Source organism: Hylobates moloch, unplaced genomic scaffold (genome assembly GCF_009828535.3).
Source record: "Hylobates moloch isolate HMO894 unplaced genomic scaffold, HMol_V3 SCAFFOLD_10, whole genome shotgun sequence".
Lineage (NCBI taxonomy): Eukaryota > Metazoa > Chordata > Mammalia > Primates > Hylobatidae > Hylobates > Hylobates moloch.
The window spans coordinates 2,061,966-2,134,054 of record NW_026652285.1 but is presented as its reverse complement, the minus strand read 5'-3'; the positions used below and the strand labels follow the sequence as shown (position 1 = coordinate 2,134,054).

At 40.1% G+C, this 72,089-nt stretch overlaps 1 protein-coding gene and 1 non-coding gene across 2 annotated transcripts; one reads left to right on the top strand and one right to left on the bottom strand.

Annotated features, from left to right (window-relative positions):
- Positions 1–33,477: 33,477 nt before the first annotated feature.
- Positions 33,478–62,578, top strand: LOC131384409 (xaa-Pro dipeptidase-like). Its single transcript, XM_058445398.1, has 4 exons — positions 33,478–33,843; positions 59,804–59,914; positions 61,871–61,944; positions 62,352–62,578. Exons 1-4 carry the CDS (start codon positions 33,541–33,543, stop codon positions 62,368–62,370), a joined length of 507 nt encoding a protein of 168 aa, XP_058301381.1. The 5' UTR covers positions 33,478–33,540; the 3' UTR covers positions 62,371–62,578.
- On the bottom strand, positions 38,554–38,664 carry LOC116475967 (U6 spliceosomal RNA). The gene has a single exon (XR_004250056.1). It is a non-coding gene; the product is annotated as a U6 spliceosomal RNA (small nuclear RNA).
- Positions 62,579–72,089: the final 9,511 nt, after the last annotated feature.

Genomic DNA, 72,089 nt, shown 5'->3' with positions numbered 1-72,089 from the left:
TGGAGAATTCTGCCAAACATTTTAAAAACTGCACCAATTCTTCTCTTAAAAAAAAAAAAGATGAGGGAACACTTCTATGAGGCTAGTGTTACACTGACACCAAAATGAGATGTAAATACTACAAGACAAGAAAACTACAGACCAATACCCCTGATTAATGTTCATGTAAAACCCTCAATAAAATACTAACAAAGAAAATTCAACAGCACATTTAAAAATTATAACTGATAATCAAGTGGCATTTATTACTGGAATGCAAGGATGGTTCAACATATGAAAATCAATCTAATAACCACATTAATAGAATGAAAAACAAAAACCACATAATTATATCAAATTGATGCAGAAAAAGTTTATGGCAAAATGCAGTACCCTTTTATGATTAAAAAAAGCAATTAACAAATTAGGACCAGAAGAAAAACTGAAAACTCCCCCTTTACAAAAACGAACAAGTCAAGAATGCCCATTCTCAACACTTCTAGTCAAACTAGTACTGGAAGTCCTAGCCAAAAAATATTTTTTAAAAATCAGGCAAGAAAAGAAATGAATAGAATACGAATAGATAATGAAGAGGTAAAATTATCTGTATTCTCATAATCACAGATGACATGATCTTATATGTAGAAAACCCTATAGATTCCACAAAAGACTGTCAGAACTATTAAATAATAAGCAAATTCAGAAAAGTTTCAGGACACAAGAATAAGTTGTGTTTCTATACACTAATAATGGGCAATCCAAAAAAATTAAGAAAACAACCCCATTAACAATAGCATCAACAAAAATGAAACATGTAGGAATAAACCTAAACAAGTAGGCAAAAGACTTGTACACTGAAACTACAAAACATTGACTAGAAGAAATTCTAAAGACACAAATAAATGGAAAGACATCCACTGTACATGGATTGAAAGACTTAGAATTTTTAAATGTCCATATTACTCAAAGCGGTCTACATATTTAATGCAATCTCTATCAAAATTGCAATGGTATTTTTGTAGAAATAGAAAACAAAAATTCTAAAACTCCTGTGGAATCTCAAAGGACTCTGAATAGAAGAAACAATATTGAGAATAGAAACAAAGCTGAAGGCCTCATACTCCCTAACTTCAAAACATACAGTAATCAAAATGGCATGGTACTGGCACAAGGGCAGACACAGACCAATAGAACAGATAAGAGAACTCAGGAATAACCTTCACATATATGGTCAAATGGTGTTCAGCAAAGGTGCCAAGGCTACACAATAGAGAAAAGATAATCTCTTCAACAAACGATGTTGGGAAAACTGTATAACCATGTGTATGTCCTTACCTTACACCATATATAAATAATAACTCAAAATGTATTGAAGACCTAAACATAAGACCTGAACCTATACAACTTCTAGAAGAAAACATAGAGAAAAACCTTCATGACTTTGAATTTGGCAGTGGTTTCTTGGACACCAAAAGTATAGACGACAAAAGCAAAAATAGTCAAATAAGACTACGTCAAACTTAAAAGCTTCTCTGCAGCCATGGAAATAATCAGCAGAATGAAAAGGCAACCTATGAAATAAAAGAACATATTTACAGCCATATATCTGATGCAGATTGAGTATATCTTATTTGAAATGTTGAGACCAGAAATGTTTTGGATTTCAGATTTTTTGAGATTTGGGAATATTTGCATTTACATAATGACATATCTTGGGGATAGAAACCAAGTCTATTTATGAAATTCATTTACATTTCACACATACCTTATACACATAGCTGGCAGGTAATTTTATACAATATTGTTAACAATTTTGTGCATGAATCAAAGTTTTGACTGCTTTTTGAAAGTGACCAGTCACATGAGGTCAGATGTGAACTTTTCCACATGTGACACCATGTCAATACTCAAAAAGTTTCAGATTTTGCAGCATTTCAGATTTTGAGTTTTGGGATTAGGGATGCTCAACCTGCAATAGGTTAATATCTGAATATATTAAAAAACCCCTGCAGCCCAACAACAACAAGAAATTCAATTAAAAAATAAGCACAGGGCTTGAAAGAAGATAAACAAATGAACAAGAAGCATATGAAAAGATGTTCAAAGTCACCAATCATTGGAGAAATGCAAATAGAAAGCACAATACTATATCACCTCATACTCGTTAGGGTGGTTATTCGTTCTATGGTGAACAGGTCTATGCAAACCTACCTCCAAAAGTCTGAGGAAGCTGAGAGGCTGAAGAAAGAGGCTGACATACCCAGTTTCTCAGAAAGAAACATTTAATAGGGATTTACAATGCCATGTCTGTGTCTCAGGCAGCGAGACAAGATGGTGGATCCTGGCACCATCTCTTTTAAGATCCAGGGCTTATGTACCATAAAAAATAGTATTCGTGGTTCAGAAGAGATGTGTAGGGCAACTGAAGTAAGATAACAGCAAGGCTGTTTTGACCTAAGAGCAGGATTTACAAGTACATGCTCTTACACAAGGAACAATAGATAAAATGAAAATCTTTGAGGCCTTCCCAGAACTGGAGTTAATCAGAAGTCAACATGGCAGATTAGCAACCAAGATGCAGTTGCTTTTGCCCCCATGTCGTTATCCACAAATAAGCAAACAAAACAAACAAACAGAAAAGAGAAAATAACAAGTTTTGGAGAAGATACCAAGAAACTGGAATCCTTGTGCATTGTTGGTAGGAATTTAAAATGGTCACTGGGCATGGTGGCTCATGCCTGTAATCCCAACACTTGGGAGGCTGACGCAGGTGGATCGTTTGAGCACAGGAATTCAAAAGTAGCCCAGGCAACATGGCAAAACCCCATCTCTACTAAAAGTATTTAAAAATTAGCTGGGCCTGGTGGCATACGCCTTAATCCCATCTACTCAAGAGGCTGGGGTGAGAGGATCCCCTGAGCCTGGGAAATCGAGGCTGCAGTAAGCCATGATCATGCCTCTGCATGCCAGCCTGGGCAGCAGGAGTAAGACCCTCTCTCTAAACACATAAATAAAATGGTGAAGCCACTTTGGAAAACAGTATGGAGATTCCTCACAAATTAAAAATAGAATTGCCATATGATCCAGCAACCCCACTTCTCAGTACAGATCCCAAAAAAAGTTGAAAACATGATCTTGAGAGAATATTTTGCATACCCATGTTCATTATAGCATAATCACAATAGCCAAGAGTTGGAAGCCACCTGCAATATACATCAACAGATAAATGGATGAAGAAAATATGGTATATACATACAATGAAATATTATTTGCCTTAAAGTAGAATGAAATCCTGCCATATGCAAAAACAAAAGTGAACCTTGAGGACAGAAAAGTGAACTCTTAGAAACAGAAAGTTGAATGGTAGTTCCCAGGGCCTGAGGGGAGGAAGAAAAGGAGAGTTGTTGTTTCATAGATACAGAGTTTCCGTTTTACAAGATAAAAAAAGTTCTAGGGAGCTGTTGCCCAAGATGAGTAGAGTTAACACACTATACCATACACTTTAAAATAGTTACAATAGTAAATGTTATGTTATGTATTGTTGATCACAATTTTAAAAACAGCTACAATTGACTGCGTGTGGTGGCTCACACCTGTAATCCCAGCACTTTGGGAGGCTGAGGCAGGAGGATCACTTGACATCAGGAGTTTGGGACCAGCCTGGAAGACATGGTGAAACCCTGTCTCTACTAAAAAAAATACAAAAATTAGCCGGGTATGGTGCTGCATGCCTGTAGTCCCAGCTACTCGAGAGGCTGAGGGAGAAGAATCGCTTGAACCTAGGAGGCGGAGGTTGCAGTGAGCCGAGATCGCACCACTGCACTCCACCCTGGGTGACAGAGCAAGACTCTGTCTCGGGAAAAAAAAAAAAAAAAAAAAAAGGAGTAGCTACAATCAAAGACAAAGAGAAATTACATCCATAATAACCCAGAATTAAAAGTCTAGATCAATGATTCTCAAAGTATAGTTCCTAAACCAGCTGCATCGGCATCACTTAGGAATTTACTAGAAATGAAAATCCTCAGGTTCCACCCCAGACCTACTGAATCAGAAACTCAGGGGGGGTCCCAGCAATCTGTGATTTGACAAGTCTTCCAGATGATTTGAATATACTATTAAAGCTTGAGAATCACTAGTCTTGGTCAGCTATTTCTAAAGTGTGGTTTGTGAGACTCTTTGAAGTCATCCATGAGAGCAAAACCATTTTCATAATGCCAAAATGAAATGCACATTTTTTGCTCTCTCTCATGAGTGTGTAGTGGAGTTTTCTAGAGACTAATTTATGAAATTATAAAAAAATGGAATGTAATAGCAAATATGAGAATCCAGCTGCCTTCTCTAAAGCAGAATTTTTTTTAATTGGCTGAAATGCAAAATGATGCCCCTCTTGTTTGGGAAAATATAGCTATTTTTAAATAAAAATATATTACTTAGGCCCTCATGTAGTGGTTTTTTCAATGAATTAATGAATATTTTAAATTTTCTTAGTTTTACTTTTTAATATCAGTTTTCATAGATATAACTCTCATAAACAAAACGTTTTTGGAGTTCCCGATACTTTTTAAGGGGATAAAGAGCTTCTGAGACTAAAATGTTGAACTATTGGTCTAAGTATTATCAACATAATGGAAGATGGGAAACAGTGTATATGAGAGTAAGCTAACATCCTGTTATAATGGGGTATAAAATAAGAAAGGATTCAAAAGAAATTTTAGTTAGATAAACTGAAATTTAAAAATTTGATGGCAAAACAGATGCAAGTATATTAATAATTGCAACAAATGGAGTAACTATTCCAATTAAAAGACAAAGACTGTCAGACTGGATAAACAACAGGTACAAATCTGTGCTACTGATAAGAAACACAGATAATACCATTTAGAAATTAAGCAATTAATATTGAAAGTACAAGAATGGGGCCGGGCGCGGTGGCTCATGCCTGTAATCCCAGCACTTTGGGAGGCTGAGGCAGGCAGATCACGAGCTCAGGAGATCGAGACCATCCTAGCTAACATGGTGACACCCCGTCTCTACTAAAAAATACAAAAAAAATTAGCTGGGGGTAGTAGTGGGCGCCTGTAGTCCCAGCTACTCGGGAGGCTGAGGCAGGAGAATGGCCGAACCCAGGAGGCGGAGCTTGCAGTGAGCAGAGATCGCGCCACTGCATTCCAGCCTGGGCGACAGAGCGAGACTTCGTCTCAAAAAAAAAAAAAAAAAAAAAGTACAAGAATGGGAAAACACCACGCAAACACTAACCAAGAAAAAGGTGACATGGCTATATTCTCATCACTCTAATCAGACTTTAAGGTAAGAATAACTATTAGAGATAAAAACATTTCTTAATGATAAAAGGTTCGATTCAACAGGAAGATATGCCAATTCTTAATCTGTATACACCTAATAATTGAGTCTCGATATAAAGCAAAAAAAATGACAAGACTTGCATGCAATATCTACAAATCTAAAATTATACTAGGAAATTTTAACACACATTTTGCAGTAAATGAGATCACAGGCAAAAATAAATGGGTAAGAATATAAGTGATTTGAAAAATGTAATTATCAAACTTCTCTCAATTTTTATACATTGAGCAATTACTCCAAAATTTTCCAAGACCCATTCATTCCTCCCAGTTTTCTTGGGAATTTAACAAAATTTGCCATTGCCAAACAGAACAAGTTTCAAAAATTTCAAAGGACTGTAGTAATCTAGAGTATGTACTCTGGCCATAGTGGACTTAAGTTAGAAGTATGTAATAAAATCCCTATATGTTTGGAAATTAAGCAACTAATTTCTAAAAACTTAATGGAGCACAGTAGAAATCACAATAGAAATTAGAAAATATTTTGAAATTGTACTAATGAAAATATGACATATCAGAATTTGTGAGATGAAGATAAGACTCTATTGAATAGAAATGTACAACATTAAATGCACATATTAGAAAAGAAGAAAGGCTGAAAATCAAATAGCTAAGCATTAAGTTAGTTTTTAAGACTAGCAAATTAAACCCTCCCCAAATTTTTAGACACAATTTTTGAAAGAATAGAAATAATGAACTAGAAAACAAACAAACACTAAAGAGTTTCAACAAAGCCACAGGTTGATTCACTGAAAATACTTCTTAGTAAGATTGATAAATGCCTAGCCAGATCAATTTTTTGAAAGATTAAAAGCAACAGGAATGTTAAAATGGACATTGCTATATATCACACAGATATAAAACAATTACGAAGAATTTTATACCGATATGTTTGAAATTTTAAATAAAATGGACAATCCTAAAAAAATTATATTGTGCAAGCTAGTATAAGAAGATATAGTTTCCAAAATAAATGCAAGAAAGATATAGAAAATATGTCTTCTGGACATTGGCCTAGTCAAAGAATTAATGACTAAGACCCCAGAAGCAAATGCAACAAAAACAAAAAATAAATAAATGGGAACTAATTAAACTAAAAAGCTTCTGCACAGCAAAAGAAATAATCAAAAGAGTAAACAGACAACTCACAGAGATGGAGAAAATATTTACAAACTATGTATCCGACAAAGGTCTAATATCCAGAATCTACAAGGAACTCAAACAAATCAGCAAGAAAAAAAAAAACAAATAATCCCATGAAAAAGTGGGAAAATGACATGAACAGATATTTCTCAAAAGAAGATATATACAAATGACCAACAAACATGAAAAAACGCTCAACATCACTAATCATCAGAAAAATACAAATTAAAACCACAATGAGTTACCACCTTACCCCAGCCAGAACAGCCATTATTAAAAAGTCAAAAAACAAGAGATCTTGGTATGGATGTGGTGAAAAGAAAATGCTTATACACTGCTGGTGGGAATGTAAGTTAGTACAGCCACTACGAAAAACAGTATGGAGATTTCTCAAAGAACTAAAAGTAGATCTACCATTTGATCCAGCAATCCCACTACTGAGTATCTACCCAAAGGAAAAGAAGTCATTATATTGAAAGACAAAATTACACATATATGTTTATGGCAGCACAATTCACAATTGCAAAGATATGAAAGCAATCTAAGTGCCCATCAACTAATGAATGAATAAAGAAAATGTGGTGTATATATACACCATGGACTACCATACAGCCATAAGAAAGAATGAAATAATGTCTTTTGCAGCAACTTGGATGGAGCTAGAGGCCATTATTTTAAGTGAAGTAACTCAGGAATGGAAAATCAAAGACTGTGTGTTCTGACTTCTAAGTGGGATCTAATCTATGGGTATGCAAAATCATACAGAGTGGTATAATGGACATTAAATACTCAGAAGTGAGGACAGTAGGAGGGGGATGAGAGATATAAACTTAAATATTGGGTACAGTGTACACTACTCGAGTGACAGGTGCACTAAAATCTCAGATTTCACCACTATACAATTCATCCATGTAACCAAAAAAACCACTTGTACACCAAAAGCTATTGCAATAAACATATACATATAAGTTTATATGTACAAATGTTCTGTACTCATTAAATAAGTTGAATACTAATTAATAAATGAAGAAAAACCTTAGGCCTTGGTATCTTCACCAGTGAATTTTTCCAAACATTTAAGAAAGAAACAAAACTAGTCTTAGCCAAACTCTTCCAGAGAGTAGAAGAGAAAACAATTATAAACCCATTTTTAAGCCAATAGAATCTTGATATAATACTAAGCTAAATGCACCAAGGATTTATGAAGAAGGAAATGCGTAGGCCAGTCTCTTACTCATGTACGCAGATGCAAACATCCTCAACACAGTATTAGTAAATCCAATTCTGCAATCACCCAAAAAGAATAACCAAGTTGCATTTATTCCGGGCATGCCCTGTTGTTTCATACTAAAGTTAACCAATATGATTCCGCAAATTAAGAGAATAAAAAAAAACTCATATAATCGCCTTAATAGATGAAAAAGATATCATAAAACTTTTTAATATACGAATAATTTTTAAATCCTTAGCAAACTAGATACAAGGGAACTTCCTTAATCTGATAAAGGCTATCTAGAAAGAATGAGAGAGTGAGCATTTACCACACACGGGATCAGGAGAGAAAAATGGTTCATAATGCCAGCTATGCAGTTTGGAACCTTAGGGTGGGTGGGACTTATTCTCAGCCAACACTCAGTTTTTCTGGACTCCCTTTTCATCTCATTAATTCATATCCCTTCAGAAAACTCAAGGCCACTTTGATGGGAGATCAAGTGACCTATTTCTGTCTATTCTTATACATACCTGACCCATGCTTCTCATATAGTCACATCATGTCTGTTAGAAACAGTAATTCAGTAGATCATAATCCCTAAAACATCACTACTAAGTTTTATTATTCTTCCCTACCCAGTGTCATTGGAGTGGAATATTTCTTTTCTTTCTTTTTTTTTTTTTTTTTGCAAGTGGGAGTTAAATCTCTCATCTGGACCATAGTGTGTTGACTTTGCTCTTCCCTGTACCCATTAAATTAACTAAGCAATAATTTCCTGACTGGGGAAGTAATCCTGATAGCTTCACTTTCCCAGGTTTCCTCCCTCCCTTTTGGTGTGTTAGGTTTGTGTTTTGCTCTTTTCCCTTCTCTCCTCTTGTCCCTCTATCTGATTTGGCTGAGGATTATTTTTACTTTTTCCCATCTTTCAGCTTTATCTACTTGGAAATGTCAGTTAACCAAAGTTTAAGTGAATGCAAGTCTTATCCTATGATTTTAAAACTTTCATAAGTTAAGTTCTATGCCCAACATTATTACATTTAAAGAAAATAACAAAGAGTTTGAAATTACAAGAGAGAGGGTAATCTTCACATTCCTAGCCACCATAACTCTGGAAAAACACACATCTTTTGTTCCTGATTCAAAATACTAATTTCCTACAGAGCTCCCAGCTTCATAATTTCACAGCTTCCTTGGGAAAATCCCCATAACACTAGAAAGCCACTTTATCCTATTATCCTATTTCAGTGAACGTAGTTCTTAAGGAGGATTGCATAGAAAAAAAGGAAACCAAAATATCTAAGGACTGGTTTTAGCATTAATTACATAATTTATAAATTATCTTACATTACTATGAATTCTGAACAATTCTGAAGGGCCTAATCCACTTAGCCCTTAACTCTGCTAACATGCAGGTCTACTTATCTATAAAGGGAGGCAACAATTTGAACATTGCTGTGGACATCTGTAGACATCTTTCAGTGGGAAGCTGAAAATTTTTCACTATAGGAAGACATTACCATTTCTGGTGATGGTCAGATCACCAGATTCCAGGGGAAGGTCAGGTAAGTGGACTTTTCTTTTTCTCTCCCTCTTACCTACTCCTTTTCTCTCTATCCCAAGTCCACTAATTGAAAATGATAATAAATAGATACCTTGGAGCCTCTAGCCCTCTGACTACAATAAGTCCTGAAATCATCTTTACATCACCAGAAAAGAGATATTTGCCTCCTGGCAGTTTAAAGCAACAATATCATGACAGCATCTCTCCTCTGCTTTCTTTTTTTTTTTTAATTTTATTATTATTATACTTTAAGTTTTAGGGTACATGTGCACAATGTGCAGGTTTGTTACATATGTATACATGTGCCATGTTGGTGTGCTGCACCCATTAACTCGTCATTTAGCATTAGGTATATCTCCCAATGCTATCCCTCCCCGCTCCCCGCACCCCACAACAGTCCCCAGAGTGTGATATTCCCCTTCCTGTGTCCATGTGTTCTCATTGTTCAATTCCCACCTATGAGTGAGAACATGCGGTGTTTGGTTTTTTGTCCTTGCGATAGTTTGCTGAGAATGATGGTTTCCAGTTTCATCCATGTCCCTACAAAGGACATGAACTCATCATTTTTTATGACTGCGTAGTATTCCATGTTGTATATGTGCCACATTTTCTTAATCCAGTCTATCATTGTTGGACATTTGGGTTGGTTCCAAGTCTTTGCTATTGGGAATAGTGCCACAATAAACATACGTGTGCATGTGTCTTTATAGCAGCATGATTTATAATCCTTTGGGTATATACCCAGTAATGGGATGGCTGGGTCAAATGGTATTTCTAGTTCTAGATCCCTGAGGAATCGCCACACTGACTTCCACAATGGTTGAACTAGTTTACAGTCCCACCAACAGTGTAAAAGTGTTCCTATTTCTCCACATCCTCTCCAGCACCTGTTGTTTCCTGACTTTTTAATGATCGCCATTCTAACTGGTGTGAGATGGTATCTCACTGTGGCTTTGATTTGCATTTCTCTGATGGCCAGTGATGATGAGCATTTTTTCATGTGTTTTCTGGCTGCATAAATGTCTTCTTTTGAGAAGTGTCTGTTCATACCCTTCACCCACTTTTTGATGGGATTGTTTGTTTTTTTCTTGTAAATTTGTTTGAGTTCATTGTAGATTCTGGATATTAGCCCTTTGTCAGATAAGTAGGTTGCGAAAATGTTCTCCCGTTTTGTAGGTTACCTGTTCACTCTGATGGTAGTTTCTTTTGCTGTGCAGAAGCTCTTTAATTAGATCCCATTTGTCAATTTTGGCTTTTGTTGCCATTGCTTTTGGTGTTTTAGACATGAAGTCCTTGCCCATGCCTATGTCCTGAATGGTATTGTCTAGGTTTTCTTCCAGGGTTTTTATGGTTTTAGGTCTAACATGTAAGTCTTTAATCCATCTTGAATTAATTTTTGTATAAGGTGTAAGGAAGGGATCCAGTTTCAGCTTTCTACATATGGCTAGCCAGTTTTCCCAGCACCATTTATTAAATAGGGAATCCTTTCCCCATTTCTGGCTTTTGTCAGGTTTGTCAAAGATCAGATAGTTGTACATATGCAGCATTATTTCTGAGGGCTCTGTTCTGTTCCATCGATCTATATCTCTGTTTTGGTATCAGTACCATGTTGTTTTGGTTACTGTAACCTTGTAGTATAGTTTGAAGTCAGGCAGCGTGATGCCTCCAGCTTTGTTCTTTTGGCTTAGGATTGACTTGGTGATGCAGGCTCTTTTTTGGTTCTATATGAACTTTAAAGTAGTTTTTTCCAATTCTGTGAAGAAAGTCATTGGTAGCTTGATGGGGATGGCATTGAATCTATAAATTACCTTGGGCAGTATGGCCATTTTCACGATATTGATTCTTCCTACCCATGAGCATGGAATGTACTGGCAAACCAAATCCAGCAGCACATCAAAAAGCTTATCCACCATGATCAAGTGGGCTTCATCACTGGGATGCAAGGCTGGTTCAACATATGCAAATCAATAAATGTAATCCAGCATATAAACAGAACCAAAGACAAAAACCACATGATTATCTCAATAGATGCAGAAAAGGCCTTTGACAAAATTCATCAACGCTTCATGCTAAAAACTCTCAATCAATTAGGTATTGATGGGACATATCTCAAAATAATAAGAGCTATCTATGACAAACCCACAGCCAATATCATACTGAATGGGTAAAAACTGGAAGCATTCCCTTTGAAAACTGGCACAAGACAGGGATGCCCTCTCTCACCACTCCTATTCAACATAGTGTTGGAAGTTCTGGCCAGGGCAATTAGGCAGGAGAAGAAAATAAATGGTATTCGATTAGGAAAAGAGGAAATCAAATTGTCCCTGTTTGCAGATGACATGATTGTATACCTAGAAAACCCCATTGTCTCAGCCCAAAATCTCCTTAAGCTGATAAGTAACTTCAGCAAAGTCTCAGGATACAAAATCAATGTACAAAAATCACAAGCATTCTTGTACACCAATCACAGACAAACAGAGAGCCAAATCATGAGTGAACTCCCATTCACAGTTGCTTCAAAGAGAATAAAATACCTAGGAATCCAACTTACAAGGGATGTGAAGGACCTCTTCAAGGAGAACTACAAACCACTGCTCAATGAAATAAAAGAGGATACAAACAAATGGAAGACCATTCCAGCCTCTGCTTTCTTTGAGTTCTGTACAACTGCAGTCAGATTCCTTGAGGAGGAGGGGAGAGAGGACCATACAATGAGTAGATAGACCAAAGTCAGATCATAGGAAGGCAAGTTGGTGCAAATGCTTCCTCAGTCCTCTCTTCATTTCTTCTGCATTTGGAGATTTTGTTACAACTCCAGTTCCCTTTCTCTCAAATGAAAGCCTAGTGTGGAGCATAGGTTTTTCAAGACACGAGGGCAAAAGCATACTAATTAAGCCCAGCTGTTGGCCTCTGCTCTCCCTCCATGAATCTGGCCTTACATCAGAAGTCTTACATTTGGGGAAAGGAGGGCTGGTAAGTGCAAGCGCAGAGGGGAAGGGAAGTTTGATTTTCATGTAAAAAGCACAGAGGGATTTTTGAAGCCATAATCCTTTGTTTAGCTGCGTTGTAATAGATAGTACACTTGCTTTGCAGCAAAAGGATTTAGGGCTTTCCAAAGGGTTGAGAGGTCTTAGAACATGTCTCCACTGCAGGCTACAGAATCATGTTGTCAAGAAACTTGAAATAATATAAACAATGATTATAAAATCCACATGCCACTTGGAAAAGGGATGTGGTAAGAAGAAAATGAGATAATATCAGTTAAGTACTTAGGAAGTAACAGGGACCTGTAATAGCAGCAGTAATTGTCCCTATTGTATAAATTTAATGTTTATTTTCCTATGCTGTTCTTCGTTAGAGGTAACAAGTCTTGATATTTTGTTAATACTAACCCTTCCAAAGTCATCAAGACACTGTGCGTAACTTCTGTTACATCATCATCCTCATATCCTTGGCCATATTCATGAATTCATTCAACAAATGTTAACTGAATACCTATTACATACCAGGCTAAGTACTAAATGCTGGAGGTTCAAAGATGGGCAAGATCTGGTCCTTGCTCTTAAAAGGCTTACAATTGAGTTAGAGAAACAGACACACGAACAACTAACTCGAGCATAAAGCAGAGAAAGGTAAACACAACAATAGTGAAGAGGTTAAGGTGAAGATTCTTGCGAAGCAGCACTGGAGAGTTACAAAGCGGGCAGCCAATTCAAACTAGGAAGGGGCAGGGAAGGCAGTTAGAAAAAACTTCCAGGAATAGAGAAAGCTTGCACTACCTTCTCAACTGAATGAGGACTTGGTGTCCGCCAAATCAAAGAGAGAAAATTGGGTAAGAGTAGCCTAAACAAGGTAGGGAAAGCCACAGGACCATGGGTCAGCAAGACGTCTTAGTACACTGGCAAATCATATCTGTGCCTGGAACCATGGAAGGGGAGGGGTTCAGGCAGGAGTGGAGGAGTAGGCTGGAACCAGATCATAAAAGACCTTGTTTGTGCCTTGTCATACTCCCACCTCTTCGTAGCCAAACAGAGGCAGCCAGCCAGATACTAAGGAGCAGCTCGAGGCGTGAGATCACAAGCACATAAACACAGAAACCCCATTATATGAGCTTCCAAAGGGGACACCAAACAGTCCAGAGATACTCCAACTCACAAGTCCAGTTCTAAAACTCAGGAACTTGGACTTTTGTTTTTGCTGCAGGGCTGGATTCAGAGAGCACACAATGCCCAGTGTTGAAAGCCTCTTTTTGGAAGGAAGAACAGTTGCACATCTGGGAAAGGTTAGGGTCAAACATATAAATGAGGGGAGCTGAGCACATTACTCTGAGACACTCCGTCTGTGACGTCAATCACTGCTGGGTTTGGACACAGGCTCTCTCTTGTGCAGCAGTCAGGGACCCATTAACTTTGCCCAGTGCCTGAGTGTTTATGTGGAAAATGTGAGGCCAGGAAGTTTCTCCTAATTATGATTTGGTGGTTGTCAAGCAGCTATTCTTTAGTAATTGGTTTCTGTCTTTTCTAGCTTCCCAGCACCACTCAGTTTCTATTTTCTCTTTTGTTCTAGCCTTATTTCTCTCTTTCTCCTTCTCATCTGCTCTTAAAAAAAAAAAAAACTCCATTATAGACCTCCGTGATTGCCTCCACCCTTCTCCTCTCCATGGCTGCAGGCCCAGCTGGGAAGCAAATTTTCAGAGCACATAGTCACGTATAACATAGTGAGTGTCTGACTATCAATTACTTTCTTTTTCAAACTTCTGAGAGCAAGCTGTACTCTACACAGGCACCAGCACGGCCAGTCTCCACTGCCAAGTCATAAAGAGACAGGAAATTGGGCCAGCACTATCTCTTACCCTCTCTGGTATCAACCAAATCTAAAGAAAAGGATGGCAGATACCAAAATCTGTATGCAGGAAAGCGTCCTCAGCCCATATTTTTCCTCCCTATTCTTACCTCTATCCTATTCCCAACACACCCAAGGCCATTATCACATACTCAGATAATAACTTGGAGAACTAAAAACCTGCATCTTGTAACTACCATTATTCTATGTAATTCTGGGCCAGTGTGAGACACCCCAGTGCTCCACTGCCAACTCCAAGGGAAAAAATTGTTAACATCCCCTTATAATAAGTGATTATCTATATACAGATGACCCACTTTAAGAACGACTGATGATTGACGGTGCAGTTTAAGTTCAAGTCTACCTTTACGTTTGCTCAGCTACTTTCCCCACCACCCATTGATCAGCCTCCTCCTCAGTAAGTTCTGCTGGGAAGCCGGAGAAAGGCAGAGAAGAGTAAAAACACTTGGAAAACACAAACAAAATTTAATGATAAAAATTTAATGATGCCAGCATCAACCAAGCATGAACTGAAAGGCAAATAAGAAAGAGAGAGAGAGAGAAATATGTATATATTATTACACATATTTCTATATATATACAATATACATTCATATACATAACATACATATATAGTGTGAAAATATACACATACATATACACACATGTATATATACACATACAGATACACACACACATATACACACACTACATATATGTATATTTATGTATACGCACACACACTATAATTGAGAGAGAGTGAGAGGTCTATATAGATACCGATATGGTTTGGCTGTATCCCACCCAAATCTCATACTGAATTGTAATCCTCATAATCCCCACATGTCAAGGGAGGGGCCTGGTGGGAGGTGACTGGATAATGGGAGCAGTTTCCCCCATGCTGTTTGCATGATAGTGAGTGAGTTCTCATGAGATCTGATGGTTTTATAAGGCAGTTTTCCCTGCTCTGGCTGGCTCTTCTCTCCTGCTGCCATGTGAAAAAGGTCTTTACTTCCCCTTCACCTTCCACGATTGTAAGTTTCCTGAGGCCTTCCCAGCCATGTGGAACTGAGTCAATTAAACCTCTTTCCTTTATAAACTACCCAGTTTCAGGTAGTATCTTTATAGAAGCATGAAAACAGACTAATGCAGATATTTATTACCTATTTTTTAAGTTATATTTTATTGATGTAAATGTTACATTTGATAATGTACACGTATCTTCAATACCCTCTCACCGAGCCAAGACTGCGCCACTGCGCTCCAGCCTGGGTGATAGAGTGAGACTCTGTCTCAAACAAACAAACAAGAAATTATAAATATATATTTATATATTTAATCCAGTTAGAAGTTTCTACTGGTTATATATATATATATATATATACACATATATATATGTATATATATAAATTACGTATATAAATTATATATATAAAATAAACCAGGAACACACACACACACATATATATATAATTATATATATATAATTACATATACATATAATCTCGTTATTTCAATAGCATTTGGGTTACAAGTGGTTTTTGGTCACATGGATGAATTGTATAGTGGTGAAGTCAGATTTTAGTGCACTGGTCACCAAGGAGTGTACGTTGTACCCAATATGTGATTTTTTACCCCTCATCCCCTCTCACCCGCTCCACTTCTGAGTATCCAATGTCCATTATACCTCTCTGTATGCCTTTGTGTACCCGTAGCTTAGCTCCCACTTAGAAGTCAGAATATATGATATGTGGTTTTCCATTTCTGAGTTACTTCACTTAGAATGATAGCCTCAAACTCCATCCAAGTTGCTGCAAAAGACATTATTTTGTTCATTTTTTATGGCTGAGTAGTATTCCATGGTGTATATATAACACATTTTCATTATCCACTTATCAATTCATGGTCACTTAGATTGATTCCATATCTTTGCAATTGTGAATTGTGCTGCCATAAACATATACATGCAGGTGTCTTTTCAATATCACTACTTCTTTTCCTTTGGGTAGATACCCAGTAGTAGGACTGCTGGATTGAATGGTAGATTTACTTTTAGTTCTTTGAGAAATCACCATAATGTTTTTCATAGAGGGCTGTACTAATGACGGCTCCTACAGCCCATCTGGAATAGCCGCTGCCATTACACTGGCTGCAACAGCGAAGCTCAGCCAGGGCTGCACACTCCTTGGAGCTGGCAACAAGTGGCAACCACAACACTTCCGAGCTGATGGGGAGGGAATTCCACAGGTGCAGCCACAACAGCCCAAGTCATGGCTGCAGACTCGGGCCTCCCACTCCACAGAGCAGGAAGGAACCCCACCCCCTCGGGCACAGCTGCAGCCGCCCAACCCAGGCTACACAGCCAGGCATCTCTGCACTGTCGTGGCATGGGAAGGCCTCCCCTGAGAGGAGGAGAATCTCTTGAACCCGGAGGCGGAGGTTGAGGTGAGTCGAGATCGCGCCACTGCACTCCAGCCTGGACAACAAAGCCGAAACTCCATCTCAAAAAAAAAAAAAAAATTGAAGTAGGGACTATTATTATTCCTATTTTACAGATGATGAAACTGAAGTCTTCAAGGAGATTGTATAATTTGCCTATGTTTACACAGCTACCACGTAGAAAATTTGGGATGCTATGCAGTCTAACAGCTTTCATTTTCAACCACATGTGATACTGATTATTGCTATGAAAGAAATAATAGTAATTTCTTGGAGTTACAGTTCAGGGAACTATAACAGTGGGCGCTGACACAGTATGGTGAGGAGAGAGGGTCCAAGAAGGCTTTTCCTGAGGAAATGAGGTTTCAGCAGCCAAACGAAGGGGAAAAAAGGAATTAACTAGGCATGTGGAAGTTGGAGGAGCTTTGTATGTAGAGGAAACCGCATGCAGGGCAGGCCTGGGTTGGAAAGCAGCATGATGCTCTTGAAGAAGTGAAAGTTCATTTCATGGGCTGTTGTTCACTTTATGGTGGCGAGGCTGGAAGTGATGATGACTGTGTGTGTCATGGGGAGAGAAATGAACTGATGTGGGTCAGTGCATTTCTGCTCTGACTGTACCCGGGGGCCCATCACTACAGCAGTGGCCTTATTTTTTCTATTAAGCCTCTTTCAGTTTGAGTTCAAGATCACTAGCATATTATCCCTTTATCAGCCCTGTGTCTGCCTTCTCATTAGTCTTTGGATGAAGATGAAACTCCTTAAAATCCCTCTGAGTGCTGCGTGGGCTGGAGGCTTCTGGCTCTCCGCTGTCCTTTTCACCCTGCTCCCTCCTACTCTCTGTGCTCCCAGCTTCTCACTACGCTGAATTTTTTTTTCAGTCCTTTATGCTCCTTTTGTCCCCTTTTGTCTGAGTGATTGTCCTTTCCCTCTTTGCTTGTTCATGTATTCAGAAATTATTTTCTAGCACCTGCCATGTGTTAGGCACTTTTGTAGGTACTGGAGTTACAACTAAAATTCAAGACCTGTATGGAGGGGTTGGGTAGGGAAGGGCAGACAGAAAAAAAAGAGGAAGTAAACAAGAAGAAATAGCAGCTCATGATGACATCATGCAGAGAATTAAAGTCAAAATATCTGATGGAGAGAAACTAGATGTAGGTTGGATGGCGGTTAGGGAAGACCTTTCTAAAGATGTAATATTTAAGCTTGAGATCTGGATAGTGAAAGGAGACAGACAGGCAAAAGTATCAAGGAAAAATATGCCAGAAAGAGAGGACTACAAGCTCAAAGGCCATAGGCTGGGAATAAGCATGGAATGTTTGAAGAACTGAAAGAAGGATTGCGTAACCAGAGTGGAGTTGGGGTGGGGCTCGGGGTGGGAGTGGAAATAGTAACAGTTGAGTCAGAAGTTACGAATGTCGGGTGTCGTAGGGCTGTGTGAGTCAGTGGGAGGAGTTTAGATTTTATTCCAATTACTACTGGAGGGATTTTAGAAGAGTGACAGGATAGGATTTACCTTTTAGATGAGATTTACCTTTTGGCTGCTAAGTGGAGAATGAAGTCTTGATGGAAAGACTGAAATAGTTCACAAGAGAGAGGGGATGTTGATGTCTTGGCCCTGGGTAGTGGTGGGAAAGTGGTGGATTTTGCATGCTATAAGGGAAGAGCAGGCAGTGTTAACTGACAAACTGCTTTGGGGTAGGGGGAGTGAGGGAAAGAGAAAAATCGGAAAGGATTCCTAAATCTTTGATCAATTGGAGGGATGGTGGTCCCACTTACTAAAACAGAAAAGCTATGAGAAGGGTTGATGTTTGGGATGAGCAGGACTGAGAATTCGGCTTTGAACATGCCAACGTGAGATGCTGTGTGCCATCCAAGTGAACTCTCAGGTCTGAATTTTTGAGGAGAGAAAGGACTAAATGTGTACGTGGGAGAGATATCGGCACATACATGGTACTCAAAGCCATGGAGAGATGTGTGGATAGGGAAGAAATGAGGGCCCATCTGGTTCACTGCTGCTCAACATTCCCCAGTGTTTCCCCCTCTGGTGTCTCCTTCCTCACTGGTGCCTTCCTGATCCCCTGCTTAGATAAATCCCTGTTGTAAACACTCATAACCATCATGTACCCTCCCTCACAACTCTCAACACAGTTGAAATCTGCATGTATTTGTGCAATTGGCAATGCAATGATAATGTGACTAGGTGATAGATCCTTGAGGGTAGAGACTCTGTCTGCTTTTGTCCATCATGTGAAGAAAGATCACCCAAAACTTAGAAATAAGGAAAAAAGGATGACTGCGTGTTCGGTCCATGTCATACAGCATTGGGTAATAAGCCTGTCCATGGGTCAACTGGTTTTCATTTGACATACTTTTTACCTTTATAAAGGGCCAGACTCTGTAAAGTTAGGGTTGAACTTGTAGGAAACTGATAATATGTAAATGATTTTTGTCTAGTAGACAGAATTATTACCCCCAAAGTTACGATTTTACTATACTGTAGAAATTGACTGTTTTTTAATCCAATTTAGAAATCTTATTCCAGCATTTTTTTTGGTTAAACTAACCCTCTTCTTCTATCTCTCTCTCCTTTTCTACATGTACATATGTATTCATATATGTATATATAGCATATATTTATTTTTATCCCGTATCTTTCACTGAATCGGCTTGATTATCTTGATGAATCCCTCATGAATAACTCAAATACAACTTTGACATGTGCTCTCTGTGTTTTTCGTGAAAATTATGTTTTTAACATTTTGAAAATTGTACACTGACAGGCATTCTCATGGTCTCCCAGCACTTTACACAGTAAAGCCCCTGATGCAGAGTCTATACTCAATACATATTTGCTAAATGAAAGAATAAACTGGCCTAGGACCTAATGAATATAACTAAGGTTTACGAGGCCACCTCTTATCTCTACTAAGTGTTTGGAAAAATATATGGTAATAAGGCTCTGAGAAAGGGCCCACGCAGGTCACCCATCAAGTACCTCTGCAATGTCTAACTCATCCAAGAGTGATTATCCTTGTCAAGGCAACAATCTTCAGGGGGCACTGCTTAGCTTAGCAACAGAATCTTCAATGTAATTTTTTATAGTACCTATTGCAAACAAGTGACCCAGGTATGGATTTGATCTGTAACTCCTTAAAGACCACAAAATTATTAGTTAAGAATGACTTAATCCACAATATGGGAGAAACAACATTCACTTTACTAAGTTGTTAACTTAAGCATAAATCTATACATATGATATAAAAGAAATATATAGTGTTCCAGTATTAAATTTCATCTCCTCGTTATTAAGAAATTAGTGAATTCTTCTTCAGGTGTAGCTCAGGGCAAAACCTCTGTCTTGGTATGTCCTAGAGTCTCTTTTTTCTCCCCTCTTTCCTTTTCCCTCTCATCTCTCTCACCTTGTTCATGTTTTAAATAGTCCATTGATCCCATTCTTTATTTTAATTATTGATCCATATATTAGTTGTTGTCTTAATATATATGGGTCCATATATTACTTATTGTTTTAATATATAGATCCATATATTACTATTACTTTTTCTTCTTTTTTGAGACTGAGTCTCGCTGTGTCACTCAGGCCAGAGCATGATCTCGGCTCACTGCAACCTCTGCCTCCCAGGTTCAAGCAATTATCTGCCTCAGCCTCCTGAATAGCTGGTATTACAAGAGCCCACCATCACACCTGGCTAATTTTTGTATTTTTAGTAAAGATGGGGTTACACCATCCTGGTCAGGCTGGTCTTGAACTCCTGACCTCGTGATCCACCCACCTCAGCCTCCTAAAGTGCTGGGATTACAGGGGTGAGCCACCACGCCCGGCCACTATTACTTTATTCTATCAGTGGCTTTATACAACATGCAGAAAATTCTTTATCTATGTGCAGCTGCTAAAAGTACTTAATTTAAGTGTATCAACATCATTTCTGTAGTTTCAACCACTATGCTGTTGCTAAAAGTCTGACATTCTAGAGGAAGACTTCACCTTCAAATAGCAGAACACAAGCTGCGGCTGTTGCTTGTTTCTCTCTCTCTTTTTAAACAACTGGAAGAACTACCTCCTCTAATTTTCATTTTGTATTCACTACTTCTACTTGTCATTCGTAAATCACTTCAGAAACAACGTGTCCTGGTGTTGCCTCTCTGCTAAACCTGCTCCTCCTCTTGCCCTTCTCTGTTCTGTACTGTAGAAAGAAGAGGTTGTTGGTTACCTCCATGGCTTTTGTTGAGAGAGAGTGACATTCAGGATGAGTTCAGCTTGAAAATGCATCTCTCATTGCTTAAAGATGTGAACTCTTACAGAAAATTCATTTTCTATATCTTCTAGTGATAGCAGTTCAGGAACTTGCTATTTAATCATCTATGCCCATGTGAGATGCCCTTAGTTGTGGTCATTCATTTGATTGTGTGGGAGCCTTTTGCATTTACCTCAGAATCTTTGGCTGTTTTATCAGCTCATTGACCTCTGTGCAGCTGAAGCACTATGTCATATATTTCTGGATGATACAGCATAAGGGCATGGACAAGAGGATAGTAGGCTAGAGAGGATGAGTTAATAAACTGGGTTGTAAATGAAGATGGTATAAGAAGGAATGTTGGTAAAGAAGAATGAGGAGCATTTAAAAAAATTATAGTCTAGGTTAAAATGCAAGGGCAACATGTCTTTATTCTTCATTGGTTCAACAAATATGGATTGACCACGTCCTACATGTTTGGCATCTGTCCAAGGTAATGGGGAATAAAGATCAATAATGTACCATTCTAGGCAAATTCATAGGGATAGAAAGTAGATTAGAGATTACCAGGGTGTTGGGGAAGAGGGGAATAGGGAATTATTGCTTAATGGTTACAGAGTTTTTGTTTGGGGTCATGAAAAAGTTTGGAAATAGATAGCGAAGGTGGTTGCACAATATTGTAAATGGCATTAATGTCACAGAATGGTACACTTAGAATGAACAAATGACAAATTTTATTATATATAATCACAATTTATAAAAAGTAATAATGTTGGCCGGGCACGGTGGCTCACGCTTGTAATCCCAGCACTTTGGGAGGCCGAGGCGGGCGGATCACGAGGTCAGGAGATCGAGACCACGGTGAAACCCCGTCTCTACTAAAAATACAAAGAAATTAGCAGGGCGTGGTGGTGGGTGCCTGTAGTCCCAGCTACTCGGAGAGGCTGAGGCAGGAGAATGGCGTGAACCCAGGAGGCGGAGCTTGCAGTGAGCCGAGACTGCGCCACTGCACTCCAGCCTGGGCGACAGAGCGAGACTCCGTCTCAAAAAAAAAAAAAAAAGTAATAATGTTATATTCACAAAACCACTGAATTATACAAATGAGTGATTTATAGGGTATGTGAATTATACCTCAATTAAAGTTGTTAAAAAATTAAGACACTATTTTTGCTTTCCAAGAGTTCATGTCTAATGGAGAAAATCAATCTATACACAAATTACAGATATTACTAAAGGACAAGCTATCAAAAATTGATGGTTAAGAGAACGTATAGAGAGTCATATTGTTTCAGTTGAATCCCTTCTCTGTGTCACTAACCCTATAACTTTGAACAATTCACTTTTTATCTTTGAGCCTCACCTTGCTTACCAATAAAATTGGTCCAGTATTAGTGTATACTTCATAGAGCTATTGTTATAGTTCCATGATGTAATGTGCATATGTATATGAAACATAGTAGAAATGTAGTATATTTTAGATAAAATTTTGATAAATGCAGTTATAGTGAATATGCATTTCAAAGCTAAAAGCATTGCATAGATAGACTCACACATGTTATGCATATGCACTGTGCATTTGGAGGGGAGAGCTTCGAAGTGATTATTGTTCAAATGACAGTCATTGGTATGTAGTGCCAGTCAGTATATCATCGATGAGTGATTTTGATATAGACAAATTAAAATAATATTGTCATCATTTCTCAAAATTCAGTAACAAATAGTCTCCCATAAAGAGGGGAAAAAAGTTTCACAGACACTAGTGTAAATCACTAGTGTAAAAAAACAGTGTTGATTTACAGTATTTTATTTTTATCATAGGGTTACTTAAATATCTACAAATATAAAATAAGCATAAGCTCTTTATACTTACACAACAATATAACGTACACCAATTTATAAAATAAATATGTCAAACTCTACTCATCTAATAAAGTTCAAATCAGAGGCATTACTTTAATGTGATGGATAATATTGTTTTGCTGATATTAAACTACTAATTTTTTTTTTTTTTTGAGACAGAGTCTCACTCTGTCACCCAGGCTGGAGTGCAGTGGCATGATCTCGGCTCACTGGAAGCTCTGCCTCCCGGGTTCATGCCATCCTCCTGCCTCAGCCTCCCAAGTAGCTGGGACTACAGGCGAACGCTGCCACGCCTGGCTAATTTTTTGTATTTTCAGTAGAGACGGGGTTTCACCGTGTTAGGCAGGATGGTCTGGATCTCCTGACCTTGTGATCCGCCCACCTTAGGCTCCCAAAGTGCTGGGTAAACTACTAATCATAAAGTTAAGAGTGGAAAAATAAATTTTGTGTTTATATTTTAATTGTGGCATTGGTTCTCTTATATTTGAACATGATGGGCCATAGGATTAATCATCATTACATCATTCATCGCCTTTCTGTTTCAAAAATATACTAGCTTTTCTCTTCCGGACGTTGGCCTAGGCAAAGAATTTGTGACTAAGACCTCAAAAGCAAATGCAACGAAATCAAAAGTAAATAAATGGGACCTAATTAAACTGAAAAGCTTCTGCACGGCAAAAGAAATAATCAAAAGAGTAAACAGATAACTCATGGAGAGGGATAAAATACTTACAAACTATGTATCTGACAAAGGTCTAATATCCAGCTTCTACAAGGAACCCAAACAAATCAGCAAGAAAAAAACAATAATAATCCCATCAAAAAGTGGGCAAATGGCACGAATAGACACTTCTCAAAAGAAGATACATACAGTGACAAACAAACATGAAAAAAATGCTTATCAGGGAAATGCAAATTAAAACCACAAGATACCGCCACCTTATCCCAGCCAGAATGGCCATTATTAAAAAGTCAAAAAACAAGAGATCTTGGCATGGATATGGTGAAAACAGAATGCTTATGCACTGCTGGTGGGAATGTAAATTACTGTTACGAGATCTTTGGGGTGTCACTTTTCTGGCTAGAAACTTGTGGCCAGTGATGCCTTTGCCCGAGTTTTACTCAGGCCTGCTGGACTTGTTCCTCTGTTTTGGCCTGGCAGGCTGCACTCAGCTCATGCTACCAGCTTGGATCCCATGCCTCCAAGGGAGACTGAGGGGTGGTCAGGCATGGAGAAGCGAGGGGTGTGTGAGCGAGCGTGGGGTCCAGTCACTGTGTAGTCAGACATGCCTGCTGCTGCCACAGGGCGAGCTCTAGGTGCCGGCATGGGCGCCGGCTCTCTGTGAGGCTGTGGCTGGACCAGGCATACCACAGCAGCTTCCCCACCTGGCACCAAGGAATACAGTGGCGCCTGGAAGCTTGGAGATGCCAGGAACTGCAGGGCCCCAAAAAGGGAGTCACAGCCCTGACTCAGGGAGCTCCCAGATCTGTGCTCCCTGAAGGGCTGCAGCTCTTCTCTCCTTCTCTTCACCCACAACATGGTGAGCCAGGGGCATGTTTCAGCCGTGTTTGTGTTACAGCTCTTTTAGCCTCGCCATTTGGTGGGTCCTGAGTTCTTGTACTGCAACCAGGAAGAATGAGGTATGCAAACATGTGAAAGGTGAGCAAGATGAAGAGAAGCTTTATTCAGCAATAGAACAGCTCAGAGAAGACCCACAGTGGGCAGCTCCTCTCTGTAGTCAGGGTGTCCTGACAAGAGTTCAGTTCCTAGCAGAGACAGTATCTCCTCTCTGCAGGCAGGTCATCCCAACAAGTGTTCAGTTCAGTGTTTCTGTATTTTTAGCAGAGACAGAGTTTCTCCATGTTGGTCAGGCTGGTCTCAAACTCCTGACCTCAGGTGATCCGCCCGCCTCAGCCTCCCAAAGTGCTGGGATTACAGGCGCGAGCCACCACACCCGGCTACCTGGCTACTTCAATTTTAAGAATATTAAATAACACACACAAAATGCTTAGCACAATCCTTAGCATGCAGTTATGCATTCAATAAATGTTAGCTACCATCATCGTTATATTATGATTTGTAATGATATATTTATCCATTTAACTAAGTAATGATGCCTCTCACTTCCACCAGACTGGAGTCTCCATTAGGGAAGGAACAATGAAGTCCTTACTCCAGCAGGGTAGAGTGCCTGGCTTAAGTAAGAGCTCAATTAATATTAGTTGAATGAACAGATTTACAGTCTCTTCTTGAAGGCAAAATTAATTGCCATGTAATATTCCTTTGCTGGGCTGTATCTAGCAACACTGGAGTCTGGCATGGCAAGATGCATATTGCAGTTGTGACTTAAGATGAAGATTGTCTAAGTCTGTTCCAGCTGCTATAAAATTACAAGAAATTTAGAAGGCCGGGCACGGTGGCTCACGCCTGTAATCCCAGCATTTTGGGAGATTGAACCAGGAGGATTGCTGGAAGCCAAGAGTTGGAGACCAGCCTAGGCAACAAAGCAAGATGCCATGTCTACAAAAAAAGTTTGAAAAATTAGCCAGATGTGGTAGTATGCACCAGGAGCATGGTATGCACCAGCTTACTCAGGAAGCTGAGGAGGGAAGATTGCTTGAGTCCAGGAGTTTGGAGGCTGCAGTGAGCTATGATAACACAACTGCACTCCAGCCTGGGTGACAGAGAGATCCTATCTCTAAAAAATAATCAGTAAATAAATAAATAAAATTTAGAAAATATTTCTAACAAGTATTACTATGAAAGAAAATTTGGTGCTGGAATAGATGTGTTCATTCAAATTAATTTTATTGAGTGTCTAATATGTTCAGTATGCCTAGGAAGAATACTAGGCACTGGGGATGCAGCAAGAAATCAAACAAATCAAAACCCCTAACCTAATAGAGTTTTAATTCTAGTGGATAAGACTCTTGTATAATTGTTTCTTAAGTGTCAGGTACATAGATTTCTTTGTACCCCATGCTTTTCCTTTTAATTTGCAGTCATCTGAACACCTTTGTAAGACTAAACTAAGCAATTTGTATATCAATCCATGTGTCTTCCTGTTAGTCCACAGGTGAAGACTTCAATTCTTTCCATAGTCCCGCAGCAGCACCCCGCTCACTACTTAGCGCCCTCAGCACTCACAGGCAATCTGAACTCAAACAATATGCTGCACGGGCTCCATGACAAAAGAAAAAGAGAGCTCATGTTCCACCAAGTTGGATCTAGGACCAGGAAATCTAGAGGCCATTTGGATCAAGTGAGGAAACGCTGTGGAGGAACCAGTCTCCAGCAAACATGGGAAATTTACATTACTACCCCTTCTTATTCTTTTTTTTTTTTTTTTTCTGAGACAGGGTCTCAGTCTGTCTCTCAGGCTTAAATGCAGTGGTGCAATTATGATCACCACAGCCTCAACCTCCCAGGTTCAGGCAATCCTCTGACCTTAGCCTCCCAACAAGCTGGGACTACACATGTGTGTCACCATCCCCAGCCCCTTCTTATTCTTTTAACCTCCTCAGCAGGGCTCTCGTTGAAGTGACAGATGTCCATCTTTGCCTTTGCATAACTGTCTCTGCTTTGGAATTGCCCCTAGTTTTGCTCTTAGGCGCTGATGAGGACTCTGGGTGAGAACATTGGCCCTATTTTTTCAGGTCCATGGATCTCTCAGCTTGAAGTCCAGGTCTCGCTTTCTTCTTACAGACCTGCCCCTTCCCCTTTCCAGCTGGCAAAGAAGCAGGCTGCTCCTGCCAGGTTTCAGAAACCACGGTCATTTGATGGTGCAAGAAGTCAGACTGTTTTGCTACAAGCCGCAGAAAGCTCTGGGGATCCTGCCTAGGCGGAGATCGGCCAAAACACTGGGTTAGGAGGGGGTGGGAGGGGTAATCCGTCTGATCCAAGGTCAAATCCCACCACTGACTCCCTTGAACAAGGGCTATCAAATGAGGCCTTCTCCCAGCAAGCTGTATGAAACTGGAGACTCCATTTACCTTCTGCCTCTTAAAATTAGACAAGCCCTCCACACAGCAAGAGAATAAGTGGCAAGCGTGTGGACAGCTCTTTCTGAGCTGGATGATTTAGTGAAGCAGCTGTGGGGGACACAGGAGGGGAGACTTGGAAGAAGAACACAGTGGGTTGAGGGAGGACTTTTCACCCCCTATTTGCAATGCTGGTAAGAGCAATATTGGTTGGGAGGTGGAGAGAGGAGAGCTTGCTGTTGGAGCTCTTTGCCATGGAGTCAGTGGGGAGCCTTTGAAGACAGGTTCCCCCACCCCATTTCCCACTCGGGGCCCAGGGAGGGACTTAGGTTAATACAATGATCTGGGAACAGCCAAAATCCAGTTGCTGTTTGGCTCTGCACTTCCAGGGAAATGTGAGCTGTCTGTTTCTCATTACTTTGCCCTTATCACATCAGGCTGTTCTTGTGGAGAAGCAGTTTCATTTCCAAGAAACCTGTTTTGCTTCTCCTCCCTTGAAGTCCTCCAGGCTCTTGCCTCCTCCCTCTTCCCTACCCCTCCCTCATCATCTCACCCCTTACTCCATCTGCTTGTGACCAATTTCTTCCCCATCTAGGAGCTAAGCTACTACCTGCCCCCCACTAACACTAAACCTAGAAAATAAAAAAGATTAAAGCTTGGTCCGTGACTGCAGCAGATGGCAAAATATAACTCCTCTTCCTTTGTGTTTCTAGGTTATTACTTTCTTGCCTATGGTGTTAAAGGGACTGTCCACCTCAGCCCATTTTGTGGTCATAAATCAGCAACTTGGAGAAAGTACCTGGTATGTTATGCAGGTAGGACTCCTTGTAAAAAAAACTCCTGGTGGCCCACAGTCTGAAAGGCAGGACGAAGCAGATCATATGGATAAGTCCAGCCACCATGCTCCAACACCATCTCCTTCAGGACACTAATGGGTATGGACAGTGAAGTCCTCTATTGTCGCACATGCTCCATGAGGACCTGGGGATGTTCTCAGCCAGCAAGGACCAGCTGGATGGCTGCTTCTTGCTCAAGCATCCCTCAGTGAGACCTCAGGGACCCCCAAGTGCCTCGCTCCAAGTTCCTATGACATGCATTTGCCTTTATTCTTACTTCCTTCTTTCTGTCTCCCTCACATTTTATCTACCCCGTCTTTCTTCTATCATCCCCATCTTGTACAAGAAAAAAAAAAATGAAAGAATGAATAAGACCTACTATTTGATAGCACAATAGGGTGACTATAGTCAATAATAACAATTGTACCTTTTAAAATAACTTAAAGAGTGTAATTGGATTGTTTGTAACTCAAAGGATAAATGCTTGAGGGAATTGGCTATAGTCAATAACAACAACTGTACTTTTTAAAATAACTTAAAGAGTTAATTGGATTGTTTGTAACTCAAAGGATAAATGCCTGAGGGGACGGATACCCTATTCTCCATGATGTGATTTTTTCACATTGCATGCCTCTATCAAAACATCTCATGTACCCTATAAATATACTACTATGTATCCACAAATTTTTTTTAATGAAAATATCTTCCCTATCTTTTCCTACAGTTTCACTCATGACTGTCATTGAAGGGTTTACTGAGTCTCGCATCACCCAGGGTCCACTGAGATCTCCCTGCTTTTCAGCTTTAGGGAAGATCGCCTCAATTCCACTCATGCTTATGCCCTGCCCTGTGAAAATCCAAAGTCTTCCTCAAGTTGTCTGTGAATTCCTCAAGAGGTAGATCCTTTTGTTCTACTCTGACTCTCAGCTACTGCTTCCACTGAGCTAACCAACTGTGTAGGTTATTGATTCTGTGCCTGCTATGCTATTTCTTTCTGTGCAAGAATCACCAAGCATAAGAACCTGACACTTCTCTCAGTTTAAAAAACGACTCTCGCCGGGCGCGGTGGCTCACGCTTGTAATCCCAGCACTTTGGGAGGCCGAGGCGGGCGGATCACGAGGTCAGGAGATCGAGACCACGGTGAAACCCCGTCTCTACTAAAAACACAAAAAATTAGCCGGGCGTGGTGGCGGGCGCCTGTAGTCCCAGCTACTCGGAGAGGCTGAGGCAGGAGAATGGTGTGAACCCGGGAGGCGGAGCTTGCAGTGAGCCGAGACTGCGCCACTGCACTCCAGCCTGGGCAACAGAGCGAGACTCCGTCTCAAAAAAAAAAAAAAAAAAAAAAACGACTCTCACCAGGCCCTTGTATGTGAGCAGATGAAGAGGTTCACATTAGAGAATCTCACACAACTTCCGATTACATATAGATATCCCTTTTTGTGAAATGGTCCAACCACGCTTGCAGATTTTTCATAGACTCCATGACCCCAGGAGCCCTAGCCTCACCCCCTTCTCTGCCTGCTCTTCCTCCTTACATCTCTCTTCTTCACCAGCTTTGCGGAAAAGCCTTTGTAGTGACAAAAGGGCCATCCATTTTAACGGGTCTATCTTCCTTACAAGGCTGTTGTAAATTTTAATTTTTTTAATTGTGAATTGACAAATTATAGTTTTATACATTTATTGGGTACGATTTTACTTTAATGTTTTTTTTTGAGCCGTTTCACTTTTTCTTTTTTCTTTTTCTTTTTTTTTTTTTTTTAGACAGAATCTCACTCTGTCACCCAAGCTGGAGTGCAGTGGTGTGATCCCGGCTCACTGCAACCTCCACCTTGCGGGTTCAAGCGATTCTCCTGACTCAGCCTCCCGAGTAGCTGAGATTACAGGCATGCACCACCACACATGGCTAATTTTGTATTTTTAGTAGAGATGAGGTTTCACCATGTTGGCCATGCTGGTCTCGAACTCCTGACCTCTGGTAATCTGCCCACCACAGCCTCCCAAAGTGTTGGGATTACAGGTGTGAGCCACTGCACCTGACCTTCTTTACTTTAATTTTTAATTATAAAATATGTCAGGCATTTAGAAAAGTACACTGGTATATTTTAAGATTTAACACGTTTGAATAAGATATAATGGATGCTAAAATGTTGCTATTTTTGCTCCATGTCTCTCTCTCTTCCCCACCTCCACGACCCCTCCTCCTCCAAAGTAAAATGCTTTTCATACAGCTGAAGCCTGGAGCCATCCCTTTCCTTCCCTCCCACTCCCTTTAGGATTAACCAGTATCAAAAAGTTGTTGCATTATTCTCATGCATATTTTTGTACTTTCATTATATATGAATGTTTCCATAAACAACATACAGTATTGTTTGGGGTATTTTTAAATATTTGCTTAAATGGTATATCATAGTGGATGCTGAGAATGAGCTTTATGAGCAAGAACAACATTATCTTATTCTGGTTTCTATTTCTTCGTAGAAATAGAAGCCTTGAGACCAGTGGCCCAGCATCTTGTAGGTACCCAATACATACCTTCTGAATTACAAAATACATACCTTCTGAATTGCATTACAAAATAGCCTCCAAATCATCAATAATAATAAAGCATGCCAAGTTAAGAAGTGACCCAAGATAGGTGGTCATTTGTAAACTTTTTAATTTTTGGCCTAAGAAATTTCAGTAACTATGAATAACTGTTCCAGCATAGGTACATTCTTCCTGAGATTAGGCGGGGGCTTTATAAATGCCTCACTAAGGAGGCTTCTATCACCAAGGTGCAATGTGTCTTCCTTTACATGACCCAATTCAATGAGATCCCAGAAGACTGAAGTTCTTAGCCCATATCCTCCTGTTTCCCAAACTGCTGACTTCATGGATGAGTACAGCCCCTCCTCTTCTCCTACCCAGAGTTCATCCCCTCAAATGCCAAGAAGACTACTTGATGTTACTATCTCTGGATAGCAGTCAAGGACACGCGCAGTCATTCAGTAATGGGTAGGGCTCACATCCCTACGGCATTATTTATTCATCCAGACTGTGAAGAAGCAGAATCCTTCAGACTCTTGGCTGCAACTCCCTGTGAGACAGAAACCTCGCCCAAGGCAATGGTGCTGGCAGCTGCTCTAACCTCTCATTACTCTGACCTTCAGTAGGGAAACCATATAATTTATCTTCTAAACTCTTACAACTTGAGAGTAAAGATGGTGCCATTAATAATTATGCCAGGTTAATAGACATAAATAAAGACCCCTTTTGGCAAACCAGGTTGTATGATCACCCTAAATCAGCAATCCTGTGTAAAGCCAAGCACAGTATCCCTTCTTATAAGGTGCCTCAAGTGATATACTATCCAGAGCCTCAGGAAATAATCCCCTCAGTCCCTCTTCCAGGACATGTCTAATGATGGATGAGTCCATTCTCTTACAGCAGCATGTGAAGACCTAATCTTAATATTGTTAAGTTTGGGGAGAAGAGACAGCTTTTTTGCAAAGAGTAATTAAACTCACTTTTCGTTTCTTTTTTTTTTCTCTACTAGGATGACATTAGAGCCTACTCTTCCCTCCGAGTCCCTCCTAGTCCTCTGAAAGTTTGCAGAGAAATGACAACATATGTCAGACATGTGTAAATCAGAGGAGAAAAAAATCAGACCAGCGGATCAAAACCGTGGCTCTAAAGCAGAGCTTATTTGGCAACAACAGTAATGTTTACTGGGTGACCATATGGTTTCATGAATAAGAACTTTAGTATTAGATAAATTTGTGTTTGAGTTTCAGTTTCACCAGTATCTTCATAAGACCCTAGACAAGTTACTTCTCTAAATAACTTGTTTAACTAGACTGCGAGAGTGGTGTTATTCCCACCCCCATTTGACAGATAAACTGATAACTCATTTTACAGATAGATCTATCTGTAAAATGAGGGTGGGGATAATATCACTCTCACAGTCTAGTTAGAGATTTTTCAGGGAGATAATAAATTTAAAGCCCCAAGGATAGTGCCTGGCACATTTTAGGTGCCTGGCAAATATGAGCTATAATTATTACTCACACTATTTAAATCTGCATTGTATTTTTTTCAGCATTTTCTCTACTTCCACACATACTCTTTCTGTCCCATCAAACTGGCCATTTAACTTTTCCAAAAACTGCCTTGCATTTGCCACCTCTTCGTTTTTGTTCCTGGCCTGCCTCTCACCGGGAACGCTCGCCTCTTTCCTCTCTATTCTTATCCTTTTGGTGCAGTATAGCCCCATCTTAATCCTTTTTCACAGCCTACTTCAACTGCCACATCCTCCAGGCAGTCTTCTGAAAGGTGAATTCTCCATCCCTGAATTCATTGTTTTCTTATCACTTTCCACCATGCATTATAGGAGATTAGTACTTTCCCAGTACACTGTGAATTTGGCAAGGACATATACTATGTCTGATTAAGATTTCTCTTCCCCATGGTGTTTATCATATTACCTTGAAAAATCTGCTCAGAGGATATCTCTTGACCACAGTAGAGCTTAGAACATAGTGGTTAACAGCTGGAGTCAGACAGACCTGAGTCTCAATCATAACTTTTTTTTTTTTTTTTTTTTTGAGACAGAGTCTTGCCCTGTCGCCCAGGCTGGAATGCAATGGCAAGATCTCGGCTCACTGCAACTTCTGCTTCCCGGGTTCAAGCGATTCTCCTGCCTCAGTCTCCTAAGTACCTGAAATTACAGGCACGCACCATCACGTCAGGCTAGTTTTTTGTATCTTTAGTAGAGACAGGGTTTCACCATGTTGGCCAGGCTGGTCTCAAACTCCTGACCTGTTGATTCGCCCTCCTCGGCTTCCCAAAGTGCTGGGATTACAGGCGTGAGCCACCACGCCTGGCCAATCATAACTTCTAATTGCATAATGTAAAGCAAATATTTAACCTCTTCAAATCTTGATGCTACCCTCTACAAAATGGGCACATGGCTGGCTGCACAGGTAGAGTTGAGGACCCTCGGTTTACACTTGAGCAACTAGTGAACATTCAGGAGATCATAGCCTTCTGCTGCATTTGTTAGTTTAGTCACTGTTATCATGAAATTTCATTATCATCGGTAATACCCTTTCAGAATGATGCATCCCTATTCCCAAAGTGTTTTTAGATCTTTTATTTTGTTGTTCAAGTCAGTTCTAGTAAATGCCAGAGACTTGCGTAACAAAGACCTCTCCCACATCTTTCACTCAGGGCCGAATCTGACATCTCACAAGCTCCCCATTGCAACAACTGCAGAATTCATGTGTTTTCATGTTTTTCACAATGAGCACTATGACCATTAATCTCACCCACTGTGTCAGCTCTTAAACTGAAGAACACATAGAGATTTTCTCCTATCTGTCACAATACATACAAAAACTGAAGCCTGATCTTGGCTATTCACAAATATCTCCCTTCTGGATCCACATTATGAATCATTTTTTTGTGACCGATTGGTTCATTTCTTCGCCCCTTACTGCTGGTTCCCATGCACAACTCACTCATTCCTACCTCTGAGCTGTGTAATAGGCCATCCATCCTCCTTTACCACTCAAATTTAACGGTGTGCTGTAGTGCTTGAGGATGGTCTCTAGAGCTTAACAGAACCAGATTCCACTCCTGGGCTGCATTTTGACTGGCTGGAAATGTTGGACAATGCACTTACCCTTTCTGAACTTTAATTTTCTCATCTGTCCGATGTAACTGGATAAGAGTGACTTCAGACTTCACGTGACGCCGGTGCCGGGCGAACACGGCGGCGGCCACTGGACCCTCGTATGGCTGGGGAAGGAAACCCTGAAGGTGCCACTGGCGCTCTTTGCCTTGAACCGGCAGCGGCCGCTGTGAGCGGCTGCGGAAGAACCCTGCTGTGCAGGCCGGCTCAGTGGTGGTCCTGCAGGGCCGGGAGGAGACTCGGCGCTACTGCACCTACACCGGGGTCCTTTCCACCAGGAGTCCTTCTTTCACTGGGCGTTCGGTGACACCGAGCCAGGCTGCTACAACGTCATCGACGCTAACACTGGGAAGTGGGCCGTGTTTGTGCCCAGGCTTCCTGCCAGCCATGCCACCTGGATGGGAAAGATCCATTCCAAGGAGCACTTCAAGGAGAAGTATGTCGTGGTCGACGTCCAGGACGCGGATGAGATTGCCAGTGTCCTGACGTCACAGAAGCCCTCTGTCCTCCTCACTTTGCGTGGCGTCAACACGGACAGCAGCAGCGTCTGCAAGGAGGCCTCCTTCCAGGGCATCAGCGAGTTCAAAGTCAACAACCCCATTCTTCACCCAGAGATCGTTGAGTGCCAAGTGTTTAAGACGGAGATAGAGCTGGAGGTTCTGCACTACACCAATAAAATCTCCAGTGAGGCCCTCCGTGAGGTAATAATGAAGACTGTAAAAGTGGGAATGAAAGAATATGAGTTGGAAAGGAAATTTCAATATCCAAAATAATAGAAAGTATAATGAACCCTAAGTCCCCATCAGGTTTTTGTGTTTAGTTTTGTTTGCTAGAGCATTTTAAAGCCAAATCCCAGATATCATGTCATGGTACCTGTAAACACCTCAGTAGATATTTCAGTTGAAGAGAACTGTTTTTACTTTTACATAACCACCATGCCAATATCACATCCATTATCACAAATGAATCGTAACTCCTTATGTCATACATATCTAGTCCATATTGATCCTAACCTCTTTTTAGCATTGGTTTGTTCAAGTCGGGATCCACAGAGTCTATAGATTGCACTTGGCTGAGATTGGAAGCAGCATGTCGTGAAGCTGAGCTCTGGGGAGATCTCACCCTTGTTTACAAACTGCTGGACCTTCCCTCCACCCCCATCCCAAGACCCTGGGTTGGCCTTGCTGCCACCTCCTGTGTGGACCAGGGTGGCTCTTGGAGAGATGAGCTAGAAGCCAGAGGCCACAGCCGAGAGCGCCAGGAAGCTCTCAGCCAGGAGCAGCCACCCGCACGAGTGCGCTGGGAAGCTCTCAGCCAGGAGCAGCCACCCGCAGGGTGCTGAGTGGCATCGGGTCAGCGTGTGTGCCTGCTGTGCTCATGCTGTGCACCTGCCGTGCGCGCCCACCTGTGGCTGCCCACAGGACATACAGAGGGGAAACAGTGTCCACCGGGGAAGCCATCTGATCTGTGGGCCCCTGAGAGCTTAGAGCAGGGGGTGGGGATGAGGACTGAGATAGCAAGAACGAGAGATGGAGTCTGTTCCTGAAGGGACCGAGTGGGGAGAGAGGGGTCACGCCCTCTGAAGATGGTGGGAAGATAGGTGTCTTGGGAAAGTGTCACATCATAGGGTATCCCTGGCCAGATTTGAGAAGGGTGCCCCCGATTGCCGGTGCCCAGGCTGAAGACCCTGGGGACATCTGCAGCCAGAGAGATGGACTAACACTTCTTCCTCCTCGAGCTCCCTCTCCAGGGCAGGATCACTCTGTGTTGCAGTTTTGTGGTCCTTGTCCTGGAGAGCCTGGAGGCGCCTTCTTGGGGACCACATCTCATTTATCTGTGCAGTGTCAGACCCACCGTGGGTGTCAGGAAACACGTGTGTGCCTGGGTGCCATAGATGGATGGAAAAGAGAAGAAAAGGTTTTAAGCTATTTTTCTGCCATCTTTTGTGTCACTGGGAACTTGAGAATTCTTAACTAGTCGGGGAATAAAAATCTCTTCTAAAGCCAGAAAAAAAAAAAGCGACTTCTGATAATCTGGCAAGCTTAGCTAATGTGGAAAGACTGTCCTTCCATATGATAAACATAGAAACACTGGAGAAAATATAACAAAAAGAAAAAATTAAATATGTAACCAAACTAATGAATAATAAAAGGAGCCAGGCGCAGTGGCTCACATCTGTAATCCTAGCACTTTAGGAGGCTGAGGCAGACAGATGGCTTGAAACTATGAGTTTGGGACCAGCCTGCTCAAATGGTCAGACCCCATCTCTACATAAAATACACAAAAAAAAAAATTTAGCCAGGTATGGTGGTATGTGCATGTAGTCCCAACTACTTGAGAGGCAGAGGTGGGAGGATCACCTGAGCCCGGGGAGGTCAAGGTTGCAGTGAGCCATGATCACACCACTGCACTCCAGCCTGGGCAACAGAGTGAGACCTTGTCTCAAAAATAATAATAATAACAATAATAAAAGAAAATTCTCGGGTCCAGGAATAGAGCAGGAAATCAAAGGCAGGGTAAGGAACAGCAGACAAAACCAAAGAACTCCCAGAAGGATCAGAAACTGGCAAAAACCGCAGGGACAGGAGGCATTCCTGTACTTCAAGTTCCTGCAAGACAAAGTGCTGAACTTGAATCCTTACTAAAAGCTAGTGATGAAAAATGCCATCAGACCATAAAATTGGACTTGAAATACTCCTCTATTGGCCTGGATATGTGGTAAGAAAGCTACCCATCAGGTGTCATGGCTAAAAGTTTAGACTCTTAAGAAATCATTGGCCTTAAATTGACACAATCCAACTGGTGGGACACTTGAAGCCAAGAAATTATCACAAAAACAGATCCAGAATTGGTAAAAATTCACTGAGCTTTAGAAGAAGCAAACTCAGATCATCCTATAAAGAAGAAGATATATCTCAAGTCATGCAGACTCAACTTTCACTAAGAATGAGTTTACTACAGAAAATAATTTTGAACCACATGAGTTAATAAGCCACATAAAAGAAAGTCAGAAGATGCAATAAATAGTAGGAATTTGCGATAGAAAATGGCAAATAAAACAGTATAAAAACGTTAAATAAATGTTTTCATATTTAAAGAGAGGAGCATAAACACAATGCATTATTAAAATATTTTAAATAATTGTTTTAATTTTTTAAGAATTAAAAATATTTTTAACCAAATAGAAATCTTGATAATGAACACATAGCCACTGAAATAAGTACATACAAACCTTCATATTTAATGGTTGGGCCAAAAGCAGATTATTCATAGCTGAGGAAATAATTAATGAATTAGAAAATGGAGCTGATGAAGATGTTGGAATGCATCATATGTGGCAACAAAATGGAAAATACAAAAGTGAAGGCCTGGCATGGTGGCTCATGCCTGTAATCCTATCACTTTGGGAGGCCAAGGCAGGAGGATTGCTTGAGTTTAGGAGGTTGAGACCAGCCTGAGCAACATAATAAGAGCCCATCTCTACAACAAAATTTTAAAACTTAGCCAGGCATGATGACACGTGCCTATAGTCCCAGCTATTCAGGAGGCTGAGGTGGGAGGATCTCTTGAGCCTGGGATACTAAGGTTGCAGTGAGTTGTGATCATGCCACTACACTCCAACCTGGATGATGGAGCAAGACCTTGTCTAAAAAAAAGAAAGAAAGAAAGAAAGAAAAAAAAACAGAAATAAAGAGTTAAGAGAACTGAAGTGGAGAGAGAGACAGGCCCACATGGGTCTAAAAAAAATTGTAGGAGAACACAGAAAGTGAGGGGAAAAGTAATATTGAAATAGAAATCAAATAATAACTTTTTCAGAACTTAAGAATGACTTAAATTCTCACATTAAAAGATCATTCCTAGCAATGAAAAGAACAACGAAATTCTCCTACATATACTATAGGAAAGTAACAAAATATGAAATGCAAAGAGAAAATATCCATATCACCTACAGAAAAGAGATTACTCAGAAAAGAATGATCATTACAAGGAAAAGTCTCCCCATTCGTTATAATAGATGCCAGAAAACAATGGAATGATTTCTGCAAAGAGCTAAGGAAAAATATTTGCCCATCTATATTCCTACACCCAACTAAATTCTCATGAAAAAAAAAAAATGAGGGCAAAGTAAGTATATCTTCAGGCAAAAAAAAAAAAAAAAAACTGAGTTTCTAAGTCCTCACTTAAACTGCTTCTAAAGAATATAGTTCAGCTAAAAGAACCCAGAACCCAGATGCAAAGAGGTGGATTAAAGAAGTAAGGAAAAGAAAAGAAATCGGCAAATATGTGAGTAAAGTTAAAGTATTGATATTTTTTAAATAATATTGACCAATATTGGTGGAGGTGATTAAAAACAGTTCAAACTAAGGAACCAAAACTTGGAAATAGAGATGGAATGAAGCTAAGAATCTTTTACTGTTTAAAAAGAGATTAAAGATATTGATTTATTTTAGATTTTGGAATGTATATATGTTAAAGTGTAAAGGCAACTACCAGAAGAATAGAAATAGAATGTAGAACTTCTACAGAGAAGCAAAAAAGGAAATAAGTAAAATGTGATTAATCATATAGATGGCAGAAATGGAGGAAGAAAAAAAGGGGAGGGTAGAAGGCAAAGAAATAGAAAACACAAAGTAAAATGATTTTTTAAAGCAGCACAGATATGCCTCAATAAATGTAAATAAACATAACTTTCTTCGGAAAAGACAAACTATTAGACTGTACTGCTTTCTATCCCAATAGATTTTGTTTACAAAAGACAAGCCTGAAAGTAAGGATACAGAAAGATTTAAAATGAAGGGATTAAAACATTTTATATCACATAAATGTTAGTCCAAAGGTTTTCTTTACGGTATTAACAGTCCAGTTCTAAAGTTCACATAGAAGAATAAGGGAACAAGAAGAAACATGAACATTGAGAAGAAGATAAACAAGGAGAAGGATTTGCCTGACTAAGTATCAAGATTTATTTTAAATCACAGTAATTAAAACACTGTCATATTGGCATGGCAATAGACAAATGAACCAATATCCAAACTTCACACATATGGAGATTTGGCAGTGTTACAAATCAGTGGGAAAAGGAAAGACTAGTCAGTCAATGGTGTGGGACACTTGGCTATCCATTTGGGAGTTAATAAAAGTGGATACATCCTTGTATCAAGCCATATGCCGAAAAAAGAATTCCATATGAATTAAAAACATTAATCTGAAAGGCAAATGTTTTAAACATTTAGAAAAGATTCTAAATTAGGGGAAATATCTTTGTGACATTGGGAAAGGAAGACATAAAAAATCTAAACCCATAAAGAAAAAGTTTTTGAACGGAATATGCCTAAAAATATTAAAATAAAGAAAAGGTTTGATATATTTGACTACATGACAAAAAGAAAGTGTTAGAATGACAAAGGAAAACATAGAGTTAACACTTCACAAATTTGCGTGTCATCCTTGCACAGACAGGGGCCATGCTAATCCTCTCTGTATCATTTCAATTTTAGTATATATGCCGCCAAAGTGAGCACGAAAGTTAACACATGAGTGACAGACCAGAAAAAGATGTTTGCAATGTGTATGACAAATAATAGGTTAGTATCCAAAATATGTAAATAACCGTGATGTTTGTTTGAGTGCAGTCTCAATTCACAAGGAAGGAATATGAAGCTGTCTTCTACCTAATACCCAATAAGGGAGCAGTTGGTGAGGTGTATAAGAAGGATGCAAAACTGGTGATGGAGTATCTTGCCATTTGTGATGAATGTTACATTATAGAAATTGAGATGCTATTGAATGAGAAAGGGGAATTTACAATTGAACCCAAAGGGAAAACATTTCGGTTAACAAAAGATGTGGCCAAACGTGACGAGATTCCAGAAAACACTCTATGTGGAAGAAGTTGTTCTGAATGTCACTGAACACTCCTTCAGCCTGGGCAGGATCATATATATGGTATTTGAACATATATTCCATGTAAGAGAAGGAGATGAACAGAGAACATTCCTCAGTTTCCCTGCTATAGTCACTCTGTTCAAATGTTATACCCTCTCACTAAGCCAAAACCAGGAGTTCATGCCATTTGTCAAGGAATTATCAGAAGCCCTAACCAGGCACAGGTTGTCTCACAAAGTACATGATTCCTCTGGGTCAATTGGAAGACGCTATGCCAGGACTGATGAGATTAGTGTGGCTTTCAGTGTCACCATTGACTTTAACACAATGAACAAGACCCCCGACACTGCAGCTCTGAGAGACTGAGACGCGATGTGGCAGATAACAGTAGAGGTCTCTGAGCTGCCTAGCGTAGTCCGAGATCTGATCAGTGGCAGCATCATAGGGGCCAGTGTGGAGGCCAGGCATCCTCTCTTTGAAGAGCAATGATACAGGAGGTAGAAAGAAATTATTTAGGCAGATTTAGGTAGAAAGAAATTATTTAGGCAGATAGTGAGGGCAAACGAGTCCTCAGCAGAGCTTCCCTTCAAACAAAAAGCAGCCCAAAAAATCATTTCTTTTCCAACAAAGAGCAGCCTGAAAAATCAAGCTGCAAATATAGATAAGCAAGCTGGAAGTTTGCACAGGGGAATGCCAACAGCTGTACCAATAGGAAAGGGCTACCTGGGGGCTAGGCATGTGCACCATGGAAGCTCCATCTTCCCTTTTTTGTTAGCACGTGTACAGTAAGAAAGAAATGGGCAACATGGCACAGCTCAGACAGAGAACCCACTTGCATAATAGAAGACTGGCGTGGAGGCGGCCAGATATTCGTGCCCTAGGAAAATGGCACACCTGGTCCTAACCGGTTTTTTGCACCCTATGTAAATCACACACCACCTCCCCACCAGCTCGTCTATAAAACCCCCTGCATTTTGCTGTGGACCAGCAACCTATTTTTCAGGATCCCTCTCTGTAGCAGAGAGCTATTCTCTATCTTTTCCCAATTAAATTTCCGCTCTTAACCTCACTCATTGTGTGTCCGCATCCTTGATCTCCATGGCTATGAGACAACAAACCTCAAGTATTACCCCAGACAATGAGGCCACTTCAACAAGAGACTGGTAAAAAAAAAAAAAGAGACAATCAAGGAATAAGGACAATTTTTGGCGACGTGCATTAATTGAATAAATAATGCTTATCATATCCACTTTATAAAAGAGAACAGCATTGTGATTACTCCCAGTAACTGTATTCTATCTTCAGTGGCTGTCTGATTTTATCCCCACAATCAAAATTGAAGGAATTCTGAAAAAAAAAAAAATCTTAACCTTGGGGGTTAAGATTTCAACACAGGAATTTGGAGGGGAACAAAAATGTTCTATCTGTAACAGGGTCTAAAAGCACAATTGCCCACTTAATCTCTAATTGATAGAGTAATATTAATATTTAATATACAGTTTACCTGTTAAATGCAGTTCCAAGCACTTTGCATGTTTGGATGGTGGCACTCTTGTATACTGGATTATTTCCTTCAGCTCATACAAACACCTTCTAGTATCTCTCATTAAAAACAAAAGCACACCGGCTGGGCGCGGTGGCTCACGCTTGTAATCCCAGCACTTTGGGAGGCCGAGGCGGGCGGATCACGAGGTCAGGAGATCGAGACCACGGTGAAACCCCGTCTCTACTAAAAATACAAAAAAATTAGCCGGGCGTGGTGGCGGGCGCCTGTAGTCCCAGCTACTCGGAGAGGCTGAGGCAGGAGAATGGCGTGAACCCGGAAGGTGGAGCTTGCAGTGAGCCGAGATTGAGCCACCGCACTCCAGCCTGGGTGACAGAGCGAGACTTCGTCTCAAAAAAAAAACATAACCTTCCAGATGCTGCTCCATTTCTCTGTACTTTTTCATTTGTTTACGGTTGTCTACAAACATTATGTCCACTTATTCATTTTCTACTTACTCTTTACTCACTACAATCTGAGTTTCACCTCCACTACTACACAGCAATTACTCTTGTCTACATCACCTATAATCTCCATGTTACCAAATCCTATGAGCACATTTCTGCCCTCGTTTCAGTTGATTCCGTAGAAGCACTCCACATAGTCAATCACTCCTACCATTTTGGAACTCCCTCCTATATTGGCTTTTGTGACACTCTTCAGTCTTGGTTTTCATTATATACCATTGCCTACTCCTTGCCTGTCTCCTTTACTCCTCTCCTACCCAATCTTTAAATGTTGGCACTTCTCAAACCCCAGTGGCAGAACTCCTTCTTTTTCTATACTCGTTCTCCTGATGTAACCCAGTCGTTCTCAACAGGGTGTGATTTTGCCCCCTAGAGGACATTTGCCAATGACTAGAGACATGTTTTACTGTGACAACTGGGAGTATGTCACTGGCATCTAAAGGACAGAGGCTGGAGATACTGCTAAACATTGATGGTGAGTATACAATCCTAAAACGCACAGCACAGCCTCCCACAACTAAGAATGATCTGTTCCAAAGTACTGCTGGTACATTGAGAAACCCTGCCCATCCAGGCTTTGCCTTTTTACTGTCTGTGGCAGACAGTATGTCTTGTCTTCTGGTATCCATTCTCCCCTTCTTTTTGGTAATGGAATTGACATTTCATCAGGTAGCATATGGCCATCCAGTTGATGGATTGTATGTTACAGCCTCTCTTGCAGCTAAGTAACATGTGTTACCCCTGGGTCATTTCCTTAAAAAGAAGATGCACCTTTTTCCCTATTTCTGAATGATAGGATGTGGTCTTGGTGCTAATGAACCAATTTCCACCATACAGAGAAAAATAATATTCAAGGGATGACAAATAAAAGTGCCATGAATCCCTGAATGACCTTGTGGAGTGGAGCTGTCTAACTAGACCACCCACCTATCTCTGAACTATGACATGAATGAGAAAGAAACTTGTGCCTTGTTTGATCCACTATATTTGGGTGCCTCATTTTAAAAATCTTAATTGATCTGCCACTGACATACCATCTATATAATACCTGATGGAGCTATAATTTGTAATCACTACCTTGAGTTCCTCTCTAAACTTCAGATTTATAAATTAACTACCTACTTGATATGTATTCTTGCATATCTCCCAGAATCTCAAACTTAACATTTTCAAAATGAAGCTATTGATTTCACCACCAAACCACCCCTCTTTGGCCTTTCCTCCACTCAATAAATGGCTAGAAATTGTAAGTTATCTTTCATCACCCTCTTTCAACCCCAAATATATGCCTTCATTTTTGCTTCTGAAATAAGCATGATATATGCTCATTTTCTTATGGCTATTTCTACCATCTTGGTTCACGCTACTACCATCTCTCTCCTGGACCATTGTGATAGCCTCTGCACTGGGCTTCCTGTATTTTGCTTTGCTCCTCCGATTCATTTTCCACAGAGAAGCTGGAGGAAATCTTTCTAAAATAACAATCAGATAATCACATGCCTTTCACAAGACTTTTCAAAGTCTACCTAATGCACTTAAAATAGAACTCATAATTCTTACCCAGAGTCTACAAAGATCAGCATAATCTAATCCTTGTATAGCTTCATCTTGGGCCACTCTTGCCTTTTACACCTGATGCCCAAGCCACACTGGTCTCCTTTCAGTTCATCACACAAAGCTCTTTCCTGCCTCAGGACCTTCACTCGTACTGTTCCTTCTGTCTTAAGTGCATTGATCCCTCCTTTCCGCATGGTTGACCCACCTCCTTCTGCAATTTCCTATTTTCACAGATGCCTCCAGGGCCAAGCCAGATAAGCTTCTTCCCTCTCCCCTTGTTATTCTCCGTTAATGTGCCCTGTTTATTTCCTTTATGAAACTTATCACCATTTCTTATTATATACATACAAGTATGTGTGTTTTGTCTGCCTCTCCCACAAATACATGGATTCTGGTTGTTTTATTCACCAATATGTATTTGGTATTAACATTGCCAGGCACACAGTAGGTACTCAAGATTATGTGTGTATGACTGTGTGTGGTCAGTTGTTCATTTGTATTTATTGAATGAAATAATGTTTCAGCAAAGCATGGTTTACCCTGGATATCTCCCCATAAATTCTATCCAGTTGAAAGCAGGGTACAATGAACATTAAGGGCAACCTGAAAGGGGAAAGGAGTTGCACTCAGACGACATGAAACTTAATGAGAGATGATTACACACAGCAGTGGGTTGTGTGGGAGGGAAGAACATGATGCTGACTTGGGAACATAGATCTCTGCTCAAACCATCATTCAGTTCCAGTAAGAGGAAAATGTAAAACAGGTCCAACTCTTAGAGGCTAATTGTTTAAGATAGAAGTTAGGAAGAAAAAGAAAGAAGGACAGGAATGGGAAAAGAAGAAAAGAGAAGAGAAAGCACAGAATGTTCTTAATGGTTTTATTCTCATTCAAGAGCAATGTATAACCAGGGAAGAGGGAAATCTGACGAAATACTTGGAAAACTTTATTGCTGGAACTGAAGTGATCTGTACTGATCTTTGAGAAAGATCTTATTGAATAGTTGGCTGCCAGTCTCAGCAGTCCCTGATGATAAACACTGTCTGTGTATAAATTATTCATGTCTTCTTTTTTTTTTTTTGGAGACAGGGTGGTGCCCTGTCTCTGCTGCCCAAACTGGAGTGCAGTGGTGTGATCATGGCTCAGTGAAGCCTTGACCTCCCAGGCTCAGGCAACCCTCCCACCTCAGGCTCCCAAATAGCTGGGACTATAGGTGCATGCCACCACTCCCGGTTAATTTTTTAAATTATTTGTAGAGACAGGATTTCACTATGCTTCCTAGGCTGGTCTCAAATACCTGGGCTCAAGTGATCCTCCTGCCTTAGCCTCCCAAAGTGCTGGAATTACAGGCGTGAGCCACCGCATCTGGCCTCGTGTCTTTTTTTCAGCAAGAACTGGTCATACCACTTTCTTCTGCTTTTTCTGACACTGCCTCTAGAAGATCCATCCTACTCACAGTCTCACCACCCACGCACACCCACCCATTGTGCAGGACTTCTCCAACCTGTGGCTGGTTTCACAACTTGCCAACACTGATCTGAGATGCCAGTGTTGGCTGTGTTTTTCTGGTTTTCTTCTGAAGGGCAACAGCACCTTGAGAATGAGTACCATCAGAAACTAGCATTCTTCCCAGGTCTGTTATGTACAAGGTGTTTTACTGAAGTAAGCCAGTCAATCCCTTAGAAAATCCAATAAGAAATGTATTGCTCTCCCCACTTTACACATGTGGAAAGTAAGGCTCAGAGAAGTTATGTGCTTTTTCTCAGTCACACAGCTAGTGAGAATCTGTGTCTGCTCTGTTTGATCCCAAGCACATGATCTCTTCTCTGCATATGGTACCTCTCAGCTACAAGGCAGAAGATTTTAGACAAATAAAACTACCTCACTACAGCCAGAGTGATCTTTTTAAAAATGTAGACCTAATCATATCCCTCTCCAGCTAAAAATACTTCCTAAAATAGTTCCTTACTACCTAGAGCTTACGCCGCTCCCTCTCCTGGAAATACTAACCCTTCAGCTCTAAATGCACACCCAAACCCACATGCACACATGTGTGCACTCACACACACACACACATCATTCAGTTTCATTTAAGTAACTACAGTCATGTGTCGCTTATCGACAGGGATACATTCTGAGAAATGCATCATTAGGGGATTTCACTGTTGTGCAAACAGCATAGATTGAACTTACACAAACCTAGATGGCATAGCCTCCTACACACCTAGACCATATTGTATAGTCTATTGCTCCTACGCTACAAACCTGTACCCAATACTGTAGGCAGATGTAACACAATGGTATTTGTGTATCTAAACATAGGAAAGGCAGAGTAAAAATACAATATCATAATCTTACCAGGCCACCATATACGCCGTTGATCATTGGCCAAAAGGTCATTATGCAGCTTATGACTAAACTTCCTTTCAACCTTTACTATACCCTAAACCAGTGGTTCTCCAACCACAGGGTCGGCACAAATTATCTGTGAATATTGCTAAAATTTTTAATTTTCAGGTCTCACCCTCAGAAATTCAGTATCCATAAATCTGAGGAAGGGGTCAAACATCTGTATGTTAAACAACCACTTGAAATGAAAGAAAATAAAGTCCGTATTCTCATGGAGCTTACGATTTCCCTGGAGTAAAACCAAAAAATAAACTGATGGACATATGGCATATCGGGTGGCAAATAATAATAAATAATGTAAAAAAAATACTGATAGGGAGCTATTGTATTATTTATTTATTTATATATTTTTTTTTTTTTTTTTGAGATGGAGCCTCACTCTGTCACCCAAGCTGGAGTGCAGTGGCGTGATCTTGGCTCACTACAACCTCCGCCTCCCACGTTCAAGCAATTCTCCTGCCTCAGCCTCCTGAGTAGCTGGGACTATAAGCACATGCCACCACGCCTGGCTAATTTTTTGTATTTTTGGTAGAGACGGGGTTTCACCGTGTTGGTCAGGCTGGTCTCGAACTCCTGACCTCGTGATGCGCCCACCTCAGCCGCCCAAAGTGCTGGGATTACAGGCGTGAGCCACTGCGCCCGGCCCGTATTATTTATTTAAATTTTTCTTTTTAAAGGAAAGGGTTTTATCTATCTTCTTCACTACTTCATCCCAAGTATCAGGGATCTAGCACTCATCAAACATCTGTTGAGGTAGGAATGGGACTACTTTACACATGCTAGAAATAAGGATCCTAATAGCTTTCGTAACGTTAGGAATGATGATATGATGCCTAATGCTGCCACCTAAAGCAGCCTATGTAAGCATTCCAAAGTAGAAGTCAGTGGTTCAGAGCCAAGGAGCTTAAATTGTGTTTTGTTTTGTTTTGTTTTGTTTTTGAGACAGCGTCTCGCTCTGTTGCGCAGGCTGGAGTGTAGTGGCACAATCTCAGCTCACTGCAACCTCTGCCTCCCAGGTTAAAGCAATTCTCCTGCCTCAGCCTCCCGAGTAGCTGGGCTGACAAGCACACACCACAATGCCTGGCTAATTTTTGTATTTTTAGTAGAGATGGGGTTTTGCCATGTTGGCCAGGCTGGTCTCAAACTCCTGGCCTCAAAGTCATCTACCCATCTCGGCCTCCCAAAGTGCTGGGATTACAGGTGTGAGCCCGGGCCACCACGTGTGGCCTGGAACTTAAGTTTTATCACAAAAATAGAACAACAGGAATTTTACATATAACCGAGATGGAGTAACAGGTGATTGGATTTACTCTTTCACTGAACAACCAAAAAAAATAAACATGTAACAGTGGTTTTCAAGCAGTAGACACCAGGCACTATAGGACCAGATGCTTTAGACTCAGAGAAACAAACAAGGTAATCACTGTTGCCCTAGTTTACTGCCTGGACAGAAATACAGAATACAGAATACAGAAATACAGAAATACAGGCAACACTGCAGGGGTGTAGCACCCACGCAGAGCCCAGCCATCACCCTGAATTGAGGAGAGAAAGCTGGGTGTCTGAGAAGGCAAAGGTGACTAGAATTTGAAAGACAGGTCCCTGGAGAGAAATTACACGTGCAGAGAAAAAGATTGAGCTCCAGAAATATTCTAAAGGTCTCCCTCAAATGTTCAGCTGCTTATTGACAAGTTCATGCATGTGAGAAAACTGTATGAGACTATGGAAGGAACATCCAAAAAAATAGCACAAGTAACCACTGCTAGGGCTCACGAATCCAAGAATAGTCTGTGTTCTCACCAGGCAGAGTAGAACACCTTGTAATTCATAGTCCATTCGGTGGAGCATTCAGAAAGGTATTGCCTCAGTAAAGGGAACATTTAGTTCAGGATCAAAGGCCAGTCTAGTCCTACCTTAAAATGCTTAAAAGCAAGCCTCAAAAAGATCAAACTACTTGCTAATAATGTAACTGTGTTCCAAAACCAGGTAAAAATATTTACTAGAATATAAAAATATAAGATATAAGATATAGAATATAAAGATAGCCAGCACCCAACAATTACACAATGTCTGGTATACAATCAAAAATTAGCAGGCATGCAAAGAAGCAAGAAAAAATAGCCTATGCTAAGGACAAAAATTAAACCATCATTCTCAGCAAACTGTCACAAGAACAGAAAACCGAACACCGCATGTTCTCACTCATAAGTGGGAGTTGAACAATGAGAACACATGGACATAGGGAGAGAAACATCACACACTGGGGCCTGTCAGGGGGTGGGGGGCTAGGGGAAGGATAACAATAGGAGAAATACCTAACGCAGGTGATGGGTTGATGGGTGCAGCAAACCACCATGCCACGTGTATACCTATGTAACAAAACTGCACGTTCTGCACATATACCTCAGAGCTTTAAGTATAATTTGAAAAAAGAAAAAAAATTAATCAATAGAAACAGACCCAGAAAAGAAAAAGATAATAAAATTAGTATAAAAAGACATTAGAATAATAATTGTTAATGATATTTCATGTGTTCAAGATGGTAGGTGTAAAACTAATCATGTTTGGTAGATATATAAAAAATATTTTCCAAAAGACCCAAATCAATCTTCTAGAGATGAAAACGACAATTTCTGAGATTAAAAATGTACTCTATGGAATTAATAACAGATTACACATTGCGAAAGAAAATACCAGTAAACTGAAGATACAATAGCAACTATCCAAAATGAAGTACACACACACACAAACTCACGCACGCACGCACGTGCACGGCAGACAAAAAATGTCATATATATATATGACATATATAACTTAGGTAGAAGTAAAATATGTGGCAAAAATAGCACAAAGATAAGGCAAGGAGGAATGGAAATGTACTGTTGTAATAACCCAAAAGAAGGCACAAAACAGGAATAAAAAAATAGACGATACAAATATAAAACAAACACCAAGATGGCAAATTTAAACTGAAGCATAACAATCATTAATCATCAATTACTAAATGTAATTAGTCTAAACATCTCAATTAAAGGTAAGAGATCATCAAATTAGAAAAACAAAAGACGATTTTATGTGTACACATATGTCTAAATTTGTCAAATTGTACACCTTATATTCTTGGTTTATCATATGTCAATTATAGCTTAATAAAGATTTTAAAACAAATAAATAATCTAGTGTTTGGTAGCAGAATAGGGTGATTATAGTCAACAATAATGTATTGTATATTTCAAAATAACTAAAATAGTAGAATCAAAATATTCCTAACACAAAGAAATAATAAATGCTTGAGGTGATGGATATTCCAATTACCCTGACTTGATTATTATACATTGTATGCTTGTATCAAAATATCACATGTAGCCCCATAAATATGTACAATTATTATGTATCCATAATAATTACAAATAACTACAAACACTATTTTTAAATATATAAAATTATATTTAAAATTTAAATCTAAATTAAAAATAAAAATTAAATTAAATAGAATAACATAAAGGAAAAGTAGACAGGAGAAAAGGGCTGAGAATAAAAAATGTGGTAGGGAAGGTCTTCACTGAGGGACTCACAATATCGAAAGCTGTAGACCAAAAGTCAATCACATCATTCATGAATTCAAGGTGACTGTAAGGAATCTGTTGAAGACAAAGTAACCACGTTGTTTTCTAAATTGAGCCAAGTCACAGGAAGCCATAAATGTTTTCAAAGGCACTTTTCCAACAAGTTACTCATTAAAAGGATGTTGACAGATGATTCAAGTGTCTGGTTCAAAACCTCACCTCAAAGAGGAATCTTTTCAAGAGTCTGTCTTCCTAAGAATTCATATCTAACAGGAGAGCTCCTGTTACATATGAATCATTAAATTCATCTTATTTTTGACCTTTAGAATGAGACTAAATTAATCTGCTCCCTCTCCCACTTGATAGCCCTTCAAATATTTTAGATCATATTATCCCTTCTCTAGGCTGTCTATGGTAAAATTAATCATTCCCCATGGGACCTGCTTCCAGAAATTGTCACCATCCTAAACACTTTTATTTGGATGTACTTCTGCTGAAAATCACCCTTTTAAAAATAGAGTACTATATTGAGAATGAGCACAAAATTCTAGGTGTAGTCTCATCTTTTAAAACTTAAATTATATACTTATACACTGCAACCTATAAATACATTTTTTTCTTAATAACATTGGCAAAATGTGTGTCACATATACCCTTTAAAGTCTCAACTTGTTTTCATGTGAACAGCTAACTATGATAGGAGTCTTCATCCTATCTTCTATAATCAGCATTTTGAACCTCAGTGCAATATTTTATATTTGGTGAGATTATATGCTTTCTCATACGTGCAGGTTTACTTCACATCTTTTCATTTTAATTGTTTGTGTTTTTCTTGTTTTTTTGTTGTTGTTGTTGTTGTTTTTGAGATGGAGTCTCACTCTGTTGCCGAGGCTGGAGTGCAGTGGCACAGTCTCGGCCCACTGCAACCTCCGCCTCCTGGGTTCAAGTGATTCTCCTGCCTCAGCCTCCCAAGTAGCTGGGATTACAGGCACCTGCCCCCACGCCTGGCTAATTTTTTTGTATTTTTAGTAGAGATGGGGTTTCACCATATTGGCCAGGCTGGTCTCGAACTCCTGACCTCATGATCTGCCCGCCTCAGCCTCCCAAAGCGCTGGGGTTATACTTTCAATGTATTATCTATTTCTACTATTTTTGCATCTTTTTTTTACTATGACTTGCAAGAAATAAGAGAAATTAGAAAGAATTCTAATCAGAAAAGCAAGTTAAGCAGCCAGGTACAATATTTCTCTCAATAGCTATTTGATATTACAATGTGGAGGAAACATTAGAGATTAGCCTGCCAAAACAAATCATTGAAATCAAAAATAAAAGAACTGAGTCAAGTAGTCAGCATAGTAGGGTCAAGTCTTGATTCCCCTAAAGAATAAATATAGTGGAAGAACATATCTATTTATCTCTCTTTCCATCAATCTTCCAAAAAGGAAGAAAATAAAAGAACTAAATAGATATAAATTAAAATTATATAAATACACAGGAATAAAAAGAATGATAGAGAAGATAATAGTATATAAAAGATGTCAGCAAAATATTGGAACTTGAAAAGAATGATTAAGTAGTAATTGGCTTATTAGATTTGATAGAAATCTAGGTTATAGAAGAGAAAGCCAAGAAGATCCAAGCAACTCATTTCAAAGAACCTCAGAGAGGCTCAGAATATTGTGTCACTAGCTGTCTCAAAACATCAAGATGAAGGGTGGGATTTCAGGATTATATAAGAAGGAGTTATACTCCCCAACTTCCTCCACCATTCAGCAAACTGGTTACCTATTCCTTTTTCAGTCTAGCAAAAACAAACAAACAAACAAAAACACACACACAGGAAGTTTGTCGTTTGGAGAATAACCAATCAGCTCTCTTCTTCCACTTGGTTTCTCAACATTGGTAGCAAGGCTTATAACACCTAGTCAGGAAATTGGAGAGTTCCTCTATGGGGAAACTGAGAGGCTCAGGAGTTTTGAGAATTCCCCCAACAAATCAGCCAGGTCCATTCCTAGCCTCTCTCATATGAAGTCAACAAGCCCTAGCCCACCCACAGAGATTCAGGTTTTCTTGGAGGAGAGAAGTTTAAGAAATAACTCAAGAAAAAATGCCCTGGTACTGAAAGATAGAGATTTATAGATTATATGGAACCAGCCCAAATGCCCATCAATCAATGAGTGGATAAAGAAAATGTGATATATACACACACCATGGAATACCACTCAGCCACAAAAAGGAACAAAATAATGGCATTTGCAGTAACCTGAATGGAATTGGAGACCATTGATTCTAAGTGAAATATCTCAGGAATGGAAAACAGAACATTGTATGTTCTCACTCAGAAGTGGGAGCTAAGCTATGAGGATGTAATGACATAGGAATAATACAATGGACTTTGGGGATTTGGGGAGAAAGAGTGGAAGAGGGGGTGAGGGATAAAAGACTATACATTGAGTACAATGTATACTGCTTGGGTAATGGGTACACGAAAATCTCAGAAATCACCACTATTCATGCAACCAAACACCACTTGTTCTCCAAAAACCTATTGAAATAGAAAAGAGAGAGAAATCTATGGATTAAAATATTACACTGAGTATCCAGCACAATGAATTTTTTAAAAACCCACATTAACACACATCATTGTGAAAATTCAAATTCAGGGAAAAGAATAGTATATATAAAATACTGTGAATAATATTAATATTAGCCTTCTTTACAGGAACTCTTGAAGCTTAAAGACAAAGAAGTAATGTCTTCAAGATTTGGAGAAATAATCGGTTTCCACATAGAATTCTCTACACAAGCACATATGCATGTACACACATGCCATTAATCACATAAGAGGGTAGAATAAAAATGTTTTCAGATATGTGAAATACTGTCTCAAGAAATTTAATGGTCAAGCACCCCCTCTTAACAAGTGCCTGGAAAATAAAATCTACAAAATGAGAAAGTAGCCCAAGACAGAGGATCCAGGAAATAGAGGGTCTCACACAGGAAGGGGAAGAAATTCCAGTATGAAGTTAGGGAAGTCGCAGGATGTTCGCTGGTCATCAAGCCTAGAGACCTGTCAAGATTGGCACAAGAGAATAGAAAGTTCCAACAGGGGTGACTCCATAAAAAAAAAGAACTGATAGACTATCTGAAATGTTGATTGTGCTGAAAAAAGATACTCAACTAGTGGAATACAGAACTAGTTAGTGACAGAAATATGGGAAAAAGGGCTAATCAAAAATTTAGGCAATGATTAATGCTGGGAAAAACAAAAAGTTGTTCAAAAGAGAAACATGTAATTGTGTATTTCTTTGATTTAAAATATACATTTTAATTAAAAACAAATATATTCATCAAGGAGCAGAATCGGCCCAGTGATTCCATTCCTTTTCTTTCTTTTAAATGCTTGATCATTGTTTTTTTATTTTAGATATTATTTCATCCATTGATGATGGAAAAAAAGGATTTAGCTGAGCATGGTGGTGCACGCATGTAGTCCCAGCTGCTTGGGACGCTGAGGCAGAAAGATCACTTGAACCCAGGAGTTCGAGGCTGCAGTGAGCTATGATTGCACCACGGCACTCCAGCCTGAATGAGACTAAGACCCTGTCTCAAAAAACAAAACAAAACAAAAATTTAGATCCATGTATACCAAAGTCCCTTACTTGGCTGGGCGCGGTGGCTCACATCTGTAATCCCAGCACTTTGGGAGGCCGAGGCGGGCGGATCACGAGGTCAGGAGATCGAGATCATCCTGGCCAACATGGTGAAACCCCATCTCTACTAAAAATACGAAAACAAAATTAGCCGGGCGTGGTGGCGGGCGCCTGTAGTTCCAGCTACTCCGGAGGCTGAGGCGGGAGAATGGCGTGAACCCGGGAGGCGGAGCTTGCAGTGAGCAGAGATCGCGCTGCTGCACTCCAGCCTGGGCCACAGAGCGAGACTCCATCTCAAAAAAAAAAAAAAAGAAAATCCCTTATATACACACATACACACACTTCTGCTAACTCCATCCTCTTGATATTATAATTTTTGGATAAGTAAAAATTCATCATTCATAATATTATGGCTATGCAAATACTGCGACAGCTGTAGCTCAGGGAGTTGGGAAACTGTACAGAAAGTCAATCAATAAAATAATGTCTATGATTGAAAAAAATTAATACATTTTTAGCACATTTAGAAATATGGGGTTAAAATTCAGAAGAGTCAGCTAAGAGTTGAAAGTTTATGTTTCTAGGGAACATGACTCAATGTTAGGGAGCAGGACCCCTGTAGTTCTTTTTTTTTTTTTTTTTTTTTAAAAAAAAAAAAAAAATTTATCTTGAAATTAAAAATACGTATCTGAGAATCAAATAATTTATTCTGTAGAATTGAAAAAGCAAATTAATGTTATATATATTTAAAAATCAGATAAATTACAATCCAGGAATTCAGAACTCTAACCGCAGACCATTTGGCCAAGGAAGGTTGGCACATTACACTTACATTTTTTTTTTCATTTTCCTGTTTATCATCATGTTTCATTTCCCAAATTATTTGGAATTCAGAATGCATATTGGAATTTAGCATCTTTGGATCAGTAAAATCTCTTTAGTCATATTTCCTCTGTTCATTATGAACAATGAAACGAGAAAGATTGAAAGAGCACTGTGCACATATAAATCTATGAGCCAGTTTTTAACTTCCAATCTAAAGCCCAGTTCTTCTTTGAGTCTTTCTTCATGGAGTGGGGAAAACAAGGATAAAAGGCATTTAAGATAAAGTGTTTTTATAGTTGCAACACACAAAATCATAATATGGAAATTTGTCCTTAGAGATATCTGAACAATTTGTAGAGAAGAACAAATTTACTCCAAACTAAAATGCTATTTGTTTACTGTTTTTTCTTCTGTAATTAAGAAAATTTAAACCTAGTCCTCTGCCAAAATAATAGTTAGAAAATTTTTTTCTTTATTATCTAATCGTCTATGCTGCTGAGTATTGCTACAGGTAAGTTAAATTAGCCAGAAAATTATCCAAAGAATTTATACTCAGGGCCTGAAAAAATATTATACTGAATAAGTAAAGTCCAGATGTTGGAAAAAAAAAAAAAAGCAATTTAAAAACTAGTGAAAATAGGCTGAGTACAGTGGCTCATGGGCACAGTGGCTCATCCCAGCACTTTGGGAGACCAAGACAGGGTGGATCACTTGAGGCCAGGAATTCGAAATCAGCCTGGCCAACATGGCAAAACTGCCTTTCTACAAAAAATACAAAAATTAGCCGGGCATGGTGGTGCACGCCTGTAGTCCCAGCTACTTGGGAGGCTGAGGCAGAGAATCACTTGAACCCAGAAGGCAGAGGTTGCAGTGAGCTGAGATGGTGCCACTGCACTCCAGCCTGGGTGACAGAGTGAGACTCTGTCTCAAACAACAACAACAACAACAAAACTAGTGAAAATATAACTACCTAGCAGTACTATCATACATTTTGTGAATCCTAGTTTTTATAGTAGGACATAATAAAGGACTGGAATCTAGGATTTTAGTCCTGGATCTGCTACTCATGCGTAATTTGACAACAAGGCTAGTCACTTCTCCTCTCTCTGCTTCATTTTCCATCTGTAAAATGAGGGGATCAGACCAGATGATCCATCAAGTTTCTTTCAGGTCATAGGAGAATACAAAATTTACACTAAGAACATAACAAGAAATTCCTCTTTCTCTTTTTGTGCATCCCCTAGATTGATTTCTGTAATTATATGGAAGCATGCAAAAACCCTACCATTTCCAAGGATCTGACCAACAATTACAGCAGGAAATGTGGTCATCTAATTTAACTCTTAAAATCGTCAGCAGGACTAAAAGCTTGGATACATCCCAATTATCTCCACAAATTAATTGTGTGGTATCAAGAATAATCCAAAACACTTCCACTTGGCTTTGGGATTCAGTATATTTTTTGGTTTACTGTAGATTCCAATTAACATTTTGGTTCATTCAGGCTGATTTTAAAATATGTTGCCTTAATTACATACTCAAACCATCTAGTCTACAAATATGCCTAATTAGATAAAAGAGATAATATTCTTGAATTTGACATAGTCCTTGAATTTCTAAGGGCTGGTTTACACTGAGACCTAGTTACATGGTCATATGGTTTAGCCATGTCCCCACCCAAATCTCATCTTGAATTATAGCTCCCATAATCCCCACGTGTTGTGGGAGGGACGCAGTGGGAGGTAATTGAATCACTGGGGTGGGTTTTCCTGTGCTGTTCTCGTGATAGTGAATAAGTCTCACGATATCTGATGGTTTTATAAAGAGGAGTTCCCCTGCACAAGCTCTCTTGCCTGCTGCCCTGTAAGACGCCTGTAGTCCCAGCTACTTGGGAGGCCATTGCTCCTCCTTTGTCTTCTGCCATGATTGTGAAACCTCCCCAGCCATGTGGAACTGTGAGTCCATTAAATATCTTTTTCTTTATAAATTACACAGTCTCGGGTATTTCTTCATAGTAATATGAAAATGGACTACTACACATGGTAATAGCAGAGAACTCTGTGGTGTCTGCCCAGCTCATAATTCCTTCTCCTCTAAGAACAGCTCTCCATTCTAGCCCCTGGGTGACAGGAATGGGACCCTGGAAGCCATGTTTTAGTCACATAACACCATTGCCTAGAACTCAGCTAAGTGCACAATGGCTGAGCACCAGAACCAAATTGAGCCAATCAGAGCCCCTTCTTAGGAATTTACAGTTGTGACTGAAAGTAAAATCTCAATGAGAGTTCACTTATACAGACACTATATTAAGTTGAGAACTGGGGCTCAGCCATTGTCTTAGGAGTAGATGAGTAATAGAGATAGATTTGCAAAGACATTTGAAGAGAGAGATGGAGGACAAAATAAAGCAATTCTGTTTTCTGGGCTCCTCATGGCTCTCCATCTCTGGTCTCTTTTGAATCACAGCTCCATCTCTGCTGCTGGCTTCCAGAATATATTCATGTCTTCTTTCATTATCTTAAAGTCTCCCTTCCTGCTTAGACTAATTAAAATTGATTTCTATTATTATCAATAAAAAAACTTGCTAAATAGGCTTTTTTTATAACTGAATTGAACATTATAATGGGGATATCTTTTTAATTGCTTTCTGGTTTTGCATTAACTTGTAGCTTTACTACACACAGAAGTGGCTTGGCATCAGAGACTTCAGATAACTAAAACATGATTCATATGATTCATATTGAGGACATTTTATCTCATTTTCTGCACCAGTCTCTAGTTCTATAAAGCTTAAGCTTTACTGTATAATGAGAATGATACACTGAATTTATGAGGTTAAATGGAGGGTCACAGCAGTGGAACTTTTTATCGTAATGTACCACTGCATTCCTGAATCAGGCACAGGTTAATACATAATAATTATTCTCTGGAAACAATGGCAAAGCATTCCTAGCAACAGACAAATCAAACAGCTACTGGAGTATTATGGCTGCCATTTGTTAACTACTCCCAGATAGCTGCAAAACACACACCTTCTTCGGCAAAAACTGAAACTCCAAACCCTTTAGAGAAAAAAGGAGGATCAGGTTCTACAATGCAAAGAGCACCAAAATGGGTGTCCGCTGATGTGAACCCAAGTCTTTGCAACTATCTTCACTTCTGTGAATTTTAGCCTCTTCATCTCATTTGAAATACAGAAAATTCAGCATGAGATCCAAAGGCCAAAAGTAGCTCAATAGACCATGTTCTAAGTCCTTCTTTTTCTGAACATGTTGTTAAACATTTTATGGCCCCATTTCCTCAACTGTATAAGGGAAATGCTACTTGTACCTACCTCATAGGGTTGTTGTGGGGTAGTTATTACATAGTAAGTGCTTGGAAGAGTAGCACATAGAGTACTCAATTAATGACAGCTATATTGGTTTTTTTTTTTTTTTTTTTATTCCTGAGGATTTTTTTTAAACAGGCTAACTAGTTATGAGCATCTCATTGGTACATTTGCTTTGACCATTGCCAACTATATATTTCATGTAGTTTGTTAAACAAATTTATAACTGTAATCAAAGCTAAATATATGTAATGATAGTATTTTAAGACATTCAAGTTAAATTCCACTAAAAGTAAATCACTAAACTGGGGTGACATAAAGCACGATTGAATAAGGAAGAATGGGTGTGAAGAAAGCCTGCCGATAGCATCGGATTCATTTTTGAATCATGGCCAATTTTTATGCTACAAGAATAGCTTACCATGTTGCCTTTACACTTCTGGATTTCACATCATGAGGGTAAACTGCTGAAAATGTATACACAAAAGAAAAAGAAAATAAAAAACATATATATATTCTATTTGAGTTCTAATATTGCTTTCAGGTCAGACATTCTGGATTTACATGGTTTTGGCTTCAGAAAATTCTAAGTCTAGAAAGCAGCTGTTTCTATGGGTGTCCCAAAGAAAAAACTGCTACATGAAACAAGAGCAAACTGTGGTCTCGTCTGCACATTTGCAGAGTAGCATCAGATCCGTGGAGATGCTGTTCGCTGAAAAAGTAACATTCATTGTGTTGGACCTCACCTATGTGACCTTTCCAGGGCATAGTCTGGAAGCACATGGAAAATGAAAAGAGAAGTTAAACACCGCACAATTAAGTGAGAAGAACTTTGAATCTCAGTGAGTAACCAAGGCAAGACAATAGGAAGAGAATGGAGATAAAGAGAAGGTATGAGCTACAGGAAGGAAGGTTGGCCCTCTGCCAACCAGCAAGATATTCCCTGTGGTGAAGAATGGCTGATGAATTTCAGCACAAAGCTATCTAATGTTCAGTTTCAAGTTGCTGTCTTCATGATGCTATGCCATCATCCTTCCATTACTGCAAAGCTTCAGTAAAAGAGAAAAAGAAAGTTGACAGCAGAAATGAGGAACAATATTTAGAAAGCATAACGGGGCATAAAGACATGTAAACTCTACAAAATTACACAGGAGAGACTTTTCAATAGCAATATCTTATTTCAATTTTAAAATTCAGGCTCAGCCCAGAAAGTGAGGGTACTTGGGGTCACCCACACAACTGACACTTGGTGACATATGTATTCCTACACAATGGAGAAATACCTCTTCCACATGATGGCAAATATCCCTGTGAATGTTATCTCCTTATCTTTCACTTTATCTTACCATTGTCTGGTTTGCTTAGCTCCTACTTCGGCCTATTCTGTACTATTGTGTCCTCCTCATTTATTATGGTTACATTCCACTTCTTAAACAATTATGTCTACTACAGCTCCATGTTTATGTAAAACTGACTGTGTACTGATGTTTAGTCACAATAAAAGTAGCCCATACAAAGTAAAAAAGAGTTGGATTTCAAAGGACAAACGCGGTTTAAGACTTTTTCCCTTTGACATTTATTTCTTTCAGTACGTCAGCCAATACATAAAAACACGTCCACTTTATCAAGGCCAAAGGTTAACTACCAAGAGCTTCATTGATTCCACAAATATTTATTGTTCATCAGTCCTATGACTGACACTAGTAGGGGGTAGGGCCACAGTAGGAATAATAAATGGTCACAATGTAGTTAGGGAAAGAGAAATGAAAACAAAACTGGAAGCCGGTATATATAGCAGGCTAAGACAATATAAGGAGATTATCAAAAGCCTCTGGCATGGGAAGATACAAAAACTTCAAAAGAAGGTGACAATTGGAGCCAGTTTTGAAGAGTCCATGAGGGCTCACCAAGCCAACATGAGGGCAAGGGCATGAACTTACAAGTAACAGCCACATTATTGAGGGAAGCTTGGGCATGTGAGGAGGTCAGCGGAAGAAAAGGGAAAGGCAGGCAGCGTTGGGGTTGTGGAGATGTTTGCATGCTTGAGATGTTTGGCCTGTAATAACCATGGAGTGCCACTAAAAGTTGATAATGATAGGAGTGATTAAGAAGATATCTTGCTTCAGAAGGATGGGTTGGAAGGAGATAGAAATGGAATCTGAAAGTCCACAATATCTACAACTTTTGTCATGACTGTGGGGAGAAGAAGGGAAATTAAATCATTATTATTAGGTAGGCTCAAATAGGAAAATTTATTTATTTCCCTGTGCCTGGCTGCCTGAATCTAATAGTTGAACTTGCCTAAGGGAAGAGGGTCAAAAAAAATACCTGTCACTTATTTCTTCCTCCTTCCCCTAGACAATTCCCCAATGAGAATTTCTACATCCAAGCAATTCCTTCTGCTTTCCTGCATTTTTTTTTTTTTTGAGGTGGAGTCTAGCTCTGTCACCCAGGCTGGAGTGCAGTGGCACGATCTCGGCTCACTGCAACCTCCTCCTCCCGGGTTCAAGTGATTCTCCAGCCTCAGCCTCCCGAGTAGCTGGGATTACAGGCGCCCGCCACTATGCCTAGCTAATTTTTGTATTTTTAGTAGAGACGTGGTTTCACTGTGCTGGCCAGGCTGGTCTCAAACTCCTGACCTTGTGATCTGCCTGCCTTGGCCTCCCAAAGTGCTGGGATTACAAGCGTGAGCCACTGCGCCCAGCCTTTCCTGCATTTTTAGCTGCCTCTGGGGCAGCCTGTATTAATTAGCTCTACACTCTCTTAGATTCCCATCCCAGTTGCTAAAAGGGAAACCTTCTGCCTCCCCTAATATTTCAATTGCCAAAGGAGGACCATAGGGCATAGTGTGTAAATGGCAGAGAGGAGGGTGAAGTCCACAGCATTCTGCATTCCTAGAGCAGCACCAACTGTTTTCACATCCCCGGGCTGGATTGATTTGTAATCCTCCTCTCTCCTACCCTCGACCTTTACCACCTCAGTCAATCTCTGGAAGCCAAAGTGGGTTCCTATCCTGGCTACATACAATCCATTCCAAATGACCTTTTGCCAAATCCCCATGGAGTTTAGAGATCCTTCTGGGCATTTATAAATCTTTGTTGTTTTCAGATCAAACTTTCTCTTTTATTTCTCTTTCCTCACTAGGGCTTTGGAGGAGAACTCAGCTTTCAGTTTGATGATGAAATATTAGTTAAACACATCATCCCCAAAGGGATTTATTTGCATCTTCTATCAATGACGATGGAAACAGTCTCAGTTTATCAGCAAGATGGCTGAGGATGCACTTACCTAAATGAGCAATGAAGATGCATCTGCTACAGCTGAGCTGTATTTGCATAGGCTAACTTATTGAGAAGGAAAAGTTAGGTTTCAATATTACATAAAATGTGTTTGTTTTGTTTTTTTTGTTTGTTTGTTTGTTTTTCAGACAGGGTTTGGGTCCATCACCCAGGCTGGAGTGCAGTGGTGCCTTGCAGCTCACCACAGCCTCGACCTCTGGGCTCAAGTGATCCTCCCTCCTCCCTCCTCAGCCTGCCAGGTAGATGGGACTACAAGCACATGCCACCACATCTGGATACTTTGTGTGTGTGTGTGTGTGTGTGTGTGTGTGTGTGTGTGTGTGTGTGTGTGTTGTGTGTGTGTGTGTGTGTGTGTGTGTGTGTGTGTGTGTGTGTGTGTATTTTTAGTAGGGACGGGGTTTCACTGTGTTAGCCAGGGTGGTCTCGATCTCCTGACCTCGTGATCCACCCGCCTCAGCCTCCCAAAGTGCTAAGATTACAGGCGTGAGCCACTGCACCCAGCTCACATCTGGATACTTTTGTATTTTTTGTATAGAGGGCATTTCACCATGTCACCCAAGCTGTTCTTGAACTCCTAGACTCAAGTGATCCACACATCTCAGCCTCCCAAAGTGTTGGGATTACAGGCATGAGCCACTGCTCCCAGCCTGGATATATGGTATGAAATATTTTTAATGGTAAATTAATTATGAGTTGTTGGGCAAAATTCGGCTGCTTATTTGTAAAACAAACTGGCATTTTTTAACCATATTCTGCTTTGTATTGTCTCTGTATGAATATCTCTTGTATACTGCAGTAAGAGGAAACCTGAGAAGGATAGTTCTGTCACGTCCATTTTTTCTTCAGAATAAATGTCAATATCTATGAGTTCTTCTTTACACAAGTTTAAATAGTTGGTGCTAGACAGACCCAGAACAAACATCTGAAGGAATCCCCTGAAAATATGAGGTCACTAATATAAGTGACTTATCCAACGTCACACAGGCAGTTTGTGGCAGAGCTTCAATTCTACCCAGATTTCCTGGTTCTTCATCCAAAGCTCTTTAGCTACTTTTCTGTATATACAAATTGCATTTTCTTCCAACTATCTTAGCAGAAAGAGTAAAAACAATTACGTTATAGGTTTAAGACTTCCTTGAGGCTGGTGCAGTGGCTCATGCCTGTAATTCCATCACTTTGGGAGGCCTAGACGGTCAGATCATCTGAGTTTAGGAGTTTGAGACCAGCGTGGCCAACATGGTGAGACCCGTCTCTACTAAAAATACAAAAATTAGCCGAGTGTGGTGGTAGGCATGTGTAATCCCAGCTACTCAGGAGGCTGAGGCAGAATTGCTTGAACCCGGGAGGCAGAGACTGCAGTGAGCCAAGATCGTGCCACTGCACTCCAGCCTGGACGACAAAAGCGAGACTCCATCTCAAAAAAAAAAAAAGAAAGAAAAGAAAAAAAAGACTTCCTTGAATAGCTGTGCTTGTGCTTGGTGGTGTGCGCCTATAATCCAAGCGACGTGGGAGGCTGAGGCTGGAGGATCACTGGAGACCAGGAGCCTGAAGCTGCAGTGAGCTATAATCACACCACTGCACTCAGGCCTGGGTGACAGAACAAGTCCCTATCTTTAAAAATATATATTATATAAAACTGAAAAAAAAAGAACTTCCTTGAATAATCCCACCCACCTGTGATGTTATCCTGGTTAGTAAGTAATCCTGAGCAATGGTATTGATTTATGTGTTCACATAGGCAACAAGCATTTGTCAGGCATTTATTATTGTGCCTCACATGAGGCTAGGCAGTCGGAGAACAATGAGATAAAACAATCTAGATTTTTAAGGGCTTCATAGTGCAAACAGTAAGACACACTAAAATAATGAGTAATATGTGCTCTAATCCTGGCATGTGAAAAGTTCTGGAATACAGAGGAGAGAAGGCTGAAAAGTGAAGGGTGCAAGCTAAGACTCTGACCAGTGACTAGGAGTTTTCCAGAGGAGGCAGAAAGGGAAAGGCATTTCAGGAAAAGGCCAGCATGAACACGCACATGAAGCTGCACGCAGGTGCAGAAAAAGGGGTAGGTGTTAGTCTTCTGGGGCTAAGTAGCAGACCCTGGTTTCTGCCACCCCTGCTAAGTTTAATGCTTTCTGAGGACAGACGCAAGGTGTTGAAACCTAAGTTGATAGTTCTCTTCTCCCCTGATCTGTAGAGTGGCAGCCTACTTTTTCTGACTGTAAAATGGACTACAGGAGAAAATTCCTGCTCAGAGGGTGCTCTCTCTTGGTAAGTGTGCACATGCGGTGTTTCTCTCCAAGAAGGAAAAAGATAGTTCAAATTGCCTATAGTGTCACCCTCATGCAAACCTATAAAGAAAACACAGTTTCCCTGACAGGTCACTTTAGTTGACAATAAGAGTAGATGGGAGGGAAAGAGCCACAGAGTGAGAAAAACTGGATCCCACAGGCCTAGCGACTTCTAGAAGCTATGGCTCACTAGATCTTGGCTAAATTAAAAATTCTTGCTACTTAAGCCATATTCTCAGAAGTGAAGGACTCTGAGGAAACCAGAGAATCCCCACCAGGAGAGAAATATTGTTTCTGGCTGTGGCAGCTTTCATCTCTGAATGTTCCTTAGCAGCCAGAGATAATTGGTGCAAATAACTTTTCCTTTCTCTTTTTCTCACATTCTAGCAGTAAAAATCCTGTTTGAAGATGGTCAATAACATGAGGACATAGAGCAGAATCACATTCCGTTCCTACAAAACGCCCCCGCCACCATTTTAAACTACAAATCTGCCAAACAAAAGATCATCCAAAAGACACTTTTTTGAGTGCATTGCGGAACTGGGAGGGTATCTTCTTCCGAAGTGATTTCATTTTCCAGGCTTGCAATAATAAAATGGTCTTAAGAGTGCTGAGGGCCGACAGCTGAGGGGAGTAGAGTCACCGTTGAGCCCTGAGGTTTGGTGGTATCCTGGGATTTGGAAATTCCCCACAGATAATTCCAGCAAATGCATTATTATAGGAGAAAACAGTTCCTGGAAGTTGGGAAGGAGACTGAGAGTGTGAGGAGGAGAGAGAAATGAGCCAGAGGCAAACTGTGTGTGGTCATGTGGGAAAAAATTAGCTTATTTTTTCTGTTGTTGCCCAAAGAATGTCACTGGTGATATAAAGAAGTGGAAAATGAGAAAACTCCATGATCATCCAAAAGCCATTATTGTCCATTTCCTGATCCTGATGGGAAGGAAAATTGGACCATAAATCTTAGACTTACACATGGTTGTGGTCTCTTAATACCCTCTGCTGGCGGAGAGGCAGACTGCAGCTGCCTGCACTGTGCTATGGTGGACAAACCGCATAGTACCTCTAGGCTTCATTTCCCTCATCTATAAAATGAGGATAATAATAGTATTTCTCGGCCGGGCACGGTGGCTCACACCTGTAATCCCAGCACTTTGGGAGGCCGAGACGGGTGGATCACCTGAGCTCAGGAGTTCAAGACCAGTCTGGCCAACATGGTGAAACACCATCTCTACTGAAAATACAAAAAAAAAAAAAAATAGCCAGAAGTGGTGGCACACACCTGTATTCCCAGGTACTTGGGAGGCTGAGATGAGAGGATCGCTTGAACCCAGGAGGCGGAGGTTGCAGTGAGCCGAGATCGCACCACTGCACTCCAGCCTCGAGGACAGAGTGAGACTCCATCTCAAATAATAATCATAATTAATAACAATAATAGTATTTCTCTTACAGAAACATTGTAAAGAATAAAGGAGCTAACATATATAATTCATTCAAAATGGTGCTAGCTATAAATTAGAATGGCCTTGTTGGCCGCCACATTTATGTCCTTCCTCTATCTCCACTGTTTTTTGTTTTCCCAAATCAAAACAAATCAGTTACAGGTCTGTAATTGGTGTGGTGGGTCACGCCTGTAATCCCAGCACTTTGGGAAGTCGAGGCAGGTGGATCGCTTCAGCTCAGAAGTTCGAGACCAGTCTGGCCAACATGGAGAAACCCCATCTCTACTAAAAATACAAAAATTAGCCAGGCATGGTGTAATAGCCAGGCCTGCCTGTAATCCCATCTACTTGGGAGGCTGAGGCTGGAGAATCACTTGAACCCAGGAGGCAGAGGTTGCAGTGAGCTGAGATTGCACCACTGCACTCTAGCCTGGATGACAGAGTGAAACCCTGTCTTAAAAAAAAAAAAATAAATTTCTATTACACTTTCATTATGTACAAAGTATCATATATAGTAGATATTTTGTCCCTATACTCAGTGAATTAAATCTATTTTAAAGAGGAAACACAAAACTGGTGAAAAGTTAAATCTTAGGAAGATTTGTATACAATATTCAGTCATCATAGAATTTTAATAGGGAAGTACATTACTGATTCTAAATTAGTTGTGCATACAATGAAATTTTCAGAGGAGAAGGATAATGTAAAATGTTATGGGGGAGGTAGGATTTGGACTTGGTATTAAAGATGGATTTTAGGTAAGGATGAGCAAAGAAGGCATAAGAAACTAGAACAGCAATCAATCAATCAATTAATCAATGAGGCAAGGTAATGGGAAGGAGAGTTAAGGAAAAGTGGAGAGACAAGGGATGACACAGTTTTTCTAAATATATGTGAATAATGGAAAAAAAAGCTGAAAAGTAGGTTGGTGCTAACAGAAGGCTGAGCTAAGAGCTAGCACATCTCAATGTTACAGAAAAAAGCCTTCTGTAGACAGGGGAACATACAGAAAAGGAGGTACGGTATAGAAGTTACAAGTGCAGGCTCCATTGCCGCCGCCTAGATTCAAGCCTTGGCTCTGCCACATAAAAACATACGACCTTGGGCAACTTCCTCAACCTGTCTGTGCCTCAGTTTTCTCAACTCTATGGAAGTTTATCCCTCCATTTTACAGAGTTGCTGGGAGGATTGGATGGCTGAGTGCATGTGAAGCAGTTAGAAGAGAACTTAGCACATAGTAAGCTCTCAGTCCATGTGAATTGTGATGATGACAATGTAATGATAGTCTGCCTCTTAGGTGATCCTTCACTATTCCAGGATTGAAGTCAATCCTAGCTTTATGCAATTGCTACTAGTAATAGGGCACTTTTTTCTCTAGTTTATACAATTGTTACTAGTAATAGAATACCATTTTCTCTTAGTAATAATGGACTTCCTGAAACCACTGGACCCTTAGAAACTTTTAGTGAGCTAGAGAAATGCAAATCAAAACCACAAAGAGATACCATCTCATACCAGTCAGAATGGTTACTACCAAAAAGTCAAAAAATAACAGATCCTGGCCAGGTTGCAGAGAAAAGAAAACGCTTATACGCTGTTGATGGGAGTGTAAATTAGTTCGCCTATTGTGGAAAGCAGTGTGATGATTCCTCAAAGAGCTAAAAAACAAATACCACTCAACCCAGCAATCTCATTACTGGGTATATAACCAAAGGAATAGAAATCATTGTACCATAAAGACACATGCTGCGTATGATCATTGCAGCATTATTCAAAATAGCAAAGACATGGAATCACCCTAATGTTCATCAATGACAGATTACGTAAAGAAAATGTGGTGCATATACTCCACAGAATAATGCATAGCCATAAAAAAGAATGAGATCATATCTTCTGCAGAAACATGGATGGGGCCGGAGGTCATTATCCTTAGCAAACTAACACAGAAACAGAAAACCAAATAATGCATGTTCTCACTTATAAGTGGGAGCCCAATGATGAGAATTTATGGATGCAAAGGGGAACGACAGACACTGGGGCCTACTTGAGGGTGGAGAGTGGGAAGAGGGAGAGGATCAGAAAAAATAACTATTAGGTACTGGGGTTAGTACCTGGGTGACAAAATAATCTGTACGGCAAACCCCCATAACATGAGTTTACCTATGTAACAAACCTGCACATGTACCCCTGAACCTAAAATAAAAGTTAAAAAAAAAAGAAGAAGAACTTTCTTAGGAGGTTAGATATTAATATGTTATCCTCAAAACTTGAAACAATTTTTCTGAAAAAAGAAACTTTTAATGAGCTTATGGTTTCCATTCGGCTTCATATAAATAGAGCCAGGCACTTTGACAGCCCAACTCAAAATATTACTTTTCCGTGAAGCTGGATGTATTAGTCGGCCAAGACTGCCATAACAAAATACCGGATATTAGGTGGCCTAAACAGCAGAAACCTATTTTCTCACAGTTCTGGAGGCTCTGGAAAGTCCAAGATCAAGATGTCTGCAGGTCTGGTTTCTTCTGAGGCCTCTCTCCTTGGCTTGTCTATAGCTGCTTCCTTGCTTTGTCCTCACATGTTTTTTTTTTTTCTTTTTTTTTGACGGATCTTGCCTTCCCCAGGCTGGATCATGGACCCACCGGTTCACCCATTCTCTGCGGGACTACAGGCGCCCGCCACCACGCCCGGCTAATTTTTTGTATTTTTAGTAGAGACGGGGTTTCACCGTGGTCTCAATCTCCTGACCTCATGATCCGCCCGCCTCCGCCTCCCAAAGTGCTGGGATTACATTTTTTTCTTTTTTGAGATGGAGTCTCACTCTGTCGCCTAAGCTGGAGTGCAGTGGCACAATCTCAGCTCACTGCAACCTCCACCTCCCAGGTTCAAGCAATTCTCCTGCCTCAGCCTCCTAAGCAGCTGGGACTACAGGTGCGTGCCACCATGCCCAACTAATTTTTATATTTTTAGTAGAGACAGGGTTTCACCATGTTGGCCAGGAAGGTCTCGATCTCCTGACATCGTGATCTGCCCACCTCAGCCTCCCAAAGTACTGGGATTACAGGCATGAGCCACCACACCCAGCCCCTCACGTGGTGTTTTTGCTGTGCATGCACATTCCTGCTATCTCCCTGTGTGGTCTAATTTCCTCTTCTTCAAAGGACACCTTAATGGCCTCATGGTCACTTAATCACCTCTTTAAAGGCCCTATCTCCAAATATAGTCACATTCTGAGGTTAGGGATCCAATATATGAATTCTGGAGAACACAATTCAGCCCAGAGCATTAGAGTAGGACGTCTTTCCTCGTTATAATATTTCTCTAATCCCCTGCCAAGATCTTTTTTATCACCATTATTTCCTAATATTGGAAGAGATATGTTTGTGAATGACTTATTCATCCATTCATTCCCCAAATATATATTCAATGCTTACAATGTGCCTGCCATGCTCTAGGCCTGTGTACAGGGATACAATAAATAAAACAAACTCCCTGCCCCATACTGTTTTCATGGTACTGATTAAGTCTCATGAGATCTGATGGTTTTATAAATGGGAGTTCCTCTGCACAAACTCTCTTGCCTGCCCATATGTAAGATGTGAATTTGTTCCCCATTCGCCTTCTGCCATGATTGTGAGGCCTCCCCAGCCACGTGGAACTGTGAGTCCATTAAACCTCTTTCCTTTGTAAGTTACCCAGTCTCAGGTGTGTCTTTATTAGCGCTGTGAGAACAAACTAATACAGGAGGTTTTTCTTTTATAAGGAATGGTCATGGAAAGCCGTAAAAGTCATAGTTGAGCAATGATCTGAAGGAAGCAGGGAACCAGCTATGCAGATAATCAGAGAGAGAACATCTCATGTAGATAGAACAGGTACTATGCAAATACTATGATCCTGAAATGGTAGTGGCTTGGAGTGTCCAAAAAACACCGAAGTGGCTAGAGTAGAACAGGTGAGGGAGAAAGTGTTTGAAAATGAGAGGACAGAGGTAGGTTAGCCAGCTTGTGCAGTACCTTACTGCCCTTGTAAGAATGCTGGCTGTTCATGGAGTGAAATGGGGAGTTACAAGAAGGTTTTGAGCAAAGGAATAACATGGTTTGACATGTGTTAAAAGGCTCGCTCAGGTTATTGTGTTGAAAATAGACTAGGTGAGGGGCGGTGGAGAAATTTAAGCAGGTATGCTAGTTGCATTAATCAAGCTGGGAGGTAACAGTGGGTTGGCAGAAAAAAAAAAAGTCAAAGCGGTGACGATGGTAAGAGAAGTTTGCATTCCCAATATATTTTAAATGTAGAGCCCCCAGGATTTTCTGCTATTCCATATGGTGCTTGTACCTCCCTCTCCGGATTGCTTTCAGCATCCTGACAATTAACACTGTCAAAGTTTTAGTTGCATCTGAGCATTCTCTACATCTTGGAGGCAAGGATACATCTAAAATCCACGCATGTCCTCCCAAGTCCAATCTACACATCAAATAAATGAACACTAACATTATATAAATTCTACATAGGAAACTAGAGAAAGATAAAGTAGACATCTTTATTCATCTATACCCTAATCACAGGTTATAAAAAGTCCAAAGCCAAAAGGAATGCAGAATGCCTCCAGATGGTATGATATTCAGATAAGGAAATACAGAATGTCATCATGGGTGTGAAACATTTCTAACCAGAAAAGGGAACGAGAGCAGCAGAAAGGAAAGCAGACCAGGGAAGTGATCATATTTGTTATCCCTAAAACAGGGTAGCTAGCATGGTGCAATTATATTTTTAAGGGTTCTTGTCAATACTTTCAAAAGCAAGCTACAAAACTCTTGTCTCTAATTGCTGAAGCTAAGAGGAATTGGTGTCATTTCTGTTTTTCTTATGTAAGATAAAGAAGTTAGCCTAGCTCTACTCATCTTTTCCTTCCTTGCTTTTGTTTCATACATTCTGAGATGTTAGGTCAAGATTTTTTTTTTTTTTTTTTTTTTTGAGATGGAGCCTTGCTCTGTCACAAGACTCCAGTCAGGCTGGAGTGCAGTGGCACAATCTCAGCTCACTGCAGCCTCCGCCTCCTGGGTTCAAGAGATTCTCCTGCCTCAGCCTCCCAGTGGCTGAGACCACAGGCATGCACCACCATGCCTGGCTAATTTTTGTATTTTTAGTAGAGACAGGGTTTCACCATAGTCTCCAGGTTGGTCTTGGGCCTCAGGTGATCCATCCGCCTTGGCCTCCCAAAATGCTGGGATTACAGGCATGAGCCACAGCACCTGCCAGTCAAGATAATTTTTATTAAGTAAAAGTTATTGTTACTACTATTGCAGTGGCTTCCCTCTTATCCACAGTTTCACTTTCCACAGCTTCAGTGAACTGCTGCCAACTACGGTCTGAAAATATTAAGTGAAAAATTCCAGAAGCAAACTATTCATAAGTTTTCAATTATGTGCTGTTCTGAGCATCCTGATGCAATCTCATGCCGTCCCACTCCATCCTACCTGGGACCTGAATTATCCCTTTGTCCATTGTATCTGCGCTGTACATGCTACCTGCCCATTAGTCACTCAGTGACCATCCCAGTTTTCAGACTAACTGTTGCTTTATCACTGTGCTTGTGTTCAAGTAACCCTTATTTTACTTAGCCCCAAAGTGCAAGAGTAGTGATGCCAGCAATTCGGATATGCCAAACAGAAGCCATAAATTGCTTCCTTTAAATGAAAGTGTGAAAGTTCTCTATTTAATAAGAAAAAAAATTATGCTAGAGGTTGCTAAGATTTGTGGTTAGAATGAATTTTCTATCCATGAAATTGTGAAGGATAAAAAAGAAATTTGTGCCTACTACATACTTGAGATGAGGAGATTCTACTAGATTTTCTGGGTGGGCTCAAAATGCCATCACATGTGTCCTTATAAGACGGAAACAAAAGGAGATTTTACACACACAGAGGAGAAGGCAATGTGAAGACAGAACAGAGAGACATTTGAAGATGCTGGCTTTGACGACTGGAGTGATACAACCACAATACCAGTAGCCATCAGAAGAAGAAAACAGCAAGGAACAGAACTTCTCCCTCCTGATCCCCTGAGGGGAGTACAGCCTCACCAACACCTTGTTTTTGGCCCAGTAGTACTGATTTCAGACTCCTGGCCTCTAGAATCATGAAAGAATAAATTGCCATTTTTTTCAGCCACGAAATTTGTTAGAGCAACCACAAAAAATTTATATACCCACATACTTCAGGACCTACAATTTAAGTAGGTGATTTACAACCCTGAAGAGCTGCTTCTAAACATTTTTTCACCTTTCTCCATCAAAATCCTGAGCTGGCGTGGTGTCCATACATTAGTGAAGGACATGTTGTCAGACTTACTCGCCAAATGCCTCTTCTTTTCACAATTGTCTAGCAACCTCCTGACCACCATTGTCTCACCAAGGACTTGAGCACTTAGCTCACCTCATTCTCTTCCCTCTGTCACTTTTGTCCTTCTAGACAATTTCAGCAATCCTCTGCCCCTGCAGATTTTTTATTATCTCAACTCCAAAGATATACCCCTCTGCTATACACTCTAATGGTCTTCCCTACATCTTGTCATTGCAAATAATTTCAGAATCTCAATTCCAGTCATACCCTTCTTGAAGCACCACTGCCAGTCCTCCCAGTGTGCCAACTCTTCTTCTCTGCTCCAACTCTCTTTTGACCACACAGGGACCACCATTGCACTCACTCCACCATTTATCACAATTTCCCGCCACATTCCACCCACACACCACATGCCCTCATATCCCTCCTTACCCAGTGTACAGGTTTTGGTGTACTATCGGAACTATTTCCTTCCTAACACCCTCTTGCCCCCATCTTCTGTTTTGTTCACTGACTAACCTCCAATCTGCTTAACCAAATTATCTGACTACTTTGAACTAATATCTCACTTTAAATTCATGATAACCCATGTCAAAGGGGAATTCAACACTGCCCAGCACTCCTACCCTACTTCTCTAGGATATTTGTCTTCCTTTTTGTCAAAATAACTATTTCAAAAATTCTCCTCTTTTAAAATACACAGTACATTTCGTCCACTCAAATTCTGCTAATGATCTTAACTCATTCCTAGGTGAGAAAAAAAAAAACCCTCAAATATCAGATGAAACAAACCTCATATTCTCACCACCAGAGCTGTTCTAAACCTACTGATTTTTCCTCTCTCTCGATAAATGGAAGTGTTGTCCCTGCCTCTAGTTCCATGTTTCCTCTGGATTTCATCTCTGTTCAAGGAACTTTTCCTTTTCTCTCTCATATTATCCTTTTCTCTCTCATACAACTTTTCCTTTTATCTCTCATATTATCAATTGCCCTTTCACAACTCACAACCCATGGGCTCACATGATGCTTTCATATCACTCATCTAAAACAAAAACGAAACGACTTTGTTTCACTAACACCCTGCTTTCCAGCTATTTCCCATTTCTCTTCAATATTTCACAACCAAACTCCTCAAAATTATTTTTACTCATGGTCTACTTTTTTGCCTTCTTTTCTCCACCTATTTTTAGGGGTTTTCTTTCTTATCCCACCCTATGAAAACCCCTTCTGATTTTAGCAAAATCTCAAAACTAACAGTCAACTGTCTATTCTCATGTTACTTGATCGATCACTCAGCAGCTTTCAACCTAGTTGGTCACTGCCTTTGTTGAACCCAGTGCTATAGTTTGAATAGTGTTCCCCAAAGTTCGTGTATTGGTAACTTAATCCCCAATCCAACAGCACTGAGAAGTGGAAACTTTAAGTGCCAATTTTGCCATGAAGGTTCTGTCTTTATGAATGGATTAATCCTTTTATTGTGGGAGTGGGTTAGTTATCAAGAGAGTAGACTCTTGATGAAATGACAAATTCAGCCCTCTTCACCCTGTCCTGCTCTGCTCTCATGCTCTCTCTTGCCCTTCTACCTTCTACTATGGGATGACACAGCAACAAGGCCCTCACCAGATGGTGGCCTCTCAATCTTAGATCTCCCATTTTCCAGAACTGTAAGCCAAGTTACCCAGTCTCAAGTATTCTGTTATAGCAGCACAAAATGGACTAAGACACATACTTCTCCCTGGATTTCCATAACACTAAGTTCTTCTGATTTTGCTCTTCTCTCTCTGTTCACTCCCTTTATTATTTGTTGATTTCTTCTTCTCTGTTTAACATCGAGATGTTGGGATACTCTAGGCTCTGTCCTTATCCCTCTTCTTTTCCTAATGTACACCTTCTTTTAACGTCATCTCATTCAGTTCCATGACTGTAGATATTACCTATATATTGATAACTCTAAAATCTATGTTTGCAACACTGACTTTTCCACTAAGATCTGAACTCAAATATCCAGCTGTCTTCTCATCATCTCCAATTTGATCCTAAGGATAGCTCTTGATTCACCTCCCAAATTTACTTTCCCTCAGTCATCCACATCACTAAATGACACCTCCATATACCCGAGTTGTTCACTCTGTGACCTTGGTAATAACAACCATGGAGTCTTTTCAATCAGGCATCTCTCAGCTTGTTGTTGTTGTTGTTGTTGTTGCTGTTGTTACAGAGTCTCACTCTGTCGCCCAAGCTAAAGTGCAGTAGCACGATCTCAGCTCACTGCAACCTCCACCTCCCAGGTTCAAGCGATTCTCCTGCCTCAGCCTCCCGAGCTGGGTCTCCCTCAGCTGGGACTAAAGGCG

What these genes read in the sequence shown, in the direction of transcription:
- LOC131384409 (XM_058445398.1), top strand. Translation starts at nt 33,541, where the DNA reads ATGGGAAAGATCCATTCCAAGGAGCACTTCAAGGAGAAGTATGTCGTG. An exon ending in CCAGTGAGGCCCTCCGTGAG is followed by an intron (nt 33,844 to 59,803) that starts GTAATAATGAAG and finishes TTTGTTTTTCAG; the next exon opens with ACAGGGTTTGGGTCCATCAC. An exon ending in CTCCCTCCTCAGCCTGCCAG is followed by an intron (nt 59,915 to 61,870) that starts GTAGATGGGACT and finishes CCTGATCTGTAG; the next exon opens with AGTGGCAGCCTACTTTTTCT.